A 72,089-nucleotide genomic window follows, 5' to 3' on the forward strand; every position below is an offset into this window, starting at 1 on the left:
GTTATCCTCACATAACGAGTTGGTAAGTAACGAATCACCTGATTCGTTACTTGATTCGTTATGCTAATTCGTTATTTGAACATCATTTGATTCGTTAAATTAGCATAGCGATTGAGCATATAACGAATTACCAGATTCGTTATCTTATCTAACGAATGGATAGATAACGAACTAAGAGCTCATTCGTTGTCAAGTCTCACGAATTGGGTCCCATTCGTTATGAACGCGTAACGAATTAGTCAATCATAACGAATCACCTCCGTTCTTATCCAAACTTTGACTACAGGGTCAAAGTAAAATTCACCAAGAACGTAAACAGTCAACATATCTCTGATCTGCAATTAAATCTTCGTTTCTTAACGAAATAACATGATTTAGGTACCGTTGGAATCGCCTATGCAGCGCCTACAAACCCCAAGGGTCCAATCATCCAGATATTCGTGTTTGTAGGGTGCGATTTAAGCATCTATAATACGGGTTATTTAGGTTAACAATTAACCTATCAAACGTTAATCAATTTCAGTAAGTTTGGCTTTGTTGGATTCGTTTTTACCATACTAAAACAGATCTATGAATTCTAGACTAAAACCGAACTTTACGAACAAGTTCTTGATATAAACATACCTTAAACGAGTCGGTTAAACGAACACGGTCTAGTCTTGATGTTGTTTTGGTTCTTCACGATGATCTAGCACCAACGGGTTCGGGTTTCCATTTTAGAATCTTGGCTCGGGTTATAGGATGGTGTTTGTGTGTGTTATCAAGGTGTAGGCTATGGTATGGATTTGGATAAAAATGGAAAGGATTAGGGTTTAAGGGGTATTTATACTCCCTTAAGCCCATGGACCTATGGCCCATCTTTCCCTTTTGGTCCATAATTAATTCCATCTAAAAGCCTACTTATCCTATCATATTTTATTATTCTTATTATTAACCTAACAAAAAAATTGGGATGTTACAACAATGAAATTTATCCTTGAAGGATTGAAATTCCTAAAATCATATATATAAATTCTCCAGAACGATATGATTGTATTATATAAATTTGGATCCGAGTACATATTATTCTTGTATACGTCGATGAATGGAATATATATGGAACTCCTGGTGAGTTTCCTAACACGATTTATTGGTTAAAAGAAAGTATCTTAAGGATGTAATTCCTATGCATTAATAAGCATATGGTGATATTGAATAAACTATGTACAAGAATGGTATAATATGGAATGAAATTAAAATAATTCTTGATGACATCTTTAAATATGACATAGAAAAGAAAGTGCTAACCAGATGAAGTTTATGTGCCAATCTCTTGAAGAGTAAATTTATATACATGATTGGTTAACATGGAAGGAAGTTCATGATGGATTGCATAACCTTTTGAGTCGTATATTGTATGCATGATTGGTTAACGTGGAAGGAAGTTCATGATGGATTGCAAAACCTTTTTGAGTCGTATATTGTATATATGATTGGTTAACATAGAAGGAGGTTCATGATAAATTATAGGTGAATGAAGAATTTAAGCTAAAAGCTCAAGAAAATTATTATATGAAATTAGCAAGTTCTATACATGAAATATAAAAGCCGATTCAGAAATGATATAGTCAACTCAGTGACTATCTCTTGGAAAAGAGATATGAATATGATATATTTGATCCATGTATGGAATATTTTAATATTAAATCAATAATATCATATTAATGATTGCATTGTATCTTATAAAGAGATGGTATGCGTGTAGAGAATTTCTATAATGATATTTTTAAAAATCAGACTTCATATATAAAATGTTGAAGCATTTTAATACGAATGAAGTTCATCTCATATAAAACAAATTACCCTAATTCTAAATCCAACCTCTTCGTCAAGAAGTACTATAGTTTATTGCAATTGGTGCAATATTTATTGCTAGTTATACATAACTAGATATATTATTTATTTATATTTATTGATAAGATATAACTTGTTTCAAGTGAAGAGGCTTCAAAATGAGCTAAACATAAATATTTTGATACATTCAAGGTATGAAAGATATGAGTTTATATTTACTAACCCGTAAAAAAGGTTTTTTTAGTTATGTCGGTGCAGGGAATGCAATATAGCAAAGTCATAGATGTTGTGGTACTTATTTACAAGATAAGGCACTACAAGTCACTTATTTACAAGATGATGTACTATTAGTCATACACGAAGATTTCTCCAAATAATGAAGTGTAAGCTACAAGATCAAGCGGCGGATTGTTAACTATAAAAGTCTCAAACAAACTTTCCAAGATCGAAACTCATAACTTACGAATGAATAAATGAGGGGGGTATCCAAATAAGGAAGTGTACATTATAAGATCAAGCGGTGGACTGCTTGTTACGAAAGTCTTAAACAAACTTTTCCAGAAGATTGGAACCCGTCACTTAAAGGATGTATAAATGAGGGGGAGTATTATTCGTGTTGCACTCTTTTTCCCTTAGCTATGGTTTTGTCCTAATGGGTTTTCCTAGCAAGGTTTTTAACGAGGCAACATCATAGGCGTATATTTGCTTTATCACATGGATAGTTAAGGGGGAGTGTTATGAACAATTATGATTTGATGACTATCCACATTCTAAACCCCCATTACCATTAAGTTGTATTAATATTATGACTCTATAAATAGAGGGTTCTTGTATTTGATCTTATAAACTCAATAAGAAGACTTCTCTTATTCATCATTTCATACCATCTCTCTCTATATTATGTTCTTATATTTATCTACTATGAATGTTGGATGTTAATAGGTCGTTGTTTCAAAACAATTATTATTATTATTATTTGACGAAAGCTTGTGGTTAGAATTCATTTATCTAATAAGTCATAATTCTTTTAAGATAGAATTACAAATTTTGTTCATTAAATATATGCGATTTATGAATCAGATCCTTTAAAAATTTTATTTGCGGGCGATGTTCTTTATATAGCAAAATACATTTGTATTTTTGTCATTTAAACTAACTGTCATCCAAAAACTCCGTTAAATCCAAACATGCTAAGACTTAACGGGGTTTTTGTTTAACATATTTTATTTAGTTTCTTTTTCTAATAATATATTTAATTTGTTTATTAATTATAAATTCTTAATTAGTATGGGTAATGTAACAACCCCAAACGGGGCTAGATTTTTTATATATAAAAGTAAACTTATTGTTAGCTACCAAGTGTGATGTTGGTCGATAGTCAAAGGAGATCGTATGCTAATGGGCTTGGCCCCGAACAATCAAGATGTTGGGTCATAATTTGGTTAGACTGACGCATATCAAAAGGCCATGACATGATCTAGTTGGAAGTGACATAAACGAAGACGAGTTGAAGAATTGCATTATGATTATGATGATGTAGTACCGAAATCCATAGGGATTTCGGTTGGGCTTGGGCTTTGTTGGACTAGGATGTTTTTGTTTGTACTTAGTCTATTTGTTTGTATTGGGCTGCATATGTAAACCGAGATCCCTTTGGATCTCAGTGGGCTTTTGGTCACTTTTGGGCTTGTGTATTGAGTACCCTATATATAGTTAGCATTGTATAGGGTTCTAGGTTGTTCGTTCACTTGTTTTTGGCCGTCTAAAGGTTTACTAGACGTATTTGTAATCACCGTGCTTAAGCACCCGACGTATAATAATACGTATGTTTTGAAGTAATTCTTGTGTTACGTGTTTGTGTTCTTGAATCATCTAGTGTTGGAATTCCGCACCAACGACTAGATTGTTGATAACATAATTGTAGTGATCCAGATTCGGAACTTACAATTGGTACCAGAGCCTTAGACCTATTCCGGCTCGTTATTATGATATCAAGGATTCAATATCTTGATCTTTTGGTGGTTTTGTTTGTATTTCCGGTGAACAAGTGATCGGAGAATAGGAGGATCTGCTTGTTTTAGTAAAAGATTGATTTTGGTTTGGAAACAAATCAAATTCCTTTTTCTCGGAAGTTAGTTACGATCTTGATTGACTTTTGTGTAGAATCAGTGTTCTCGGCCACAATCAGTTCCCAGCTACAACGTGTTCTCGGCCACAATCAGTTCTCGGCCACAACAAGTTTTCGGCCACAATCAGTTATCGGTTACACTTAATTTTCGGCTACAATTGGTTCTCGGCTATTACTATTTTTCAGCTAAGGAAGTTCTCGGTTGACTTTGGGTTTTCGGTCATTTTTTGTAGTTCTCGGTGCCATTAGTTCTCGGTCAAATCTTTGGTTCTCGGTTAAGTTTTGGTCAACAACATCTTGTTCTCGGTCAACCTTTGGTCAATCATTTGGTTCTCGGCTGAGTGAACTGTAATCTCTGTTTGGGCTTGAGTAATTGAATTTGGGCCTGGTATTTGGACTATAAAACCTCTTGGACTAATTCAAAATGGACCAGCTAACAAATAACAATGCTTTAGCCAATTCTTCACTCCATCAAGAATTGGACTCAATAATGGGGACCACCACTCGTATAACCCGTCTCTTGTCTCATGAGGGGCTTAGTGAATGGAAGTTTCGGTTTGAGAAATATGTTAAGATGAAAGATGCCAAAGTTTGGAGAAGTATTGTTAGGGGGGCTCAAAGAATCACTTATCAAAAGGAGAACTCAACTGAGGTAATTGTGAAGCCCGTTGCATTGTATGACAATGATGACTTTGCAAAAGTTGAGGAAGATGAAAAGGATATTTCAACTTTAACCATGGCACTCTCACATGAGATTGCCCTTGGCTTTAGAGAACTCCAATCTGCTAAAGAATTGTGGGAGGCGCTGATTGAGGTATATGAGGGAAACGAAGATATAAAAAGGTCGCCAAGACTTGTGGCGACAAAAGTTCAACATGTTTAATCATGTTCTAGGGGAAACGTTGGAAACTCAACTCCAAAGATTCATAGCATTGGTGACTGAAATAAGATCAGCAAGTATTTATCTAGCAACCTCCGAGATAAACAACAAGTTGGTGAACTCATTGCCAAAGAGTTGGGATATGAATGTTGTTGTTATCAAAAAGACTAAAGATCTCAACAGAATGTCTCTCTCTGAGATGATGGCTACTATCAAGGCATGTGATATGGATGACAAGCAACGTGCAATAAATCATGCAAACTCCTACAGTGCAGCTGGGTACAACGTTGCTTCCAATAATGCTCTCATCTCTCAAGACAGTTTCTTAATGTTCAAGGCTACTCAACAACCACCTCAGGGGAACTTTCAAATGTTCACATCCACTCAAGGCCAATCATCTTCCATTCCACCCTAACCAGCTCCAATATTCTTCACTAAGTCTGGTAAATCTTCAGCTGACAATGGAAAGGTCTCATCCTCTGGAGTAACTTACAGTCAGAATTCCAGTCAGATTCCCTCTATTCCAAAAGAGACTTAGGAGAATATAGCTCTAATGGTGGGATTCATGAACTGTTATAATGCAGTTTTAGCTGGAGACCTGGTTCACCTTGTGGTTGCTGCTGAACTCGATCAGATTCATCCTGACGATGTTGAAGAAATGGATATTTCTTGGCAAATCGCCATGGCAGTATTCCGGGCCAAGAAGTTCACTAAGAGGACGAGTAGAAACAATTGGAATATGCCAAATAATCAGAAGGTGGGCTTTAACAAAGACACTCTGAGATGCTACAACTGTCACGAGCCGGGACATTTTGCTCGTGAATGTACTAACCTAGCAAAGGATGGAAACACAGAAAGGGCACTGGTTCCAATGAGTAATGCTAGAGGTGAGGTTGGAGGTAGTTAGGGAAATGGTAAAAGAGGATTGGTTGCTCAACAATTCCATTGGGAGGATCAGATGGCTGCTCTCAACATTGGAAATCAAACCGCAAACTTCGCAAATGTTGAAAACACCGGAGAAGAAAATGTTACTGAGGAGAAAATCAAGGAACTTCAATTCGCATATATGGCGTTCACTTCTCTAAATTCATCTGAGGTAAGTTTTCAACCATGTTCTCTAGATTGTGTCGATAAGATAGAGTTATATAAGCTCCATATGATAACTTAATTAGAGATATGGACAGAATAAAATATGAAAATTTCAAACTTAAGAAAAATGAAAAAGGGTTTCTTGATAAGATAGAAGCAACTCAAAAGGATTTTTCAAAACTTAAGTCTGAATTAAATTTAAAATGCTGTCATTTATTTGATGCCAAACAAGAAATCTCGGAATTAACTGCTAAACTGGAAGCTTCCAAATTGGAAATTTTGAATCTAACTAGTAAATTTGAAAGGGTTGAACTAGACTTTAAAAAATTCGATGGTTCCAGTAAAGTAGTCAATTCAATGATTGAAAATAAATTATGGTGGAAAGAAAACGAAGGTGAGGGTATAGGATATAGTCAAGTACCTCCACCATACAATGACAACTATACTAGTCTTCCTCTTACCAAAGAGCAGGAAGAAAAGGTAAAAGACATGAAGTATGGTAAACAGGTTCAATCTGAAATTGTTGGATCAGGATCCCTAGAGGAAATCAAGCCTGTTTTTAAATGTGTGAACGATTTTGATGCTTCTACTTGATGTGCAGATATAGTAAATGGTGTTGCTTCTGATAGTAAATGGGTTCATGCTAGTGAAAATGAATATTATTCTAACGTGTCATAAAACTCAAATGACACCACAACACAAAATTGTATTAATAATAATCCACAGAGTTGTGGCAACAAAGGGAAGGCACATAAGAAATCAGCACAACAAGGACAGTCTCGTCCTCATAGATCCTCCAGATCTCCATGTGTTGATAAATTACTGGATGCTACTTATATTAAGAGGCAAACATGCTACCATTGTGGCACACCATGACTTATAGCCAGAAATTGTGTTCATCGTCTATATGTTCCCTATTACAAGCAAAATCAGAAGGTTGCACCAAGGGGTAAGAAGAATGGAAAAACCTTTCCTAAGAAGGAATTCCAACTTGAGGCAAGTGCTTCCGTTGACAGTAGAAGAAGGATGAAGGCGTGTTTCGTCTGCGGGAACGGCGGGCATTTGGCAATGGAGTGTCTATCACACCCTCAAAATCCACTAACGGAGTTTTACCGTCAGAGGGTGTGAACTTACAGGATCGGAATCATTAGTTATATCAAACACCATATTTAAAGTTTTCAAAAACCACCAAGACAAACAAGTCTTATGTAAAAGTGCGGAAGCGTAAAATTTTAAAGCAAATAGTTACGCCACACAGGATGACTTAATACACAGTTATTATGATAAAAATTGAAAGAAGTTTAAAACAATGGTGTTCAGAGAATGCATGTCCTATACCGCATGCCCGCCCCGGCTACCTGAGATAAACATACTAAAAGTGTCAACACGGGGTTGGTGAGTTCACAGGTTTACGTAAATTAAGCGTTGCGTTTTAGCGTTACCAGATAGTGTTAAGTCAATTATATATCAATATGTAGCTAACCTATCAAGCATCTATTACTAAGTGTTCGACACCGAAGCTGACTGTTTAAAGATTGCCTTGCCACCATGTCAACCATGACTATGGTAATGTGTTAGAAAAAATTACACCCACTCGACCTACAGTCGAGTTTAAAGTTGGGTGGGGTTTGTCAAACCCAGTAGTACTACTCAAAGGTGACTCGCTATTATCCAAATATTAACCAGTTCGATGTTCAGAAGGACTTAGTTGGTTTGTTACCAGTTAGCCTTACAAGTGATATACAATGAGTAACAAAATCTAAATCGTTGGAGTATGTTATCTCCCCCTAATAAAAGCGTTAAAAGAGTAAAAGGGGCAGTGAAACTCACTGTTTGTTAAGGTAACAAAAAGATCTGAGAAAAGCGTGTCTCACAGAAATCCTCACTAGTGCTCTAAAAACAAAAAGAGATTTCTAAGTGTTTAAACTACGAGTGAGTCTCTAGACTCGACACATAAAAGTTCTGCATGAGATGCGTTCTTGTTTCGTTTGTGAAATAGGTGCGAAACGACAAACACGTTGGTGATAAGTTACATGTGTGAACAAGTATAGTGTTTAGTGTTACCAAAGTACATTATCAATAAATTATCTCCCACAAGAGAAAATATGTCAAACACATAGCAAACATCGATCTATTAATCACTTTTCATGTTAATGCAAGGAATACAGCAGCTAAGTTACCTACACAGATTTTAACACGTCAAGATTCATCAATTTCATAAATCATAACATGTAAGTAAAATCACCAAAAATCATCACAGAAGAAAAATTGAGTTAGGTTTCTAAAAATATTTTTATTATATTTTTATCACATACGGTTTTCTCACAATGATCAAAACAACACAGTAAGCACACAACAGTCATTATCATGCGCAACAGAACGTTATTTGTTATTCACGTTACATGGCAAATCCAATTAATTCAAGGCCAATTGGGTCAGATTCCTAACTCAAATTATTAACTTCCAGAAGTAGAGTCAACTCAATTGGTCTTGTCGTTTAGGATATACACTAATTATAATAAAAACTTACCAGCAGGCTTCCCGAATCAGACTTGCATAACAGATTTGTAAAATAATAAAAACACACTTTCACACGTCCAAAAATTACAAACTCAGACTCTTTAGAATCTAGACTCGATATACTACATCATAGAGTCAATAATCACTTCCAAACACAACATTAACATCAAGTTACAGTCATTTAAACATGCAATTAAGAATCTGTCCAGCATCAGTTTTCACCAAAATTCAACAAACTAATAACCTATGCTCTAACAATCATGCATACAATCCTCTAGACCCATAATTCACCAACCATGCATCTCAATTTCACCTTTCATGCACATCTAGGGTTTTACTCAAGAATTCAATTTTAAGAAACATGAAATTAACAATCAATAACAATGCAACTAGTTATCAAATCACTAGTGTTCATCAACAATCATAAAAATAAACCCTAACTCATCTTTATTCATCACTTTCAAGATTTAGGGTTTTGATTAACATGTTAAATGCTACAGTTAAATCAATAGAATAGCTAGAAAGGGTGTTAATTACCTATCTAGCACCTTGAATCCTTCAAAACAAGTTTGAAAAACACTTTTGTATGGGTGTGTGTGTGTGTCTACTGTCGACAAAAGGGAGAGAGGGGGGGGGGGGGGGCGATCGCACAAGGGGGGGGGGGATTAGGGCTGGGTAATATTTTCTTTATATAATTAGTCATGTTACATTTCACCCCCTAACCTTCTAGTTAACCAATTTCTAGCACCAATTAGTCTATATCATTCATACTTAATTTTATACACGTAAACACCAAGTAACACATAAACCTAACACATAATTATCAAATACTTGTTTATGATGTTTATTTTTTTTTCACCAACGGTTTGGGTCGACTCGTGTGTGTTTCGGTGAAATTCCGAAATACTACTTGTGTAATGATTGTCGTGTGTCATTTAAACCCTAATTAAAATGTAATGAGATATGCGTTACATTTTGTGTGATCTTGAGTTTGAATTAACGGAGTTCGGATTAACGGAGTTAACCTGAAATTGACGAGTGTCACAGTGTCACTACCGTCCTGTTAATAGACAAGCTCCTCTGGTGAAAGGTAATAGGTTTCAACTGAATCCAGTGGTTAAACAAAATGCTTATTTTTCAAAACCACGAGTATCTGTACAACGGGTCACAGATACTCAAGGATTCAAAGTTAATTTGACAGGTTAGCACTCAAATAATTTAGAAACTGTTAAAAGAAAAATAAATTTTCAGAAGTCAAAGAGTGTTGAGATTTATAAGAATTCGAATTCGAATTGCTCCACTCCAAAGTCTGTTCTTTCAAATTTCACTAAACTAAGACAACCTTTTAAACTTAAAAATCAGCAAACAGAATCTGTATTAACAAATGATTATGTTAAAGATGGGAAAGATATGAATTGGCAATAGGTCACATATGTTGATGCTCAAGGGAACCCCAAGATATTTATGACTTGGTTTCCTATGTCCAACTGATCCCACTATGCATGTAGGAACAACCACAAATTCATTGTTTATTAAATGGGTTGTTCCGCAAATATCCATTGTTTTCAAATCTTTAAACCATGAAATGGATTATTTGTTGCCTGGACGGGATTTAGGGTGATAGAATGTTTTTAATCTGCTCTCTAAGTGTGTAGGAACAAATCAGGGAATACATTGCATATTAAAAGGTTTGTTCCAGACATTCAACTCGCAAGGATGCAGAATCTCAAAACAAGCTTATTCTTAGGGGGGAGATTCTCACAAATGGGAAAATGATGTCTTGAAGATAGAAGGTAACCGTATCACTTTGGTATGGAAGATTGATCAGTCAAAAAGTTTTTAAAAATCTTAAAATTTAAAAAAAAAAATACAATAATATGTTCACGTATAGATTTTCAAGTATAGTTTTTTTTTATTTTGTTTTATTTCAAAATGTGAAAATGACTTAATCGTACATGAGAAAGGATAGTACATCAGTTGGCTAACTATCACACTTCTTCATATATTATTTTTAAATGCTACGTTTCGACGATTAAGTCTTTTAGAGGTTAAATTTGTACATAAAAGTTTTCCCTTCGGTCAAAATTTTTGCAAAAATTTAGGGGGAGAAAATTAAAAAAAAATCAAAAAAGTGTGTGTGTTTCTTTTGAGAAAATTAAAAAATTCAAAAAGAGTGTGTGTGTCTTTTATTAAAAAAAAAGGATTCACTCTTGCTTAAAATTATGTCGGTTGCTCAAGTTTGAAGAGCATATACTTATATGTGTTTGGTCATGGTATTAACTTGTAGATTCACAGAATAGCCATTTATCTAAAAACTGAAAGCATCTGCGGCAATTGTGATGTGTTTTTTTTTTGTGTTTTGGGTTCTTTCACTTAAAATTATGTCGGTAATTCCAAGTTGGAGGGATACGTATTATCATATGTGTTTTGGTCCTGTTAACCACTAGTGGTCATACGGGATAGCCATTTACCTGAAAACTGAAGAGTGACCGGGGTGACTGAGTTCCTAACATGTGTGTCTTCTGTGACTGTCTGGGAAGTGATATGATTATTCAGTTAACAGCTTTTTAGAAGCTTCAAAACATTTTCAAATGAAAATTTATCCAACCTTTGAAAATTGATAGATAAATTGTTTCTGTGTGCCTAACGGGTGAAGTTATTAAGCTTAAAAGGCTCTAGAACAGTCATTGATTTGTATGGTGGCTTTCCATGATGCGTAAAAGTTGAAGTGATATAAACTAAATATGCTAAACTTACTGTTGAGAGTTATTTTGAAGAAATGTGCATGTCCCCATATAAATCTCTCCGAATGATAAGCAGAAAAGCAATTACCCAGTCATACACGAGCCCGTTAGTGTATTGATCACCAAAAATATTATGTTTCTAAGTTATTGCTTAAGCCATAAAAAAATTATATATATATATATATATATATAAAAGGGATTATTGTGTTATTAAAAAATTCGTATTTCAAAAGCCTAAAGGGTCAAACTAGAACTACAGAGATGGAGGCATAAAAATAAGTCCTGTCATGTCTCGAATGAAAGGCCTGTAAGTCCGGATGGCTTGTAAGTCCAGCGTTCAACCTTAAAGCTTAAACATATGTTTAATTATCTATAAAATCTTTTGATCAAGCACTAGGGGGTTGGAGTCAAATTGGGGTGATCTGGGGAAAGCCAAATACGCTTTGAGAAGAGATAGGAGGCATCACAGGTCCATGAGTGATGTCCATCTAAGCTTTATGCCGAACTGAACCTAATTCATATCACTGATGCAATGAAAATCATGCTAAGTTCGTTATACCTGCTATCAACTGGTTTCTTTATGTCATAATAACGTTGAACATGAATCTTTGTGAAAGCACCTTAATCAATAAGATTCCATGTTCTTTCAAGATTGAACATGAATCTTCATAAAGGCGGCAGTTTTTATCAAAAACTGAAATTTGATCCCAAAGTTTTGCTAAATTACAAGAAGACCGGGTGATTAAATTTGTTTTATTTGTTGTTTTTGGTTTTATTTTATTTCATTTATTTAATTTTTACTTCTTGATTAATCTTGTCAAAACAAATGTGTTAAGAAATCATTTTAAAATTTGTCTTCAGCTAATGAAATATGATATCGGTTATTGTGTTATAGTTGGTTTAGCTGGTATGATCTCATTTCAAGTCTTTTCAAGAAAATCGTAAAAATCAGAAAATATAAAAATTAAAAAATATGTTTGTCTTATTTTGTTTTATTTAATTGTTTTCAAAATATTTTGGTTGATCTTTCTATCAAAGTTGATTGTTCTTTCAAGACTGATTTCTTGAAACGGAAGCGTATGAAGTATCTGAGATTCAAATTGGATGATGCTGTCAATAAGGGGGAGATGGTAGAGTATTGGATGCAGATGCTGAAGTTGCTAATCATGTTAAAGTAAAGATTCTGAAGGTTTTGAAAGCATCAGTCTAAGGGGGAGATTGTTGGGTCATAATTTGGTTAGACAGACGCATATCAAAAGGCCATGACATGATCAAGTTGGAAGTGACATAAACGAAGACGAGTTGAAGAATTGCATTATGATTATGATGATGTAGTACCGAAATCCATAGGGATTTCGGTTGGGCTTGGTTGGGCTAGGTTGTTTTGGTTTGTACTTAGTCTATTTGTTTGTTTTGGGCTGCGTATGTAAACCGAGATCCCTTTGGATCTCGGTGGGCTTTTGGTCACTGTTGGGCTTGTGTATTGAGTACCCTATATATAGAATGCATTGTATAGGGTTCTAGGTTGTTCGTTCACTTGTTTTTGGCGGTCTAAGGGTTTACTAGACGTGTTTATAATCACCGTGCTTAAGCACCCGACGTATAATATTACGTGTGTTTTGAAGCAAGTATTGTGTGTTACGTGTTTGTGTTTCTTTGTATTTTTGAATCATCTAGTGTTGGAATTCCGCACCAACACCTAGATCGTTGATATCATAATTGTAGTGATCCATATTAGGGACTTACACAAGATAATAACTAATGGGCTCGGCCCAATGATTATGTAGAACCCAAAAGAGATTGGGATAAGTTAACAATGATTCTTTATTTTTAAAATACGGGCTCGGCCCAAATTAATCAAACGAAATGAAACCGAGATTCGATTAACCCAGACGAACTCGAACCGGTAACTCCAAAAATTATTCGAATCTTTTCATAGATACTTAAATGTACCAGGTATCCAAAATATATAATCCAAATATCAAACGACCTTTTGTATTACTAGTCAGTCACCGAACCAAACGAAACATGAACCGTGAAACACTAATTGTGCCACATTGTTAAATAAGCTAACTAACTTTATATGCTAACATTCTAAATTTAAAATTTATTCTTACAATACATGGATCACAAACTATATTTAACCAATCCTAATTCTTTTGTTTATAATTCATGAATATCTTTAAAAGATTTCAAATCCTGCTAAATCTTCTAAATATTTTCAAAAATCTGGCTTTATCAAATCACGTAACCTCCCATTCTGCCCTCTCCTGATCGATATGTTGTTATCCACACTATCTTTCTATTCGACCAAACATCCCCACCAATCCATAATCGTCTTCCATCACCATAAACGAAGTATGTGTTGCAACTTGATTTCCTAATTGTCGCGACTTGTTAAGGCTTGAAAACGATTCAGCTTTCCAATGGTAATCATATTCCACAATTAGATTGTCGGTTAGCGTGTTTAAAGGTTGGAAATTGATTTGTAACATCAATTTTGTTGATTATGCCGATATTTGAGGAACAAGAAAAGTGGGAAGGGGTTATGGCATGGTGACGGTGATGAGGGTGGAAGGAAAGGAAATTTATTAGTTTTTGCAAATTGGTCCCTTAACATAGGTAAGGGATACACAAGTGGCTTTAAGTTAGTTAGGGGTGTTATTATACGTAACTCATAGTTGTAAACTAGTTTTAACGACAACCATAAATTAGAATTAATTTAACCGATTACAACCTCGGTCGGGTGGAAGATACAATTTCAAGAAATGAAAACCCAAAATGTTACATATAACACATAATCAGAAAATTATCCTAAGCAACACATAACCTAGAGTTTGTGGTTTGAGGATCTACATCTTAAATCATTTTTGTTGAATAAGTATGCATGCTATCCCAAAATATAAAAGAGAAAACGAGGATGAAACTGCTCACTTGGAAAAAGTGACGTTGATAAAGAAAGACTTAGAATAAACACTCAAGTAATCGAGCCCGACGATTCGGTTTAACGTGTGTGTCCTAGATTGAAAAATCTTGAGTTAATATTGAGTTTGAAGATGGAATATAAATGGTATAATGGTTGATAAAAACAACGCTGGGTTTTCAGGATTTTAAGTTATATTTTACAAAATACGGTTAAATAAAGTAAGTATAAAATGAAACAAGATTTACATGAAATTGGGTCTTTGATATTTAGGAGAGTTGGTTTAGTGCAATTGTGCACGATCTTAGCTAATGTAAGCATGAAGATCTGGCTTTTAAAGATTTGTTCGGTTTTGACGGTTCGGGACTTCATAAAGTACCAAATTCAAACCCAACTTACCATAATACTTAAATATATTAATTACTTCAATAAAATTAGTAGCTTAAACAAGTTTGAGAAATATTATTAATTAAAGTCCCAAACTCGGGTTTAAGCGAGTTTAAATCGACCCGATCATGGCATAAAACCAAGTTTGATTCCAACACACCATAAACTTAGAAATATAGATAATATAAAATGAAACATAAGTTAAAAGAATAGGAAAGATTTTTGGTGGTTTGAACGATGACTAGCTCGTTAAAATGAAATGTTCGACTTTTACTCGGTTTTTACCCGAAACTTGGTTTAAAATGAAGAATGTTAAACTAATACAAAAACAAAACAAAAAATAAATAAATAAATAAAATACAATAAAAAGACAAAAACTAAAAAACAAAAGAAAAAAAACACAACTTTTGAGGAGACGCCCCACTTATCCTCGGCGGATAGGTTGTGTGTTTCCTAAAAACCTTGGGTGTCTCTAGAAAACTCTTATCTAACCCTTACTTGATAGATCTATTTATACTAGTAAATCAACTTGCCAACAACATCCATTTATGTCCAACTACTTGACATAAATGTCCAACCACGCTAGTTATGACCAACTACATTAGTTAATGCCAACTAGCCCTCTTAATCTAATTCACCATAATGAGATTCTTATATTATGATCCATTTCCACTATTATATTTCATGATCCATGTTCTTATTATAACTCATGACCTATTATCCGTGACAGTAAGGCTTTGTGAAATTTTTGAAAAATAAATTTATTTTGAAAGATAAATTATTGTGTGATACAGGACCCAAGACCTCATATTTTAAACAAAAGATGTTTACCAACTCCACTTAAGTGGTAATAGTGTTAGATTTTTTAACTTTATATATATATATATATATATATATATATATATATAGCGGTGGGTTAACGTACAATAATGGCTTATCATACATTAGGTACGCGACATTCCAGAGCGTTTGATTAAAAAACGCGCGGTGGCAATTTTGTAAATAACCCAACAGTAGTTCGCGATCAAAATTCGTCGATTACCAATCAACTCTGATCCAAATTTGGAACTTGTCGCTCAATCTAATCCAATTTCTAAACTCTAATCACAGCTTAAAGTATGAAATCTCTAAAGTCAAAAACCAAAATTGAAATAAAACGTCCCTGAACATTAAAAATCTTCAAATTGATCAAAAATTGATGATTTAATCAATCGAATTGATGTATAAGTGGCTTTAGAATCATCAATCGATTATGAAAATACAAATTAACACACTTAATTGAGCTATGATTAGGGTTCATGTTTAAACGTTCTGCTCAAAGTTTAAACGTTTGGACCAAAATAAACACCAAAATTGATGATTTAATCAATCGAATTGATGTGTAAGAGGCTTTAGAATCATCAATCGATTATGGATTTGCATAAATAATGCACTCAATCGAGCTCTGATTAGGGGTTCAAAATATTATGTGTAAACGTTCTGAAACAAAACTGAAGACCTTTAAACGTTCTGACCAAAAAAGAGCATATTTAAACATTCAATGAAGTTCTGGGTGTTCAAAAAACAATGAACATCTTTGAAACTTTCTAATACGTGCTAAGAAGTTCAGGTTGTTAAAAAAGGTTTATAAGTTCTGATAAAGTTTAGAAGTTTTAAAAAGTTCTGGGTGTTAAAAAAAGTTTAGAAGTTCTGATAAAGTTTAGAAGTTCTAAGAAGTTCTGGGTGTTCAGAACTTCTAAAACTAACAGAAAAAAATTAAACACCTATAAACATGAAATTGAACACTGAAATCACTTCATATAATCTCATAATCATCAAATAATCGTCAATCGACTGTTAATTTGATCATTGATTCGATCATATGAACAAAATATGGAACGTCTGCAACTGGGTTTCTGCAAATGGCGCTTAAAACTTTAAACGTTCGGTTAAAACCCATCCCTCAAAACTCAAAATTGATCAATTGAAACTTCAAATTGATGATTAATTGGACCAATTTCAAAGTTTAATTGGTCAATTATTTCAACAATTTCAATTTCAATTGGTCAATTTTATCAACAGGTCGTAACGGAGGAAGATGGTGTACGGTGGACGGAATCATTGGATGGTGGACGGTGGACAGGATCGTTTGATGGTGACGGATTGCTGAACGGTCATGTTGAAGGTAGATGAAATCGATGGGAGCAACGATTTGATGAATATTACAATATTGCCACCGCGTGTTATTTGAAATCGACGGGGATGCGAGTCGCGTACGTAATGTACGATTAGGGATTATTGTATTGGATCCTTTATATATATATATATATATATATATATATATATATATATATATATATATATATATATATATATATATGGAGGGGTTATTCTAAAAAGATGAGAGTGTCTAAAAAGTGTAGGAAGAAATCTGGAGCATTGGATCTTAGCAATCAACGGTTAAGATGGAAAGATTAGATAATTGAGGGTGTCTTTTATTTTAAAGGCATATACAGATGTGTTAAAGGGCACAATTGTCTCATGTGTTATATTATATATGGAAATATCTATCAAAGCTTTAATTATCATATTTTCATCTAAATTTAAAACATAATACCAAGAACATCAATGAACTATATCATAAACACCAATAATTAGCACAATAACATGAATACACACTATACATGAACCTTGCTGAATTACCAGAAAAACACACTAGAACATCAAGAACACATAACGTAAAACCTTGATGAGTTATAGTGTGTTATAAAACATAGCACCAAATTTTAGTCCAAATTTACAAAAAAACACCAAGAATATCAAGAACAAAAACACACTATATTATATATATATGATTATCAAATTTTAATCTAAAATAAAAAACACCAAGAACATCATAATCTATTTTACAATGTGTTTTAAACACAACACCAAATTTTCATCGAAATTTAAAACACAACACTATGAACATCAAGAACAAAAACACACTATGTTAAACATGATGAACAAAAACATAGTAAACATCATACTAAAACATCAACTATAAACACTAAAAACACTACCACAATAAAGTAGAACACATCAATCCATTAAATCAATATTACAAAAAAGCCTTTCACAAAAATAATCCGTCAAAGAAAAAAATCAAGATCTATACACAATTTATGTTCACACTAACCCTACTATAAATCCTAAAGTCAAAATCCCTGGTGGGGGTTTACTCAATATCGATTCATCACCACCGCTAAAAACCTACCGCGGCACCGCCACCATCATCGTCGCCGGACGCCGCCTTCTCGCCACCCGCGATTCTCGACGATCCGGTCAACCAATTATTTACCCTTATAAAGATGGACACCAGAATCCTTGGCGGAAGAACCTGTCGAAAAGTAAAACAATTCTAACCTGGAATTGAATTGTGGAGTGTTGGAATACCCTTAACCCTTAATTGATCAAAATAAAATACAATTTGAGATAATGAGATAAACATGTAGTTAAGTCGTGGTGTTTTTTTTTTTTTTTGATTTGTTTTTTTAGAGAAATTGGGACATGGAAGGTTTTATAATAACTGTTAATTCTAATTTTCAAAAATAATAAAAATCTATGGACAATCCTATCCTTATGTGTTATGTTTGATCCAAGGCTCTGTATCATTTCCTACACTTTTTAGGAAAGATTGTCTTCTTATTATAACCTTCCTCTCTCTCTCTCTCTCTCTCTCTCTCTCTCTATATATATAATTGTTGACATTTTCATAATTCACAAATATACAAATTGTAGAATATTCAAACCATTTATCTTTCTTTCTTCTTATTCTTATTGAACAAAATCAAATAATTATTATGTTGTAATTAAATTTAATTATGTAAGATTGTTCGTTCTTATAAATATACATTTACAATTCATTAAAATATATAACACACGTATATATTACGTTTTCTTTATTTACCACCTTTGTGTAATTAGGGTAACTAACCTAGTATATTAATAAGAAAGATGGTTACAGATCGAGAGTTGATAACCACGTTGTCTAAGTTACAGTAATGAGAGTGTTATGAGTGCAAAAGTGTGGTGTTTCTAAGCCATTCATCAGCGTCATTATACAGTGAAGGAAAATAACTTGTATCCCAAAAATCTAGTCTATTTACTAGGTCTTCAACTTGGGTAGCACTCATATAGCCGTTATAGAGCTATTCCTTTTATCTTCACGTGTTAATCAACTAGAGCTCCGACTTTCAAGCATGACTGAGTTTACTAGCCGTTTGGTTATCAATCTGCAAGTGTAACCTGCAAGTATAATAGTTAGTATACATAAATATAGGTTCAGGATTCCGAACTTATTAGGGATCCTAGGTAGCAGGATATCAATTGAGATTTCATTCAAGATCCTAAGCAAGAAATCGACCCACATAAATGGTCTAAACTTGGGGATCGTCAATTTTATAAATGTCTTTGGCTATTAAGCACTAGGTAGTGAATATCATGCTTCAAAACTTTGCATGGGAGTAGGTTTTCCAGAGTGAGTAATTTAGGAGTAGGAGTAAATGAGTGCATGTGTGTGTGACCATTAAAAAAACTAGGTACTCACTAGAAATGTGTTCATATTTAGTAAAGTATTGTAGCCTTTTCAACAAAAAAAAAAATATTCAATTATAAAGCATTCCGTACACTCTTTATTTTTTTAGCGAATAGAATATTGCCTTTTAAGAGTAAAGTGGAGTTCCTTATAACCATCTCTTTCTTATCTCAAAACTCAGAGTTGCAAAGCTCTCTCCACGGTCGGAACACACTCTAGCATTGCACCTAAGAGTTGTAGAGTAGTTTCATGGCTAGAAAACATTCTGAGACTTGCAACCCTGTCTTCACAACCAGAAAGTACTACGGAATTGCTCCCAAGAGTTGCAGAGCTCTCTTCACAACCACAATACAAATAAAATATACTATAATTTTTATTTCTAGGCCCAAATATAGGGGTCATGACCAGTGTGGCGTAGCCACACTTTGAGGTGGGGGGTCCGTCTCCTGTGAAATTTTTTTATACTAATATATATGTGTTAAAATCCCGACCGACCCTGTATAAATTTGACCCCGATCCCTGTGTGATTTCGAGGACGGCACAATGACCCTGTTGGGATTTCGAGAACAACCTTATGAAAATTGAGACCGACCCCAATAATTTTTATTTGACATATTTACAAGTTTAATTATATAAATGTATATAAATAATATACTAACTAAATTTGAGTTTAGTAGGAAATAATTAAAATATAAGTTTAAGCACAAATGCTCAATTTATAAGCACAATTCTCAAACTCCCAACTTAATCTACATTTAAGCTAATTAAAAAAGAGGAGTATGATGACGGAAGTAATAGATCATGTAAATTTAATAGTTAAGTGTTTTAATCTAAAAAAATGTTTCAGCTATACATTATTTTGCTCACTTCATATGCATCGGTGTATTGTTTATTCGTTAATTGAAGTTACCTCTCATATCATTATTACTCATTGCAACCGTATGTGTTGAAATTTGCTTTTCGGCGATGAAGTACGTGAAGTCCAAATTTGCGTAATCATATGGGTGATGAGAGTTTAAACGATGATTTTATTTATTTCATTAAAAAACAACCTGCTTATAAATGTCAAACTAAATGATGTTTTGGTTATATTTCAGAAAATGAAAGTCCGTGTATAATAAAGCTAGATATACTGTTCAATAGTTATGCATTTATAATAAAGTTTCTCTTACTTTTCTTTTGTTTTATAATTCTTTGTTTGATTATCATTTTTTTCTATATATATGACAGACGCAATTCGGCCCGACCCGATGGTCGAACCGGACCAAAAAAAATTTTATATAACGATGGTTAATTATGTATAGATAAAAAAAATTCCGACCCCTGTGAAAAAATTTCCTGGATCCGTCACTGGTCATGACCGTTTCTAGCCCTAACTATGTTACACCTCTGACAGTGGACACCCAAAGCCACATAGGTTGGCATAGTTGGGTATTTTGAGGAAGATATTAGAGAAAGGAGATAATCCACTTTATCCATTTAAATCCATGCCATCGAAGGATAAAGGACTGGCATCAAGAATCATTTTTAAGGGTCGTTGTGGGCAGGAGATTAAGACCACATGTAGTGGCAAGTTATGGTGGGCGTTATGGCCCATAGCGCCGGAGACCCCCCCCCCCCCCCCCGGGCGGCGTGTTGGGTGTTCAAATTCCTCCCAGCGTTTTGTGGATAACGCATGTTGGCTCAAAATTTTAAAAAATAAAAATCATTTTTAACCCCCTCCCCCCCCCCCCCACCCAACGGTCATATGACCGTTTTAAAAAAAATTATATATATTAACCAACTTCATCCCAATCAAAACTCACCAAATTTATAAATCATTCTTTCTACTCTATATTTCCTCACACCAACTTCGCTATAAATGGATTCTCCTACTTCTATATATAATCAATTTTTCGGGCCCGACCAACAAGCCGAAGACGACGCGAAGGAAGAAGCGGTTACGAGTGCAATTGTGCTTGCAACAACTTATATGAATTCTGTTAGCTCTCCTCCTTCCCCCGTTTCAAAAAGAGCAAACATCGAACGAGATCGTATCGGAGCCAACAACCGGTTGATGGCAGATTACTTCAGCGACTCGCCAAGATACAAGAACCCGAAGACCTTTAGGCGTCGCTTTCAGATGTCTAAAAATTTATTTATGCGCATCACCAATGATTAGGAGCGTGAGCTTGATTACTTTAAGAAAAAACCGGTCAGTCGAGGGACTCTAGGATTCACGGCTATTCAGAAGGTTACGTCGGCCATACGTGTGCTCGCCTACGGAAACACGGCCGACATCAACGACGAGTATTTAACAATGGCCGATAAAACAACTCGGGACACCTTGGAGTATTTTTGTTACGGTACGTTTTTTTAAATAATATATCACTTGTTTACTTTAATCAATTATTTTATAAAAGTTGTGTAAAATATAGGAATATTGAAACTCTATGGACCACGTTATCTGAGAGAGCCTAACTGGAAGATTTACAACGTCTTTACGAGGCCCAAGCAAGGGTGCATGGTTTACCCCGCATGATAGGGAGTGTAGATTGTATGCATTGGGAATGGGCTAATTGTCCAACTTCATGGCGAGGTCAATACATACGAGGTGACCAAAAGCCTTCAAGCGATTACTTCATACGACCTTTGGATTCGGTCGGCATTCTTTGGTGTTTCCGGTTCCAACAATGACATAACCGTCTTAGAACAGTCGCTTGTGATGGAGAGTTACATATCTGGGACCGTTCTGGTCTTCGTTTTGGGCTGATGATAACTTTTACCATCATGAGTACTATCTGGGTGATGGAATATATCCAGAGTATGCGATTATTGTGAAAACATTCATAGAGCCGTTTAATGAAAAAGGACAGTATTTTAATAAAGTATAAGAGTCTGCGAGAAATGATATCAAGAGGTGTTTTGGGGTTCTTCAACAACGCTGGCATTTTGTTAAAAATCATTGTCGTCTATGGTCTTTAAAAAGATTGAAAAGTGCTATGTATGCGTGTATCATAATGCATAACATGATCATCGGAGACGAGGGAAGAGCAATATGTCTAACTTTCATACCGAACTCGGATCCACCACGAACTCCAGCAAGTATGGAGCAAAGACTTGAAAACTCGTATTTCGTGTGGTCAAGAGAGATACATAACGCACTAAGGGAGGATTTGGTCCAACATCTTTGGATGAATCGGCGTTTGACAGGTGAAAATGAGAATCAAAACGAGGGTAACAATGAATACGATGATGAAGACGACACGAGGGTAAAGACGATGGAGACGGGTAGTTTTTTTTATTTTGATGTAATATTATTATTTGATTATTCTTACTAAAAAATTTAAAGAAAACAAAAAATTGTAATGGTGACTGGGCGTCATGTGACGCATAACGCCCAGGGGGTGGAAAGTTATGACTACACCATCTTTTTTGCAAAAAAACTATAACTCTGACCGTACGCCACATGGTGCATAACGCCTAGAGATGAAAAGTTATGACTACACATGGTCTAATAAGATAGGTAGTTGTAGTAAAAGTGAGGGGCCACAATTAAGGGGTATTTTGGCATGAGATGAGAGAGTTAAACCCATTCCAAGTATATGACACTGTCTATAATATTCATCAATTTTCAAATTGAAAAACCCATTCCAAGTATATGACACTGTCTATAATATTCATCAATTTTCAAATTGAAAAATCTGATCCGTTTTAAATTTTGATATGATTTGAATCTTTTAGTTAATAAAATATTGGATGTATGTGTTATACCTTGGCATTACATCATTAATAGAATCATTAAATAAACTCGTTAGACGAATAATCTTGTAATCCCGATTAAAAGCAAAGTAATTTTATACTATTTTAAAATAAAAAGAATTACAATATTAAATAACTCTTAAAAGATTAATTAGTCACGGTTATATAACTAAATGATTCTTTTTACAATTTAGTAAAGTGAGTTTCTATGTCTCCCTTTTATTGTTATTATTTATTTATTTTTTACTAAAACTTTCTCTTCAAAACTTATCTACTTTAACTATATCCTAATCACAACAATAAATATCCCTCTTTTCTCAACATAATTTCTTTACTCATTCATCTTCTTCTCTTTCTAATAATAATTCTTTCAATTGGGTTTTTTTATTTATATTTTCTTGTGTTTGTTTATCTTAAGGTCACAATGTAGGTATAAAGTTTTGTTCTTTTTCATGTTGTCTTGTGTTTGTTCTTTGTTTCTTCATATTTACCTATTGATATAATGGTTCTAAGACCATCACATAATTATGTTTATGATCTCACCTAATCTATACACCATAGTGTATAGGGTGTAGGACACGGAGAACATAAGGTTACAAGATGATTTTTAATGGTCACACCTTAATAAGTTCTTACATTCTAGAAATTTTTGTTTTGTTTAATTTATTATGACTGAAGAACGATAACGATCTTGATTATCATATTGTATTTATCATACCACTTCATAATTTTTTTTTATCAAAATCGATGGAAAAGCATCAAAAATATGTTATTTACACTATTCCATATTTGACAACAGAATTGGTCAACAAAGGTTGAGCAATAACTTGGTTATAACAAACTAGAACGATATAATGTCAAATCCTATCATTAACTTTATTGAGTAACGGTTCTAATGATCACTATATATTTGTATCTTTATTCTTCATGTGGCTTCACAACTTTTATTTTAAAATTAGTGTGCGGATATGTACCATTTGTGAAGATCGGCTATTTTAGCCTATCTCGGGTCCGAATCCGGACAAACTTTATAAAAGAAAGTTGTTCCTTACATTTAACAAAGGTTGAGAAATAACTTGGTTAAAAGAAACTAGAACGGTGTAAGGCCAAATCCTATCATTAACTCTATTGAGTTACGGTTCTAATGACTATTTAATTGTAATTTTATTCTTCGTATGACTTCACAATTATTATTTTAAAATTAGTGTGTAGGTATGTATCATCTGTGAATATCGGCTATTTTTGCATATCTCGGGTCCGAATCCGAACAAACTTTATAAAAGAAAGTTGTTCCTTACATTCAAGTTTAGCTGGCTGGAGATTTTATAATTTTTGAGAATTTATTTATATATTTAGATATTCAAGCAATCAGTGTTAGAAATATGTCCAAGACTGATTTCATTTTCCTTATTTTACTTTGGCTTTTATTTATCAAACAAGTTCCAAACACGCAATATTTACTTAGATTTAGGAATTACTTGTTAGGACTTGCCCAATTAGTGAATTTACGATTTTTTTTTTCATTTTTACATATTTTGGGGGTAGCATCATATTTAACTACTCATGTTTTAACCGCGTCTATACAAACACAACTCAATTATATGTATCTTGACACTTGATTATTGCATGCTCTATGTCTATGCCTTATGTTTATGTGTTTAGTTTTTGGTTTCACATCATCTATCCTCATTTATCATTATCCAGTATGATCATACACTGGGGTACCCAGTAGTTTCGATACCATGTGAACGGTCCACATCTATTAATTTTTGGTTATTGTTACATATTCATAAATGTTTGTAGTCATCATCATTTACATGCGAGTATTCCAATTTTTATATATAACTAATTAACTATACCAAACTTATGTATTCTCACCAACTACTTTGTTAGTTAACACTTTCTATTTTTATAGATGCTACATGTACAAGTGCTTGATAGATAATTTATAGTACCTTTAGGTTATCAAACTCAACGTTAGTTCTTGTTAAATTTGTTAATTTTATTTTGTATGTACAAATTGTAAACTTATGTACAATCTGATATCAATAAATTAAATAATTATTGTCACTTTTAATAGTGTCTTGAGCTTATGAACAATCAAACAATCAACGTCTCGCCCTAACATATTCCGTCGTCGGTTGAGGTGTGACGGAGTCTAGTCATTGTGCTCGGTGTGTAAGGAGAAATGAGATGTGAAACGCCTACATGAGGCGAGATGCAAAGATACTTGGAGGTATTCACCCCCATTGTTGGAATAGGTTGTTGGATTTTGGTTTTGAAATAATTTTAACTTTCTAAAAACGAATGAATGTGTTAATCAAATCATATTCATGTTTTAAGGTATAGTCAAATGTATTTAGTAAAGTAGTCACCAAATATAATATAATATTTGAAACCACTTATAAATGTCATCGAAGATAACCATATAAATATAGACGAAATGAAAGAAGCTTATGACATTTATTATGGAACAAGAGTTACATGAATCATGTTTATTTGAAACAAAAGGAAAAGACGACACTAAACGTTGCAAGTTGCTACTAACAAATGTTTCACACAAATCACTTAAGTGGATTTAAAACACAATGAACTAAATTGAGGCATAGAAAATAAATTCTTGGAAATTATTCGGTATGCTGCTTCAGTTAAGTGGACTCCATCCCAACTAACATATGTGTTCGGATCATCACACACGGTTGCAGACGAATCTCCACATTTCGTTGTTGAATTGACATTATACCGCCCTTCACCTCCACAACACGCCTTCAAAGCTCCATTCGTGAACCCTAAACATTTAACAAATCGTGAATCAATAACGTAAGTATGAAATATCAAACTAGTTATTATTATTTTTATATCATTATTAATATTATTCATCAGCTCATGTTAATTTACCAAACTTAGATGGGAAAAGGTAGATTTGCATGGCAGCATTGTAATAATCGGCATAGATGATTTTAACATCAGCATGAAGATCTTGAACTTGCTTTAGTTTAGTTTGCAACAATTTGTTGTGGTATTCAGCAAACTGGTTTAAACGAACTAGGCAACCGGTTGCAGGATCGTACTCTTCATTGTTAGAACCGCAGACCGTTAAATATGCTGCAGAGCATCCAACTGGAAAGTTTCCGGGAACAACTAGTGATTTAGCCCCCATTTCAATCAAATCCTATAATTATAAATTAAAATATAACACATAAAATAATTTATCATACACTAATATAACATTGTTACTTACAGTGACTGCAGAGATGATGGTATCAACAACAAGAGGAACAAATGATTCAACCTCTTCGATTGGTTTACCCTTAAGAATTGGATAGTTGTAATCGTTTCCACCAATTTCTCCCACGAGGATCAAAGATCTTGCAATGAAATCTCTGCAACCTGTCATAGAATTATGATCACCAAAATATATGAACACCTATTTGTTAGGGTTTGAACTAAGAAAATTGTATTGGTTTCTTGAATGGTTGCCACAAATGGAAGGAAGTGATTGTTTAAACCATGTTAATTGAACTCCTAAAGACGCATATGTCATGGGATTTACGATCCCTCTTGGTTCAAGAAATGATGGATCCAATGCTGTTGCACCTGCAACTGCATAGTTCACTCCTTGTTTGAATGTCACCGTGTTGTTATTTCGATTTTCTTGCAGAAATGGTGGTATCAATGGCAACCCCATACGTTCAGCTGCGTAGACACGTATAGATAAACTAAAACTGTGTAGAATAAATGTAAACAATGATGACCAAAGGTGCCAAGATTCAATGTTGATTGTGTATAAAGTGATTAACAAACGGTGTAAACTATAAGAAATCCTATATTTAAAAATACACAATATGATCATTTTCATATGAGGTGAGCCGAGCTTGGCTTGTTTTTTATTTGTAAATTAATTAATTTAGATTTTTAATTATTTGTATATATTGGTCTCTATAAAGCTTGACTCGTTTCAAGTTTTGTATCGATGTGATCTCAAGCAACATGACTTGTTTTCACCCCTAAAGATCATAACCTTATACAAAATCAAAATATAAATAAACAAAATATGTTTTCGTATACAAAGGAAGTGCGAGCAAGACTACAACGTCTAAATTGTATGAAATCAACATGTCGACATTAGTTAAGTAAACATAGTCGCGATCACACAAGGAGATAGAGAAGTTACCGAGGAAATCAAGAATGAGGCGGCCATTGGAACAACGACCAGTGAATTGATTGGTGAAATTTTGGCCGTAAGGTGGTGAAAAGTAGAATAGTTGTTGGTTGGATACGGAGGCGAGATGTTTAAGGTTACCAGTGTCGGCAATGGAGTTGCCAAAGCTGATAATGGATGTATAGCATCCATTAGCATACAAAGAAGTGCTGCATAATGATATTAAAAGCATGAAAAAACTCACAAAAGTTATGGAAAAGGAAGAACAATAAGTCATTGGAAAAAAGAAATAAAAAAGAATGTTCTGATTGTTTATGTTGATGATGGCCACTATTATATACCGTTTACGTTGGGGTTGGTTAAAAAGGAAATCATTAAAATAGAAATGTGACATTTTTAGCAAAGCACATGTACAATACATTAAAAATAAATATACCAAAACAAGCCAATTAATATAATCCAATAATAAAATGCTACTGTAACGTAGCATTCTAGAGTTTACTATTGGAAAAAAAAGAGGAGGGGGAGAATTTATGATGGAAAAATAAAGCGAAGGATATGAAAAATATAATTGTATTTTGTGTTTTCAAATTTGAAGGAAAAGAAAAGAAAGTAAGTATTTTATGTGTTCCCATTTAAAAATAAAAGACAAGAAAGGTATAAATGTGCAGTTATACACTTATACCCTCATTGGGTTTTATAATAGTTTGTAATAGAAAAACCTTTTATTTCTTTTCATTTCCTTTTCCTTCGTTTCCCTCAACTTTCCACGTCCTTCCTTCATGTAATAAAACTTCGTCACAAATGATTTAATTTTCTTTCTTTTTCTTTAACTTTTGTTCCATTAGTGAACTACACAATGTAAGAGTTTAGTTGGCAGGGGAATGTTTGTAAAGTAGAATGAGAACCAATTAAATAAGCACATGTGTAAAGAGTTTGTTGAATTTAGCCACTTTAAGCCGAGTTAAAATTAACCGGCACTTTGCTGAACCGAATAAAATTCATATGTTGCTATTCTGATCCGACTAAAATTCAAGTAGCGTATTACACGTGTTATGATAATATTGGTTTATTTAGTGGAATCAGTTGCACTTTTCAATGATTTTTTTGGCTAAGCTGACCGTACTTTTGCATGACTAAAATTCCCCTTAGGTGAGTGGGATTTGACATAATTTTTGCACGACGTTACACAAAAGGATGCAATGGTTAATAGTTGGAAACCTTAGGCCTTAAACTGTTAAAAAACAGGTTTAATACTCAAGTACTTAAACTAGTTAAACATCACTACCTCAGAGACTCAAAGTAGCTAACAATGATATTGAGGTCTACATAAAGAATTAAAGATTGGAAATTGAATGGTAACTTTGAGTAGTAATTAATTAATTGTAAATAATACTTTACACATTTTAAAGACATAAAATGATGGTTCAATATCCTGTGTGTATTTTAATTTTTTTGTTGTTTTGGTGTTTTTAAAGTGTTAAAAGGGTCTCTAGCTTATTTAAACTATTTATTAAAATATATGATTTTAAAACTATTTATTAAAATGGGTTTTTCACCCATCCTAGACTAAAGGAAAGATGTAGAAGTTTCTTTTTTAACTTCTTATTATGATATAACTAAGTTTTATTTTACATAAATGATCATAAAATAAAATGATTTGCTGATTTTTTATTATATCTTAAAAGGAATTCCTAACTTTAAATGAAAATTAATTCAAAATTATTTGATGAATTAGGTTGTCCAGTAAGTTTAAGAGTGAGACATACATAAACCCTATTTTGATAAATAGTTTTGTAATCATCTATTTTGGTAAATAATTTTGCATCCGCCCTAGTTTGGTAAAAACCTCCAAGTAAAGTTAATTACAGCCATGTGGTGTTACCAGATATTCATATGTTTAATTTGATGTTAGATACGGGTTTCGCAAATCAAAAATTGGATGATCTTGAATTTGCCTACATGAAAATGTTGCAACATTGATACTACTTTAATCTAAAAACATAATTCGATTTGAAAGTTTAAGCGTGCAAACATGGAAAGGTATTTTCTTTTAAAATTCTGCATTTTTTATTAATTTAATCAGTAAACTGCTTTTTGTCTCCCGTGGCCGGTTTACGTCTCATAGCTCTTTCAGCTCTAAATAAAACTTTTGGAAGAATGATCCCTTGACGTTTAAATTTAAATGTGGTTTTCTCTTTCGACAAACTCCATTCATTATCTTCCGTTAACGTTAAGATGATAAATGGAGTTAGTTTAAGTGACGAATACCGAAAACACTTTTTTCTTAAGAGAGAAAAGAATAGAAATATTAAAATATAAATGTGACATCTTTATCAAAGCACATGTACACATTTAATACTTTAGAAAATAAGCAATAACAAACGCTAATATAAGAATATATCTGGCATATGAATGATTGAAAGTTGGAATGAGGTTTACAAACTAAACAATTAAAATAAAAAGCATGTAAAGCGTAGGTTGAATTTAGCCAGTTTTACTGTTTTACTCTTGCTAAAATTCACCTGACACTTTTCTGAACCAAATAGCTTTTCTGAGCTAGCTAAAACTCAGTTGGCGTATTACACGAATACTAGAGGTGGCAAATGGGTTGGGTTGTATTGGGTCGAACGGGTCAATTAAAAAAGAGTTATTTTGGTTTGGGTTAGAACATGTTAGGGTCGGAACGGGTTTCGGGTTTTTTTAAATGAGCATAACGTCGGAAACATTTTAGTTTTTTTTTTTCATATATGCTTTTTTTATTTATATTTTGAGTTAGGATTTTTTATTATTTTTATTTGAATTTTTTTTATAAGGGGTTTTCTATTCAGATCAAAACCCCTCCAAAAAAATATTCAAAAATAGTAATAAAACAATCATAAATCAAAATATAAATCATAAACAAAATTAGTAAAACAAAAACTAAAGTGTTTCCTTCGTTGTCCTCGTTCCATAAAAAACCACCTAGAAATCGATCCAAAAATGAAAGAATCGACGAAAATGAAAAAAAAGCTAAAACCGAACCAAATGAATCGAAATTGAAAAAATTGATCAAAACGAAAAAAATTGAAACCGAACAAAAACGAAACTGAAAAAACAGACAAAAACGAAACGAGTCCGGAATCAACCAAAAAGAAACAAATAAACCAAAACCCCACCCGCCCAGTGTGAAAACTCGTGTTGGCTTGAAACCTTAACCGAACCCGTTAACGCGTTTCGTGTCGAAACCTGTCTCGTGCGAAAATCCGTTCCAATCCGAAACCTGCCACATTTCCTTACGACACTAACCCACATCGACTCATTTCTTTGAATTTTTCGACCCATTTTGACCAATTTAGTTAAAATATTTGACACAAACCAACCCATTTAATTTTTAAAACAACACAAATTGACTTATTTTATTTGAAATGGTCTGTGTCAAGATTGTCACCCCTAACGAATACGAACATGCACATTTTTTAATGAAGGAACATGAACAAGAAAAATATGTTGCGTTATATGTTCGTGTTTGTGTTTGGTTATCCCCCTCTTCATGTTCGTTCAATGCGTGTACATGCCTACAAAAAGGGGGATTCTTCAACATAATTTATGGTCTTCAATGGCACAACATAATTCACAACTGCATCACTTGGTATATGACACAAATTATTCAATATTCAACACTCCAACTTGCCTAAACTGTTTGCACACATATGGCAAAGAGCTCGTTACAACCCGTTTTGACGAAAACCCATTTGAAATTTTGTACAACTACCAGTTTTGACATGAACCCAGTTTGACTTAAACCTGTTTCGACGCGATTAAATAACCCAACCCGGCCCGCCCATTTTAACACCTATATATCAGTATCTTGTTAAATAAAAATGGGTAAAATAGTGGTAATATGAAGATATAAATCATATAAAATAGCCAACCGTTTCGGTATTATTCGTGTTAACGAAAAATGGTATGAGTGTCAAATTACATTCATGTATGAATTACTGTTACAAAACTACTAACAAATATTTCATACGAATTACTTACATAGAAACTGATAATCCAAATCCTAAAGTTGATGTAGAACACAATGAACTAAATTGAGGTGTAGAAAATAAATTATTGGAAATTATTCGGTATGCGGCTTCGGTTAGATGTATTCCATCCCAACTAACATACGTATCCGGGTCATCACACACGGTTGTAGACGCCTATCCACATTCCACTAACAAGTCAACATTATATCGCTCTTCACCTCCACAACACGCCTTCAAAGCTCCATTTGTGAACCCTAATAATTTAACCAAACATGAATCAGTAACATAAGCATGAAATACGAAACGGGTTATTATTATTATTCATCAACTCGAGTTTATTTACCATATTTATATGGGAAAATATATATTTCCATGGCAGCATTATGGTAATCTGCATAGATGATGTTAACATCGGGATGAAGATATTGAACTTGATTTAGTTGTGTTTGCAATAGTTTGTTGTGGTATTCAGCAAACTGGTTTAAACGAACGAGGCAGCCGGTTTTGGGATCATACTCTTCGTCTTCTGAACCGCAAACTGTTAAATATGATGCAGAGCATCCGATTGGAAAGTTTCCCGGAACAACTAATGATTTAGCGCCCATTTCAATCAAATCCTATAATTCAAAGTTAGAACTTTAACATAAATAAGATAATCGATAATATAATAATATCCAGCTTGCGGTGCGCGCATATAATGTATATCTGTGTGAACCCTCGGGTGGGCAAAAGTAAAATTACACTAATTTTAACTTTATTTTACTAATCTCGTGAAAATAACGTTAAAAGTGGCGGAAGGTTAATCAGGCATCATGTGGTGGCGTTGATAGCCGAAAGACAATGTGGTACATGCACCAATCAGCCAGTGTCCCGATGATTGAGTGCTATGTGCCTTATGTCCAAAGCTTGATGCAAAACTACTATCGAGCCGGGGTCTCATCGGAAGCAGCCTCTCTATCCCTATGGGTAGAGGTAAGGCTGTCTACATCTTACCCTCCTCAGACCCTACAATAGTTTTGCTATTGGTGGGATATACTGAGTACGATGATGATGATAACATTATTCCTTACAATGACTGCTGAGATGATGGTCTCAATAATAGGAGGAACTAATGATTCAACCTCTTCGATTTGTTTACCCTCGAGAATTGGATAGTTGTAATCGTTTCCACCAATCTCTCCCACGAGGATCAAAGATCGTGCAATGAAATCTCTGCAGTCTGTCGTAAACTTTATGATCAACAACTATATAAGAAAACCAATTATTTTAAATTTGAAATGAGAGAATTATATTGATTACTTGAATGGCTGCTGCAAATGGAAGGAAGTGATTGTTTAAACCATGCTAATTGAACTCCTAAAGACGCATTCGTCATGGGATTTACGATCCCTCTTGGTTCAAGAAATGACGGATCCAATGCTGTTGCACCTGCAACTGCATGGTTCACTCCTTGTATGAATGTCACTGTGTTGTTATTCCGATTGTCTTGCAGAAATGGTGGTACCAATGGCAAGCCTAGACGCTCAGCTGCATAAACAATGGAAAAGGAACCGAAACTGTGTAAAATAAATGTAACTTGTAATAGTTACACAGGTATTATACAGGTATGTTGATTTAAACATATTTAGGGCTGTTAACGAACAGAACGCTTAGAGGGAAGTTCGTTTAATCAGCAAACGAACGTAACAAAGGTCGTGTTCGTTTATTTATATTCATTAAAGGATTTTTATATTTTATATTTTCTAGTTTTGGGAAACTTAGACCTTCAATACCTTTTTTTAATAATAATGATTATGATTATTATGATAAGTACTTTTAAGTTAAACCCGATTCATGTTTTGAATGGTTATGTGTAATGTTTGGGATTAACAATGTTGTTTTATATTTTCAAATTAATATACGCATATTTCTGTTTGTTTATGTTCATTTACGTTCGTTTAGAAAGTTAAAGAACGAACACAGACACAAATTTCTTTTGGCTATGTGTTCTTGAAGTATTCATTAGGGGCGCAAATGAGCCAAGCCTGAGCTCGACTATGCTCGAGCTCGGCTCATTTTGATCTTTATTTCTAAAGCTCAAGTTTGGCTCGGGCTCGGGCTCGGGCTCAGATCGGTTACAATTTATTAATTAAATTTAATACATTTATAATTATATATATGTATATATATTCAATTATAATTTTATATATGACATAATACATATTACTTAGTATATATATAATACAAATTAAATAAATGACAGACTCGAGCTCCATAAGTGAAGCTCGCACTTGGGCTCATTTATTAAACAAGCTCATATAAGCCGGCTCGATCGAGCATTTTCACGAGCGGATCTCAAGTAGCTTGTGAGCAACTGGGCTCGTTTACGCCGCCCCTACCATTCATCTGTCTTATAAAAGCTTACTAAACGAATACAGATCTAATTAAACACATTATTATCATTGATGATTGATCCAAATTCCTAATGCTAAATCAACATCTGATATAAGCTTACTGGAATTTACCGATGAAGTCGATGATGAGGCGGCCGTTGGAGCAACGGCCAGTGGATTGATCGATAAAGTCTTGGCCGTAAGGAGGTAAAAGAACTGAAAACACTTGGTTGGATATGGAGGCTAGGTGTTTTAAGTTACCGGTGTCAGCAAGCGAGTCACCGAAGCTGATGATGGACGTATAACACCCATTAGCATGCAAACCACTGTTGTATAATAAGATCAAACCCACCAACAAACATGCAGAGATCGGAGAAGAAGCAGCCATTGGAAGTGAGATCAGAAAATGGTCCGCCTGCCAACAGAGCCCAGTTGGACCCGCAAGACTCACCTTGAAGGGGACGTCTGCGCAAAGACCCCGCAAGACTCACCTTGAAGAGGGACTTCTGCGCAAAGACCAACTGGTTCCGCAGGACCCACCATGCTCAGAGAGATGAAGACCTTACGCGCAGTACGCAAGCTGTTCCCGCAGGAAAAGCCTCCCAATGGTGAAGTACCCCGCCTGTTCCCGCAGCTGCGGATACAAGCCATCAGGGAAGGCTACCCGCACTAATAGCAAGGCTACACGCACAAGGCACTAACTCTCAATAATTCAGTAATGTCACCTGAAGAAGGAATGAGCAAGGCGGGAATACTCCCGCCCAAATGAGCCAGTCCGTACGCTTCTGGAGGATCTTTTGTACTATACCTGCCAAGGTATAGACAAAATAGACAAGATCTGACCAAAGCAGCCCATGAACCAATCACAGGGTGACAGCTCACTGACAACAGTACGACGAGCAGCACGCTCTAGTACTTAATGTCACTATCAGCCGCTGCCTACTCACCAACCCTCATCGTGGCACGTACATAGCCTGCAGTTGGTGGAAAAGGAATAGTACACAGCCGGCCATGTCACTATCAGCCGCTGCCTACCCACCAACCACCAGCATGGCACGTGCGTAGCCCACAGTTGGTAGAAAAGGAATATTATACAGCTGGCTGTACCTGCTTGGAAACCTACCTTCGGTTATAAATACTCCAACACCTTGGAACGGTATCATTATCTTATCATATACTATCTTATACCATCACATATCTTATCTGCTCTAGCTATTTCTCTTATTATACATTTATATTCAGAGCAATCTAGTCTGATTCTCACGCCGGAGGGTGGTCAAAAGGAGGTACCCCCCCCTTCTCAGTGACGAGCTCACGGTGTCTGTTTTGCAGGTCATCAGAAGAATAACCATCTTTGCCGGACCTAACCCTCGTGGGAAACATCTACTTGACCCTAAGATTATCCGTAATCTGCCGGGGTCGCTTAGTGTTTCTTCATTGGCGCCATCCGTGCATAAAAGCTAGAACTAATTTTCAGTTTTTTCAAAACCTCTGGAAAGATGGTTAAGGTTACTCCGATGCCAAGGCCAACGAGTGACCAAGAAACTCCGGTAACCACAACCCCAGCTACTGGGGGGAACACCGGCGAGTACACAATTTTTACGAACACTACCCCGGTTACCCAAGCCGGGGCAAGTGCAGTAAATAATCCTCCCCTGGGATTCACCGATACCCAGTTGGAGAGATAACAGACGAGGCTCCCCCGCCAAACACTTTATCAAGTTAAAGCGTGGGCGGAAGCACGTCAGAAGGAATTCCAAGCTGAGTTGGATGAACGCTTACGTTCACTCCAACAGGCTGACGAATTCGGAAGCACTCCACAACAGCTCAACATGAGTAATGAGTGCGAGTATGATAAAGATTGAGAAGAATCTGACAGTGACGCAAACCCGCGCCATAGGGCGAAAGGGAAGCGTAAACAAGCAGATTTCCACAGAAGAAATTTTGGAGGAACCTTTAAACCAAAAAACGCGGGTGGAAACCCACGTGACTTCTCTAAAACCTTCAGACCAACTGTTGCAAATGCGGGAACGTCCAAATTTGCAAGGGACATTGTGGAAGCAATTGCCCCGAAAAGTGCCAAACAAATTTCCAACATAGGCACATATGATGGTATATCTGACCCAGACGATCATTTGAACAGATTCATAGCGGGGGCAACCGTCAGCAATTGGACGGAACCCACGTGGTGTTACATGTTCCAAATGACGCTTGTTGGGGCAGCCAGTGCGTGGTTCGACCGTCTACCGGTCCACCACATCTACGATTGGGCAGACTTCCAGCAAAAGTTCAGCCAACACTTCAGTCAACAAAGAAAGTATACCGAAGAGCAATGGACGATCCTCAACTGCATCCGAGAGGAAGATGAGTCTTTACTAGACTTCATCACGCGCTTCAATTCAAAGAAACTAAGTCTGGGCACTATTAGCGAAGATCTTGTCCGCGCTGCTTTCATCCAGGGCGCGGAAGACCCAGAGCTCATCCGCACCTTAACGGGTAAAGATGGCAGGCCATCCACGTGGGATGCCATCATGACAGCAGCTAAACGCTTCGCGGAAACGGAAAAGCAACTGGGTAGAGATCTTCCCCAGAGTACAAACCTCTACACTCAAAAAACAAGAGAAAACAACGTCCTTACCGCCCGACAAAACAAAAAGAAGAAGCTTGGTATTTGGCAGTCAAGGGTAAACTTTGGCACCTCATCCGGCTCGCACCCTCGGTTAGGCGGAAAGGATAACATGCAGTCGTCGAACCGGAACTCCAGATGGACGCCACTCACCAAAAGCGTCACCGAGATATTTGCCACCGAGAGGCTCCCATGGCCAGAGGCTCCAATAATCCGACAGCGTCCAAACGCTGATCAAAGCAAATCCTGTGACTTCCACAGGACAAAAGGCCACACCACGGAGGAATGCGTAGCCTTGAAGGACGTCGTCGAAGCATTCGTCAGAAATGGGAAACTCACTCACCTCGTGGCGTAATGGACGCTAAGCAGGCTAATGCGTGTAGAACCCCAGTTGGGGAAAACACGGATGAAACTGCATCTTCAATGTCGGAGACTACATACTGCGTAAACAACGAGATTCCGAATCAGGTGCATATCGGCTCGAAAGGCTTGATGACACCCCCATCCCAAGAACATGGAAGAGAGCTCAATTACACATGCTGCATGTAGATCAATTCCAAACTTGTAAAGAAAAGGCCTAGAGCCACTTCTAATGGAAATGATTCTCCAAATCACATTGACGCTGATGGTCTTACATTTTTACTTATGAACTTTCCAGACTGATATGCCAGTATTCACCGCATAAATATGGAAAGAAGTAAGTCGTTGCGTGTGGAAGGCGGCAAAACCCGCATAAACACAAGAAACGGCAAAAATTTCTAAGGAAAAGATGAGGAAAACCTTCACGCAGGTCAGTTATAGGTAAAGTTTGGTCATCCCACTAAACGAAAGTGACGGTCCTACCCGCACAATCATGATAGAGGAAACTGAACATTAACCTATTGACAGCCACGCGTCGAAAGGTTAACTTATTCAAAACACTTTGAAAATTTCTGAAAAGATGAGGAAAACCTTCACGCAGGTCAGTTATAGGTGAAGTTTGGTCATCCCACTAAATGGAAGTAACGGTTCTACCCGAACAACCATGATAGAGGAAACTGAACGTTAACCTATTGACAACCGCGCGTCGAAAGGTTAACTTATTCAACACTAATATGCCGGTATTCACCGCATAAATAAGTGGGGAAGTAAGTCGTTGCGTGTGGAAGGCGGCAAAACCCGCATAAACACAAAACGGTAAAAATTTCTAAGGAAAAGATGAGGAAAACCTTCACGCAGGTCAGTTATAGGTGAAGATTGGTCATCCCACTAAATGAAAGTGACGGTCCTACCCGCACAATCATGATAGAGGAAACTGAACACTAACCTATTGACAACCACGCGTTGAAAGGTTAACTTATCCAAAACACTTGGAAAATTGCTAAGTTAAACTAAAGTATGCACGAGCGAATCATATATTGTTTATGAGGCAAAACAAGTGCCAAATTAAACTATAATATGCATGAGCAAGTCATATAACGTTTATAAAGCAAGTCAAAAAGATTCAAAAAGATTCAAAGATTCAAAAATAAGAGGGAATATACCCCCTTACCTTGGTAACTAAGAAACCGTAAGACAAGTGCGGGTACAGTGTCAAGGCGAAACCCTTCACATACTTAGCACCTGCAGGGAATTGAAGCCAATAATACCTTGGTAACCAAGAAACCGTAAGAAAAGTGCGGGTACAGTGTCAAGGCGAAACCCTTCACATACTTAGCACCTGCAGGGAATTGAAGCCAAGAATACCTTGGAAGTCAAGTAACTATAAGACGAGTGCGGGTACAGTGTCAAGGCGAAACCCTTCACATACTTAGCACCTGCAGGAAATTGAAGCCAAGAATACCTTGGTAACCAAGAAACCGTAAGACAAGTGCGGGTACAGTGTCAAGGCGAAACCCTTCACATACTTAGCACCTGCAGGGAATTGAAGCCAAGAATACCTTGGAAGTCAAGTAACTATAAGACGAGTGCGGGTACAGTGTCAAGGCGAAACCCTTCACATACTTAGCACTTGCAGGGAATTAAAACCAAGAAGGATCTTCTGGGCCATGCTTGTGGAAAGGGAAATAACATCCCCGCATAGCGGGAACGTTAAGAACTAGATTGTTTGAAGCTCCAAGATGGAATTGGTTGTTTAACATAAGTGATCACTATGTCTAAAACTACCAAAACCTCGTGGAGAATCTACACAAGTGAAACTCAACGCTCCTGACTTGCGAGGAAGTTACACACCTACCCGCATCATACCCAAAGATCAAGCAGAAAAGTTGGGAATTTCTGCACGTGACATTAGGGAAACCGCGGGAAGAATCCCCACGGAAAACCTTAAAACTAAAAACCCTTTTCAAAACCCCTTGCTTAAGTCTAAAAGTTCACCTCACTTATTAACAATTCATGAGAAGAACATTGGACTGGGGGGACTTGAAGAGGTAGGTCCCAGCAGAGCCCAGTTGGACCCGCAAGACTCACCTTGAAGGGGACGTCTGCGCAAAGACCCCGCAAGACTCACCTTGAAGAGGGACTTCTGCGCAAAGACCAACTGGTTCCGCAGGACCCACCATGCTCAGAGAGATAAAGACCTTACGCGCAGTACGCAAGCTGTTCCCGCAGGAAAAGCCTCCCAATGGTGAAGTACCCCGCCTGTTCCCGCAGCTGCGGATACAAGCCATCAGGGAAGGCTACCCGCACTAATAGCAAGGCTACACGCACAAGGCACTAACTCTCAATAATTCAGTAATGTCACCTGAAGAAGGAATGAGCAAGGCGGGAATACTCCCGCCCAAATGAGCCAGTCCGTACGCTTCTGGAGGATCTTTTGTACTATACCTGCCAAGGTATGGACAAAATAGACAAGATCTGACCAAAGCAGCCCATGAACCAATCACAGGGTGACAGCTCACTGACAACAGTACGACGAGCAGCACGCTCTAGTACTTAATGTCACTATCAGCCGCTGCCTACTCACCAACCCTCATCGTGGCACGTACATAGCCTGCAGTTGGTGGAAAAGGAATAGTACACAGCCGGCCATGTCACTATCAGCCGCTGCCTACCCACCAACCACCAGCATGGCACGTGCGTAGCCCACAGTTGGTAGAAAAGGAATATTATACAGCTGGTTGTACCTGCTTGGAAACCTACCTTCGGCTATAAATACTCCAACACCTTGGAGCGGTATCATTATCTTATCATATACTATCTTATACCATCACATATCTTATCTGCTCTAGCTATTTCTCTTAATATACATTTATATTCAGAGCAATCTAGTCTGATTCTCACGCCGGAGGGTGGTCACAAGGAGGTACCCCCCCTTTCTCCATGACGAGCTCACGGTGTCTGTTTTGCAGGTCATCAGAAGAATAACCATCTTTGCCCGACCTAACCCTCGTGGAAAACATCTACTTGACCCTAAGATTATCTGTAATCTGCCGGGGTCGCTTAGTGTTTCTTCAGCAAGCGAGTCACCGAAGCTGATGATGGACGTATAACACCCATTAGCATGCAAACCGCTGTTGTATAATAAGATCAAACCCACCAAAAAACATGCAGAGATCAGAGAAGAAGCAGCCATTGGAAGTGAGATCAGAAAATGGTCCGCCTGCCAACATTGACGAAGAAGAATAAGATGTCATTTGTTTATGATTTGTGATGATGAGTGTTGTGCTGTGTTCCACCTACCACCATTTACGATGGTTATTGGTTGACTACACAACGAAAATCACTGAAATAGAAATGTGACATTTTTAGCAAAAACATATGTAGAATTTTAATACTTTAAACTTAAAAAAAACAAATGTAAGATGTATAATAATAATAATAATAATAATAATAATAATAATAATAATAATAATAATAAGGCTTGGGCTCTCTAGTGAAAATTCAAGTTTGATATCTAGTTGTGTCATTTTTTATGGATACTGGCAATGAATGATTTGAGCTAGGCTTTGCAACATGATCAGTTCGAATCCCAAGCTCATATGGGGTTTGGTCCCACCATGTATTATACTAGATAGTTGTTGGTGCATAAATGTCAGTAGTTCATATGTCTAGTGTCTGTAATCGAGTCTGTAATATTGTTTATGTATTTGTTTGTTTAAAGCGAAGTTGTTGACAAGTTCGCTTAGGCGAACTTGTTAACCAAGCGAAGTTGTTGACAAGTTCGCCTAGGCGAACTTGTTGAACAAGCGAAGTTATGGACAACTTCGCCTGAGGCGAAGTTGTCGTGTATTTATATAGGTTACAGATTACTGTTTACGAAGTGGTTAATTTACGTGTAATTCAGTGAGTCAAGTGACGTGAGGTCGAGAGTCTGTAAGTATCACGTGTTGAGTTATTAATATAACGTGTGTTTGTTCGTATCGTATTCGTGTGTTCGTGTGCTTGTGTTCTACGTCCGTAACGATCTACACAGGGATTCCGCACCTGTGTATATCGGGATATCTCGTGTGATCCGTCCAGGGAACCTACATTTGGTATCAGAGCTTTTGCTCGATTGTGTGGTTCGGGAAATTCACGCGGGTGTAGAATTCGTCCCATTTCGACTATTCACGGGACGAGTTTTTGGTGTTTTTGCTCATTCTAGCCTCCTACCAGTGTGTTCAAGCCTTTAAACCGTCAAAAACGTCGTTAAAATCCGATTTTCAGATATGCAGAAAGTTTAAGTTCGTCAGGCGAAGTTGCTGTTCATCAGGCGAAGTTGCCGTCAGGATACGTAGGGTTTCGGCGAAGATATAAGGAGAAGCGAAGTTATCTACAACTTCGCCTACCTCCTCAACTTCGCCAAACTCAGCGAAGTTCTCATCAAGTTCGCCTAGCTCAGCGAAGTTTTCTTCAAGTTCGCCTACTTTCTAAGTTCGCTTACCCTAAGCGAAGTTATTCTCAACTTCGCCCAGTCACGCGAATTTAAGAAGGATCCAGCGAAGTTATTACTTAAGCGAAGTTATCCTTAACTTCGCCTACAGTACTGTTCAGAGGAAATTTTTTTTTTAACTTCGCCTACTCAGAATTTTTCGAGTTTCTTAGTCTTCAAGAAGGATGTCGTCGATCAACATTTCGGAGCTTGTAAAGATGGAAGTTGAAGCGGGGTCAGCTACAAAGGCCCCAAGGTTGCTGAAGGGAACCGATTTTGTCGCGTGGAAGGATCGGTTCATACAATACGTTAAGTACCGGGATGCGAAGATGTGGGTATGCATCCAAGATGGATATATTCCACCAGTCATGGAGTATGAGGGTCGAGACCAAATCAAGAAATACAGTAAAATGGAAGAGGAGGAGAAAAAGATGTATGAAGCCGAAAGCAAGGCTCATGCTGCAATCACAATGGCTCTTCCACAGGAGATCCTCCATACGTTCAGAAAGTATACATCGGCTAGAGAGCTTTGGGAAGCTCTTGAGAACAGATTTGAAGGAAATGTAGGTATTCGGGCTTCAAAGATAAAGTTGCTCAAAACTCAATTTTCAATTTTTAAGTACTTGAAGAACGAATCTCTTGATGATATTATCACTCGATATTATCATCTAATGACTGAATTGAGTAACTACTCCATTTCCTACCGAGAAGAAGAGATTGTAGAAAAGCTTCTCGATGCCCTCCCACCAAAATGGGAGATGTATACTGTGCTGATGAGGGAAGACAAGGACTTCCCTACTTATGATCTTGAAACCACTGTCAACAAGCTCAGAACTTTTGAGCTTAATATGGTGAGAAAAGAAACATCTATGGATCAGGTTCAAGATCCAGGCATGTACGGTGCTAAAGTAAACTCAAATTCAAGTTCAAAGACTGATTCTGCCGCCTACTACTCGAAGGGCGAGTCTTGTGACAAGTCTACACAGGAGGGGCATGTGTCAGTAAACTCAAATGGGGATGTTTGCTTTGTTGCGGGTGGATCAAGTGGTACTCAACAGACAGCAAGCAAGATTAGTGGATCTTCAAGTTCCTCAAGCAATAATTACTCTAAGATGCCAATGAGCGTCAAATCTGCTGAAGAGCAGTTTGGCCTCTATGCTTCGTTTATTGCTTCATATGAAAACTATATTCAAGGAAAGGTTGTTGATCCAGCGATGCTGGATGAAGACTATGACCAGATCGATGCTGATGATCTGGAGGAAATGGATTTACAATGGCAGATGGCCATGATAGTGAGGAGAGTGAAGAAGTTTATGAGAAAGACGGGGAGAAAGTTTGTTGGTGGCAGGCCAGGGTTCGATAAGTCTAAGGTGAGGTGCTATAACTGTCAACAAAACGGGCACTTTGCCAAAGAGTGCAGAAACGAGCGAGTTGAACGTGGTCTAGGCCGGTCTGCACAGCACACTGTGAGTAGTAAAGAAGTCAATGCCATGATGTCCAGAGAAGCAGGTGAATACAACTGGAACCTGCATTCGAATGAAACTAGTGAGCAGGCAAATATGGCTAAGGTTGAGAATGAAGAATGTGAGAAGATTAACGGAGAAGAGAAAGCTACTGGTAAGGAAAAAGCTTTCATGGCAGATAACAATGATCAACTCTCCGAGGTAAGTTCTAAATCTATTTGTACTAAATATGAGAATTTGTCTGAGCAACTTGCTACCATAACTGATCAGTATGTTCGTTTAGATGCTGAATTTAAAACTCTTAAAGAAGATCATCACTTTATGAAAGCAAGAGAAAACAGTTACAAAGTTAAAATAAAAGCGTGTGAAAAAGATGTTAAAAGCTTAAAAACAAAACTTGCTGAAAAAATTGAAGTAATTGATCTAAGTTATGAGGTTTTAGAAGAAAAGACTAAACTGATTGCTGAACGAGAAAAGCAGATTGCTGACCACCATGTGAAAGTGGTGGAACTGAACCGAAAACTTGAGCAGTTCAGAAATTCCTCAGCTATTCTTGATCACCTTGTTAGTGATCAAGGTACCTCTGCGAAGAGGGGAGGAATTGGTTATCACGAGGTTCCACCACCTTATAACCACAACTACACTTTTAACCCTAGTGTTCAGAAATCTGTTGATTTTGAAGTTCCTCAGACAGTTCCAATCAAGGTTACGAGTAAAGAACCAAGCGTTAGTAGTGGCGAAACGAGTTCGCCTGTTTCAAGTGTGAAAATTTCTGTTACAAGTCCAGTCTCATCAGATTCGGATAAGTTGTCCGAATCGGGTAAGACAAAAGAGAAGGTAGTGTTACCCACTGGTGGAGAAAAAGATAAAACTTATAAAAAGAGTACTCTACTCAACCCGTACGTCCCACCTTATGTGAGACGAACGGCCGGTAACACAGCCTCGACATCCAAAACAACCTTTGAAAAGAAAATGGAGCATAGGTGTTGTTTTAGGTGTAATAAGTTAGGACATCTTGTTGCAGATTGCCCTCTGACGCCGAAATTCAGAGGTGTGAGGCCTATTAAAACTGAGCGTAAGCCTAATGGTAATTTTAATACTGCTAAAAATGAAAACCCTTCAAAGTTCCGAAATGTAACTAATTCAGGTTTTCACAGAAACAAACCTCAGTTTAACAATCCTAATAACCAAACCGCAAGATATAATACTGTCAATACACATAGGTTTGGAAGGCCTCACGCTCAATTTCCAAGGAGATTTCCGAATAGGACTGACAGGAATTATCCAGATGCTAACTTTGGAAAGCAGAAGTACGGGATATATAGATCCAAGACCAATTGGTCTTGGGTCCCTAGATTCTAATCCTTTCCTTTATTGTGCAGGAACAGTTGAACAGGGCTGCCCACAGTCTTTGGATTGTAGATAGCGGCTGTTCCCGGCACATGACGGGTAACAAATACTTGTTGCACGACTTAAAACCTGTTCAAGGAGCGAGAGTTAGCTTTGCCGGTGAAAGTGGAGGCAGAATTACTGGAAAAGGAACGGTGTCCAATGGAAAAATGACTCTTGAGAATGTGAACTTTGTAGAAGAGTTGAAGTACAATTTGCTGAGTGTGTCGTAGATTTGTGATAAGGAGTACACTGTTCATTTCACGAAGAATGAGGCGATCGTGTTGAAGCCTGGTTTTCAGATACCAGACGAGTGGATAGTGATGAAAGCTCCACGTGATACAAATACTTATGTGATGGATATGAGGTCTACTGAAATGGCCACGGAAGAATCATGTTTAATAACGAAAGCAAGCGAATCGGAATCCGAACTATGGCACAGGAGGATGGGGCACATTCATCTTCGGAAGATGAACCACATTGTCAGGAATGGACTTGTGATGGGCGTTCCCTTGAAAAGTTTTAACTTTGAAGACAAATGTATAGCATGCAAGAAGGGAAAGCAACACAAGAAATCCCATCTTACCAAGAAGGTCAACTCTATTGCCAGTACTCTAGAACTGTTTCACATGGATCTCTTCGGTCCCGTGAATGTAAAAAGTCTAGGAGGTACTTCTTACTGCTTGGTGATCACTTGACTACTCGCGATATTCGTGGGTATATTTTCTGAAATCGAAAGATGAGACGACTCAAATGGTGAAGAATTTGATTACCAAAGTTGAGAACGTCATGGGTAAAACAGTTAAGTTCATCAGGAGTGACAATGGAACGGAGTTCAAGAATTTTGAGATGGAGATCTTCTGTCTTCAGAAAGGAATTGAACACCAATACAGCGCTCCATATACTCCGCAACAGAATGGAGTGGCTGAAAGGAAGAACCGAACTTTAATTGAAGGAGCCAGAACTATGCTGGCAGATTCGAAGCTTCCTGTGATGTTCTGGGCTGAAGCAGTTGCTACAGCCTGCTATGTTCTGAATAGAGTGTTAACCGTTAAGAGACTTGGTAAAACGTGTTACGAGCTTATGCATGGAAGGAAGCCCAACTTGAGTGGTCTTGAACCATTCGGGTCCCCTTGTTCGATCTTGAAGACAAATTCTAAATTTGGCGAAGTAGCCGATGAAGAATCTTAGTCGGTTATGTTGTTGGTACTCCCAACAGACGTGTCTTCAATACTTCGACCTGCAAGGTGGAGGTGGTGTGTAACACCGACATCACAAGTTACCAACTGCCAAAACCTAGCAATGGACCTGCTGAGCTTTTCGACTATGTTAAGCTTTTTAAGTCGTTTAACATACCGGATTTGGAAATTTCTGAAGAAGAAGAAAGAGTTGCGACGAAGATGATACTCGATGAGGAAGAAAATCTATTGCAAGACAGCTGATTGATAAATGTCAACCTTCTCATCAAACACTATCGGTACCCCTGCTGCCTCAGCTGAAGAAGAATTTATCAATCCTTTTCACTCTCAGCATGAAACAACCATTGATGAGATCTCTTCTAATTTGGAAGATAATTTGCATGTCGGTTCTGTTCCGACCACGAGAATTCATAAAGATCACCTTTGGATAATGTGATTGGTGATGTGTCCTCAGGTGTACAAACGAGAAGTAGCTTGAATGAACACACCTGTGTTTATACAAGCATTAAGGAGACAGGAATAATCAATGAATGCCTGTATACCTGCTTTATAAGCCAGATTGAACCGAAGAATTATCAAATGGCTTTAAAGGACAGCTCGTGGGTCGAGGCCATGCAAGAAAGTTGGCTCAATTCGAGAAGATGGAAGTTTGGACTTTGGTTGAAAAACCAAAGAATGTGCATGCGATAGGCACAAAATGGGTGTTTAAGTGCAAGAGAGATAATAAGGGGATTATTATAAGAAACAAGGCGAGGCTAGTCGTTTAAGGTTTTAATCAACAAAAGGGGATTGATTATAACGAAGTGTTCGCTCCTGTCGCCAGGTTGGAAGCTATAAGATTGTTTTTAGCGTTTGCTGCTTATGAAAAGATGAAGGTGTTTCAGCTAGATGTGAAGAGTGCGTTTTTGAATGGGAAAGTTGATGAGGTTGTGTATGTTGAGCAACCTCCGGGTTTTCCTGACCCAGACTTTCCAGATCACGTGTACAGGTTGAGCAAGGCGTTGTATGGATTACATCAGGCACCTCGTGCCTGGTATTCAACTTTATCTGATTACTTGCTCGAGAATGGTTTTGAAAGAGGGAAAATTGATAGCACGTTGTTCTTCAAAAGAGATGGAAGCGACTTCCTGCTGGTACAAGTCTACGTGGATGACATTATATTTGCTGCGTCAAAAGTCTCCATGTGTCAGGAGTTTGAAGCCGTCATGAAGAAAAGGTTTGAAATGAGTGCTATGGGTGAACTAACTTTCTTTCTAGGATTGCAGGTTGATCAGAAGAAGGACGGGATGTTCATTCATCAAACGAAGTATGTTCATGATGTGCTCAAGCGCTTCAAGATGGAGGACAGTTCTCCATATGATACTCCAATCTGCGTCAATCACAAATTGGGTGCTGAAGTAGACAGTGATGCAGATGTGGACCCAACTCAATATCGGGCAATAATAGGTTCTTTAATGTACTTAACTGCATCTAGGCCTGATATAATGTTTGCTGTTTGTCTTTGTGCACGTTTTCAGGCAAATCCAAAAGAATCTCATTTGAAAGGTGCAAAGAGGATACTGCGGTATCTCAAGGGCAAGCCGAAGCTGGGGTTGTGGTACCCGAGAGGAGGAGACTTGGAGCTAGTCGCTTACACAGATTCTGATTATGGAGGGTGCAATCAGAGTCGGAAGTCAACAACTGGAGGATGTCAGTTTCTTGGTGGCAGATTGGTGTCGTGGCAGTGCAAGAAGCAGACTTCAGTCGCAATTTCAACCTGTGAGGCAGAATACATGGCAGCATCCAACTGCTGCTCTCAGGTTCTTTGGATACAACAACAGTTGCGCGACTATGGTCTGAATTTCTTACTTACTCCTATTTGCATTGATAACACAGCTGCTATCTCAGTAACTAACAATCCCGTGAAACATAGTAAAACTAAACATATTGACATACGTCATCATTTTATACGGGATTGTGCTGAGAAGAAACTGATAATGCTTGAAAAGGTGGATACGCTTGATAATTTCGCTGATTTATATACTAAAGCGTTTGACAAATCCAGATTTCAAAACCTTATTGAACTGAATGGGATGATCAATCCCGAGTAACCATGTTTTTCTTATGATATTTAAAACAAAAAAAAAAAAAAAAAAAAACGTCACTAATCGCTTAAAAATATGTCGGTTACATCAGTTTGAAGGACTTGTCTTCGGATATGTTTTGGTCCTCATTTTCTACTTGTAGATTTTGAGGATAGCCATTAACCAGATTACTGATAGTGACCGGGGCGGTTTATGATGAGTTTTTCATTCTTTCGCTTAAAATTAGTCGATCATACTTAGTTAGAAGGACACATACTAGTATGTGGTCGGTCCAGCTGATCCATTGGATCTTCGGGATAGCCGTTTACCTGAAGACCTTGTTTTGGTCGGGGCGATTAATGTTAAAATTTTGAAAGAAGGGGAAATGAAATTATTTTTTCAAGTCTGTTACTTCGTAAGAAGTTCGTTAGCTATGTTTAACAGAAAATTGATCCAACCTTGGAAAATGATAGATATACTAATTCTGTGTGCTTAGCTAGTGAAGTTATTAGGCTTAAAAGACTTTAGGACAGTCATTTTATGTCATGGTAACTTGTTATGGTGCGTAAAAGTAGACGTGATACAAACTAAATTTACTTGATTTTACGTGGAAACTCCTTAAGAGTTTTGCATGTCTTCATATATATCTTTCCGAAAGATAGGCAGAAAAGCGATTACCCAGTCATACACGAGCCCATGTGTGTTCTGATTCCCGTGAAGATAGCATCTCAAAATACTGCAGTGATCCAGATTCGGGACTTGCAGTTAATTTCTACTTTGAAGTCTATGTTTATTCGAAAAAAAAAAATTTATATTTGGAGTTATTGAAACATATTAGTGATGACAAAATCAAGACTTCACAATCATTGAGTAAGAGAGAAGAACGGGAAGCAGATCAAGAATACTTACAACTTAATCAGACACTATGGGTCGAAGTCAATTCGGGGTGACTTGGGGAAAGCCAAATACGCTTTGAGGAGAGATAGGAGGCATCAATATTTCTGAGTTGTTGCCCACTTAAATTTTGAGGCTTAATTGAATATAACTCGTATCACAGAAACGATGAAAACCATCTTAAGTTATTTACCTGCTTACAACCTGTCTCTTTATGTCATAATACAGCTAAACACGGATCTATGTGACAGTCACATACTTAGTATGATTCCTGTTCGGATCTTTTCTAAAACGTAGCAGTCCCTATCGAGACTGAAATTTGATCCCTTATACTTTAAATTTTTTAAGTTTTTGTACTTAGATAGTTTTATGATTTTTTAACTGGTTACTTAGAATTGATCATGTCATTTATTTCTTAAAGGAAAGTTTTATAACTTAATTGGAAAAATGTTAAACTTATAAGGTTAAATTTTGTAAATATATAGGCGATGTTGTTGAACAGGCGAAGTTATCCGTAACTTCGCCTGTATAACTCCGCCCCTATATAAAGGATTTTAAGGGTCAACAGTGTTCATTATCAGCGAACTTATCTAATCTTTTCCGGCGAACTTAACTGATTTTCCGGCGATCTTATCTGTCAATCACCTTTGTTATCTTTCTTCGATTTCAAACCGATTTAAAGGTTGTTTGGGTTCCTATATCTGATATTCGATGTTCATAGATGTTAATCTGAGGTCGTTTCGACCTGTTTCGTGTCCTCGGTCGATCGACCTTTAACAACCGATTTTCAAAAACTTGCTGTTACGTGTTAATAACCATACTGATCGTCAACATGTCCTTAAAAACCTTGGTTTAAGGGTCCTTAATCGTCTACACTAGCCGAAACATCAGATTTTCGATGTTTGCATTAACCTTACTGTCGCCGATTCAGATTCAGGCGAAGTTAGGGTTTAGGCGAAGTTATCCGTAACTTTGCCTGAAGCTTAAGTTCGCCTGAGGCGAAGTTATCCGTAACTTCGTCTGCAACTTAAATTCGCCTGAGGCGATGTTGAGATGAGGCGAAGTTAACATTAACTTCGCCTGGATCATTTTTACTTAATATTAATTAGACGAACTTAAAGCTGAAGCGAAGTTGTTCCCAACTTCGCCTCATCTTTAACTTCGCCTATACAGAGTTTATCACAACTTCGCTCATGGTAACCAGCGAACTTGTGTTATTCATTAACGTTTATCTAACTTGGTTAGTTTGTTGCAGATATGGCTGCGGTAGCTGGTGCTGGAGGTGCAGGAGGAGACGATGGTGATAACCAACGTCAATTTTTCTCGGGTCACAATATGTACATCACCCTTGACCCGGAAGCGAGCGGCGTTGACGATTACCGCGAAATCATAAATTTCCTCCTACGCTCGAGGATATTTCATGCCATCACGAACACTCTGCCGATTTCCCTACCAAATATCGAAGACTTTTGGCAGACGGTAGAATACGACTGTCGTGTTGAGCCCCCGGTCATGCGAGCGACTGTGAACAATCAACAAGTTCAGTTCAATTCTGAACAGATTCGGGTGGCATTACGGTTTGGGGAAGAGACGAGGGACGACCCAACTGAGTTTGTGGCTCCGTTTCGTGATGGAGCGTTTCTCCGAATGGGCTATTCTGGTCCATTAGGCGATACACAGAGACGGAAGGGTTTTCTGCTTGATCAGTGGCGCTTCCTTATGCACGTCATGATAGTTTGCATGTCAGGAAGGAAGGCGGGCACTGATGGTATGGGTGCGACCATGCAGTCTGCAATGACTGCACTGACTTACAATAAACGCTACAGTTTCAGTCAGATGGTCTTTTACGAGATTGACAGACAGAGAAGGGCGATGTCTCGGGAGCGGTTCATTATGTACCCACGTTTTATCCAGATGATATTGAACCATGTGGCTCCGAATCTACCTCAGAGACGCCCGATCAGATACGTGGAATCTGTGAGCAAACGTATCTTTGCTCAATGCCGCACTTCAAGTGCGAGGAGCAACCCTGAACGTCGTCCAAGGCATACTCCACTGTTTGGGTTTTTAATCAACCCAGAGTATGTTCCTGCTGGTGGGGACGAGTTCAGAGATCCTCAACCGCGATAGGCAAGAGCAACTCAAGCTGCATTTGCTGTGCCTGTTGTGTCGGCTGCAGAGGATATAGATCTTGATGCTCTTTTTGGAGGTCAAGGTTATTTCGATATGGATCAAGTTGAAGAGGTGCAGGTCTCTGCTGCACAGGGTTCGGGTGTGAGTGCTACTAGAGCAGCTACGTCGATAGCTGACTCAGATTTGGATGAGATCATGAACGAGGGGAGACGGTTGATGGTGTCTCGAGAGAGAACTTTTAGGAAAAGAAAGAGAACGGAGGATAATGATGAGTCAGAAGAGGAAGAAGATATACATAAGCTGATAAGAAGATCAAGACGGGAAAGGACAGGTGCTGGCATGGGAGCTGGAAAGACTTCAAGGATGGTACGTTTTGCTCCGGCCGCACTGTCTGGTATGTCTATTGTTCCCTCTTCTGTACAGGTTACAAGTACAAGCGCTGCGGATGTTCCCGTGGTGGCTACATCATATGCTGGCATTCCATCTACCACTACCATCCAGACGTCGACTCCGGAGATCGTGTCTCTACCACCTCAAACGCTTACTCAGTCGGTGGTAGCTGCACGATTTGTAGAGTCAACGGTCATCACTACTGCAGGGTTATCAGGTATGGTACCACCTGCGGTTACGCCTGCTTCTGATGTCTCGCCTACGCCTATGTCAGACTCAGAGAGAATAGCTTCACTAGAGCGGATCGTGGCAGAGCAATCGAAGACTATTCAACGCCTAGTGGAAGCAAATCAACTACAGTCATCCCTCCTGGTTGAGCATGGAAAATTATCGATGCCTTGAAGGAGTTCTTGGCATCTCAGGGGGGAGATAAGCTGTAAGGGCGACGAGCTAAGGACGAAAAGAAGAAATGACCGAGACGATGATCCCAATGCATCGAAAGATGCAGGTGGTGAGCTACCAAGAACTTCTCAAGCTCTTGGTACTTCCACAGCTGAGGGGGAGTCTACCGACGCGGCTGGTGGTGATGATGTGGTGTTGGTGGATGATGACGTGATTGATGCGTTGAAAGAACTTGACGATGATATGTTCAGCGACGATGTGTTGTTTGATGAAGATGTGCTGCCGAGTGATGTGATTGAGAAGATCGGTGAGCAGATTGAGATTGAGAATGAGATTGAGGAAGGAGAGATAGTAGAGGAAAACGTCGAACATGACATTCCAGAGGTTGAGAAGGCCGATATGGGTGATCAGACGGAAGTTGAAGATACTGAATGGGAAGAGCAGCCGAGGTGGAAGGAAGGATATGCTCAATGGTTCGTCAAAACGAAGAAACCGGCAGTCCCTACCATGTTCAAAAAGAGTTACAATATTAAGGGCTATGCTGAAGCAAAGAAAGGGATTATATGCTGGATTTATGATGAGCAGTTGCGGCTCTTCGTGATTAAACGATATGATGGAGTTCAGTACCTCAGAAGAATGTTGAGATCGTTAAACACACTGCCTGAATGTGAGGTTAAAGACTTAGCCAGATTGGGGTTGATCAATCGAAGTGACGATAATATGGCTAGAGTTATAGGGAAAATTGTATGGAAAGAGAGCATAAAGGAAAAGAAGTTTGAGCTGCTGAAACCACAGAAAGGGAAACTTGTTGAAGACAAGGATAGAGGTTTGAGAGCTGATGGAAAGCCTTGGATGGTTATGAAGTATAAACCAATCCGGTGCCTTAAAGAAGTACCGATGAAGCTTATGCCCAAGGACGTGCTCAAAGACCTAAAGTGGTGGTTCGTTGATTGTGAGACAGCGGAGGCAGTGATGGAAGATGAGGATGAACAAGAGATCCTTAGAGTTTACGATCCGATGCATCTCGTTAACTTATCGCAAGCTGATCTGAAGGTGCTTAACGAGAAGAAAATCTTTTATATTCCAGCTTGGAAGGACGAAGCAAGAAAGTATCAACGAGTTGTGTCGGTGTGTGTTAGAGAAGGAGTGCACGCGTGAAGATACAGGATTACGAGACAAGAGCTGAAAGATCAAGATATGAAGCTACTGCCAAGGGGGAGTCTGTTGGTGCATAAATGTCAGTAGTTCATATGTCTAGTGTCTGTAATATTGTTTATGTATTTGTTTGTTTAAAGCGAAGTTGTTGACAAGTTCGCTTAGGCGAACTTGTTAACCAAGCGAAGTTGTTGACAAGTTCGCCTAGGCGAACTTGTTGAACAAGCGAAGTTATGGACAACTTCGCCTGAGGCGAAGTTGTCGTGTATTTATATAGGTTACAGATTACTGTTTACGAAGTGGTTAATTTACGTGTAATTCAGTGAGTCAAGTGACGTGAGGTCGAGAGTCTGTAAGTATCACGTGTTGAGTTATTAATATAACGTGTGTTTGTTCGTATCGTATTCGTGTGTTCGTGTGCTTGTGTTCTACGTCCGTAAGGATCTACACAGGGATTCCGCACCTGTGTATATCGGGATATCTCGTGTGATCCGTCCAGGGAACCTACAATAGTTCTGCTCTTGTAACGGCACAACGAGTTTCAAGTGGTAGCCGGTGGTATTCACTATTCACAACTTTTTAAAAGGTAAGTTTCATATTCACAAAACGAACTAACTAAATTAATATGTGTATAAAAATGATATTTAGCTTGGATGGTTTGCTTCTTCATATCTTTCATATGCGGGAATATTACTTTCATAATTTGAATATATCTTTATAAAATCTCAAGTTAAACTGATTTTATTTAAAGTCATCTAATAACGATATTTAGCTTCGATGGTTTGCTTCGTCATATCTTGATTTTGTATCCGTAGCTTAATTGTTGTTGAAGCGATCATGCGCTACTCGATTAAATAGTTCTTCAACGATATTAGTGATACAATCGCCTCACGGTTCGACTATGCGATTGGCCAATGGCCTTCTTGTCTCAAATGATTTTCTTGACGGTCTTGATAATCGCCGTTGTTAGGTCGAAGAAGAAGTTAGGTTGTTTTGAGATTTAATTATTTAAATCTTTTAATATTAAGGGTGAAACAGTAATTTTACATGAATTTAACACTTTTTCTAACAAATATTCATCTCAAAGACAAAGTCCGATGAAAAGTTCGAACCCAACCGTATATTTCCAAACTAATGGACAACAGGTTAGGGGTGTTCTTCGGGTTTGTTTTTCGGGTTTCGGGTTTTTCGGGTTTCAGAACTTGAAACCTTGACCTGAAACCCAACTCAAATCTCTCATGGGTTTCTCTGATTTGGGTAATTCAGGTTCGGGTTTTTCCGGGTTGAGTTGATCGGGTTTCGAGTATCCTAGACAAAAAAACATAAAATCAAAAAAAAAAACTACAATGCTAAAATTAAAATAATATATTCTTCTTTGCTTATAAGGTACATAATCAAATAACAAACAAACATAACTTGGTAAAACAATTCAAAAGAAAAGTAAAACTAACTTGAACCATAATCGTATTCAATTGGTCGTGATTTGGTTGTTCGATTTCGGTTGCTATTATTAATAAACAGAAAACATAAATTAATAACAAACAATTGATTCATAATAATTTGAATGACAGCACTTAGTTGGATCCACATTCGGATAACTATAGTAGCTAAGACTTGGCCTATTATACCTAAAAATATATTTAATTTCAAAACTAAAAGTTCATTTGGGTTTTTCGGGTTGACCAGAAACTTATAAATCAAACCCGAATACCAACCCCAATTACTTCGGTTCAGGTTCGGGTTGGTCTTTTCTCGGGTTCGGGTTCTTCAGGTCGTGCTAGTTCGGGTACGGGTTTTTTCAGGTTGGGTTTCGAGTAAAAGTGACAACCCTACAACAGGTTAAATTACAACCAAACATAGATACAATATGTATATTTTACAAATTTTATAAAACAACCAACCGTTTTAGCATACACCTTACCATCATAACAAATATATCAAGAAATGAGACGATATTTATAATTTTTATTTACATGATGCTTTCATTTGGTAGCATATGTGAGGCGACCACCTACCTCCGCCATCAATTGCACCATTGCACTACAGCCTTTGCCACGAATACCATCGGTGCACCACAACCTCCGCCACCAATACCTCCATTAATGCACCACAATAGTGGTTGGTTAGTTAAAAGAGAGATCATTAAAATAGAAATGTCACATTTTTAGCAAAAACACATGTACGCTTCTAATACATTAAAATTAAAAAAATAAGTAATAAATACGTTTATACATAATAACTCTATGATGTAATTATATAATTACTCTACTTGTTTATATAATTACTCTACTTAATTCTCACAATTAACACATTTATTTCATTTGCACCCCCTACATATTACTTAGTTATATGTATATAATACAAATTAAAATAAATGGCAGACTCGTTTAGGCTTAAGCTCCATAAGTGAAGCTTGCACTCGGGCTTGTTTATTAAACAAGCTTACTTTTAAGCTCGAGCTCATTTAAGCCTGGCTCAATCAAGCATTTTCACGAGTTGATCTCATTACCATTCATTTGTCTTATAAAAGCTTACTGGACGAATACAAACCTAATTAAACGACATATTATCATTGATGATTGATCCTAGTTCCCAAGGCTAAATCAACATCTTATATAAGTTTCAATATATTCAAACAGAGAGGTTGAGAAGTTACCAATGAAGTCGATGATGAGGCGGTCGTTGGAGCAACGGCCGGTGGATTGATCGAAGAAGTCTTGGCCGTATGGAGGTAAAAGTACTGGAAACACTTGGTTGGGTTGGATATGGAGGCTAGGTCAAGGCCGGCCCTACAGTTTAATCGAGTAAAGCTAGGGCTTTAGGCCTCTAGATTGTTGATGCCTTGTGTTTTTTTTTAAAGAAAAAGAAAGCAAAATTATATAGATTGTATTATTTGAATTCATCCAACATATCTCCATGTTGTTTCATAGTGGTAAGAATGCTCGGTTGTGATCGTGAATGCCCAAGCTCGAAACCCGGGAGCATCTCTTTTTTTCGTTTTGCATTTAATTGGCAGTGCCGAGCCCCCTTTAAGCTAAAAAAAATTTGTCTAATTTAATTACTTTTCAATTTTCAACCATTTAAACTTAAAAAAATATCTAATTTAATTACTTTTCAATTTTCAACTCTTGCTTCCAAGTTTCAATACTCATTTGAGATTAATTGTTTTGTTTCGTGTGGTCGTTATCTTTTTTTTTTCCCATGTCATATGCATTATTTTTTTTGTTTGTGCCATGTGTAATTTTCTTTATAGTATTTAGGATGTGCACGATTCGGGTCGGTTCCGTTATTAGTATTAACCGAACTGATCGGTTGTCGGTTCAGTTCGGTTAATAACCAATATCAAACTTAGACTAAAATTTTGCTTTAAAATACATGAAGTGAATGCTTAAATACATTAAATGAAGGTATAACTACATGAAATGAAGGTCTAAATATATAAAATTGAGATATTAGTACATGAAATTGAGATATAAATACATGAAAATGATAGTATTAAACAATTAAGACATAATACATAAAATAGAGGGAAAAAAGGCTTGAAAATATGAAAACAATGAAGAGTTCGGTACGGTTCGGTTAATTTCAGTTAATTCAGTTTTTGGTTCGGTTTCATCGGTTTTCGGTTCGGTTCGGTTCGGTTAACGACTCTGTTATTGCTCACCCCTAATAGTATTTGCATTAGCATTGTAATGGGATATTTTTTTTTGTTACTTACATAATTGTGTATTAATTAAGATATTTTTATATAAAAGTTATGGAACAAAACAAGCTAGAACTTTTACGAACAAATTAATTATATTTTGTAGTTTGATGTGAAAAAATAAAATTTTGATTGTGCCATGTAGCTAAGGATCAAATTTTGTTAATGGATTTGAATAATTATAAAGCTACTAATCAAACAAAGATAATGCAAAAGGCCTCTAATTCTCACTTCGTTTTAGGCCACCTAAATGGTTGGGCCGCCACTGGGCTAGGTGTTTTAAGTTACCGGTCTCGGCAAGCGAGTCACCGAAGCTGATGATGGATGTATAGCATCCATTTGCATACAAACACCTGTAGTATAATAAGATCAAACCCACCAAAAAGACTGCAGAGAAGAAGAAGAAGAAAAAAGTGAGATCAGAACCTGCTCTGTTTGTTTATGAATTTATGACGATGATTGTTGTGTTTCACCTACCACCATTTATGATGGTGATGGGTTAGTCTTATGTAAATGATTGAAACAGACTTGTGAAATTTTTTAGCAAATAAGATGTAGAATTTATATACTTAAAAAAACAAATCATATATATGTGGAATCTGCTAAGTTAAGATTCACCAAGCAACCATTCCAAATAAGGCATTTGTAAGTTTTTTTTTTTTTTTTTGAGTGTTTGTTAACAGGGTGCTGCTAAACATACCCCATTATATCATCTTTACTAAATATATACCTCTCTGAACTTATTAGATCAATTACTATTACCTATTAAAATTATTTATATACATATTAGTCCATACAACATTTTTTTCACTTAATAATCTCCACTACTTATATCAAATTAAAAACTATCAAGTATTACTATTAATTTATTTTTTTAGTATTAATATTGTAAATATTTATAATATCTTTTTTGTTAATTTTAATATATAATATCCTTATTTTACATCTTTATCTTTTACAAAATAAACCATAAACCCGAAACCCTAAAACCGAAACCCGAAACCCTAAACCCGAACCCTAAACCCAAAACCCGAAAACCTAAACCCGAACCCGAAATCACAAAAAAAACGCAACTTGTAAAAAAATAATATGAAATCCTTAATTTTATGCTAATTTGGTAATTATTTAATTCCAAGGGATAATATGAAAGTTGGTTTTTCAAAAGGGGGGAGTATGACAAGCACCAACGGGGTACCTTTAGCATGATTATGGATGTAGTTTTTATCATGTAATTTTTATTTTAATTAATTTACAAGAACTACCAAAAACACCACTTTTTGTAGGTGGTGGGGATGGTTGGGTCTTGATATATATATATACTAGACAGGTGCCCGCGCGATGCAGCGGGTGTTTGAACCTGTTAATCATATAACAAATATAAGTTTTTATTGTTCGGTTAAAACCTTGAAATCGTTTAAACCGGTCATTGGTTTAACTTCTTTTTTCTTTTCCTTTTTTTACTTTCTGTTTGTTGGTCGATTTCAAAATTTTCAAAACGAAAACGTAGTGAACGGTTGGTTCGCGGTTTATACTGGCAACCAGCCATATGAAATCAGACCAGAATGTAAATGTTGAATGCATTTTAATGTTTTTTTATTATTAATTATTAGATATGTTTTGTAATATATATTAGATATAGTTAAAATTTAATTGAACATAATCTTTTTATTACAAATAACTTGGCTATACAACTTCAAATTAACCTAATTGCAGTATGATTCATTTTGTGATCTTTGTTGTTATTATTTCACGTCCTAGATCTTCCATTAATATTTATCATTTATGTGGCTAAAATTATCATTTTTTATTTATGATCTTCTCGAGTATCATATTATGTTGGTGTTTAGTTAAAATTGATGGTACATTTAAATTAATAATTATTTTAAATTAAATTTATTATTAAAGTTTAAACTGTGAAACCAAACTGGAATCGGGCCGTTAGTAACGATACAGTTTCAACTTTCAATGGTTGAGTTTGGTTTTGGACGACAAAAAAATAAGTATCAACGGTTGGACTCACAAGTTTAACTTAAAAACCATCAAAACCGACACTGAACACCCCTACGTAACATATTAATTTATTTAAAATGAAAAAAATTATAACAATATCATATCCAAATTAAGGAGAATAAAATGAACGTTTAAAAAGGCTGTAGTCGTTTAAAAATCATGGGTGAGAAGTTAGTATACAACTTAAATTAAAAATATAATATGGTTAAAGATGAGGGACCAAACTTGTAAGTTGAATGGATTGTGTTTAAAAGACAAGTTTACCCTTACTAACACATGTACCTCATGCTTTAAGTGTTGCAAATTACTTAAAAATGGGTGTCTTAATTTGCCCTTGTTTGATGTATTATATATAGTATATATATATATATATATAGGGTATAGTTCAAGAGAGAAATGATATTATTGCAAGAAATGCAATAAATGAATATGAGCCACTAGTTTTGTTTTAAATTTTAAATTCTTAAAGCTAAATAAAGAAAGTATTAATCATTCTCTTTCTTTAATTAATATAACTAATAAACAATAATACTTATCTACTTAATTAATATAACTAATTAAATTATTATAATTGAAAAATATTAAGAACTCATTTATTTTTATAACTTATTTTTTATGTTTTGATATCCTACACAAGTATAATTTATTCATACATTAAAAAAAAATTATCCAAAACTAATTTCTTCCAACTCAATATATTAATATCCATCAAAACATACTTACATTATAATGAGTAATACCAAAAAACTATTTTACATGTGTTTGCATTAAAAATCAACAAAAAACATACAACCTACACACAAACGTATATTTTACACTTGTTCTAAGAATAAGAGAACATATAACCTACACACGAAAAACATATAACCTACACACAAAATTTATCATGAATGAAATACACACGCACATGAAAACATATAACCTACACACGAAAAACATATAACCTATACACGAAAATTTTATCTTACACAAATACAATTTATTCATACATTAATTTCTTTTTATTCAAAACCAATTTCTTCAAACTCAACATATCAATATCTATCAACACGTAGTTACATTGTGATGAATGATACAAAAAACTATCTTACGCATGCTTGCATGCATTAAATGTCAATATAAAAATATACAACCTACACAAAAACATATAAGTTACACTTGTTCTAAGAATATATAAACATATAACCTACATACGAAAAACATATAACCTACACATGCGTTGGATATGTGTATCTTTGTATAGTTTATATAATTGTTCATGTCGAATTACATATGTAAGTTGTATGCTTTTTGTATGTTGTACGTTTTTATCGCTCAAAACAAGTGTAGGTTATATAACTTTGTGTATGTTGCATAATTATTGTTTTTATATTTAATGGACACATTTGTATGATATTTTTTTTATTATTATTTATGACAATAATTTTTATAGGCATACCAATTGAAAAAAAGATATATTATGTTTTGATATTTAGCGTTAAAAAACATGCTAATAAAGTTGAAATTATTTTTTTAATATAAAGAATAGTATTATATGAATAAATTGTATTTTATGTTGAATAAAATGAAGAATGTGTAAATAAAAAATAAAACTAAAGAAGTGTTTTTATCTTTTTAATTATTATAGTTAAATTAGTTAGATATATTAATTAGAGAGAGATTTATTATGGTTATATTAGTTGTATTAATTGGAGAGAGAGAGTGCATTTATTTCTTTTTTATTTATTTTTAAATATTTAAAACCTAAAATAAAACTAGTGGCTTATATTCATTTCTCTCATTTCTTGTAATAATTTGATTTCTTTCTTGAACTTAAACCTATATATATACACACACACACAGTATGGTTAATGTATAAAACAATAATTTTGTGGATCTAAACTCTTGGATCTAGGATCTAGCGGTTGAGATTAGTAGTTTCTAAAACCGTAATGTTTCCTATACGTTTTTTTTTGTGGTTTGCTTTTATTTTAAACCATTCTCACACTTCTCACAAAACAATTGTTTTTTATTTGAACCATATTCTATATATATATATATATATATATATATATATATATATATATAAATTATTTTGTTAAAGATGGTGATAATATGACACTGTTTTTTAGTGTTTTTTATGATTTCTTATTGTGTGAGTTTTAGGTGTTTTTATGATGTGTCATCCGACTAGACATGTTTTTTTGTGGTTTTCGGAGTCGTTATTGTGTATGCTCTAATTAAATCGCTACGTGTGTATAAAACGTATGTTGAATTTAGCCACTTTAACCAATTAAACGTGTGTAAATAAATATATTGGAAAAATGGTTTCTTAACAGTCAAGAGGGGGAGAGGGTGAATTTTTCGTCAGTGCCTTAAGGTCGATGTCACGGCGAACCTTGCATCTACCATAGCATATTACTAGATCAACTGGTTTGATTAAAAGATACCTGAGAGCAACCAATGCTTAATGATGAAATAGTAATACTAGCAAGAAGCTAAGTTACTTAAATACAATAACAAGACGACTTGAGACTTAAATAGTTCAATAAAAAAACTAAAAACCGACCGTTCTAACTTCTAATACGATCATTTTTGTCAATATCTTGTATGGGTAAGCATCTTTCCTCCAAGAACAAATTGGAGCTTGTTTTGTTCTTACATGGTTGGCCACATCCCCAATATTCCAAACACAAGTAGTGTTCGACAAGATTTTTATTTTAAAAAATTCATCTAATGGAATATTACTTCCATATTTTAGAATTTTCTTTATAAAGCCTTGAGTTAAATTTTTTTTTATTTAAATTCATCTAAAAACGATATTTGGATTCGATAGTTTGCTTCGTCATATCATGATTTTGTATCCGTAGGCGGACCATAGCTTGATTGTTGTTGAAGCAATCATGCATTAATCGTTAAATAGGTAACGATATTTTAGGAGTGATATAATCACCTTACGGTATTGGAAGTTAATATTGAAACCGTTCATCAAGAAATTTGAAGGGGCTAAGTGAAAGAATTTTAGTAAATTTATTTAGTATGGTAAGAATAAACTAAATATTTAGTTTCCTAGAATAAGTTGTCTTGTTTTGCAAGTTGTTAGTTTAGTATAAATAGATGATTATGGTTTATGTAATTTGTAAAAGTCAAGAATTATAATAAAACAGAGAAAGAGTCATCTTGGCTGAGATCAAATATTGTGTTTTTGGGCCTGATTTCCAACAATTGGTATCAGAGCGGTTTGACAAGAAAGCCATTTTGAGAGTCGTTTATGGGAAAAGGGTGCAGCCCCTTAGCTGCGGTGCGGGCTGAGAAGGGGAAGCAAGAAGGCAAGGAGGAGAATTAATTAGGAGCGTCGTTGTGATTGTGTAGTTTCGTGGAAAGACTAAACCAGGTAAGCATGCATACAAGGTTCTCAATTATTTCTTAAGCTCCGCCTAGAAGGTGAAATAAATAAACACGTAAGGCATAGTGGTGAACCAAGCAAGCAAGTGGGTCCATATATTTTCATGTTGAAGTCCACCGAGATAAAAGAAAAAATAGAGAAGGCAGAAGGAAAAGAACAAGAGTGTCTGAAAAGAAGGTGTGTGTGTGAAGAAGTTTTGGTTTGCAAGTGTTGGCAACAAGTTAGGTTGTTGTTCTTTGGTATAAAAGTCGAAAAGAAAAAAAAAAGCTAGTTAGTAGTGAGTTTTTTTGCAACAAGTAATCAATTAATGAATGGTGGTTACTATGAAGATCCAGGGAGTAAAAGAAACAAGTTAGCATGTGAAGAAAGTCAAAAGGGTTTTGATATCAAAGAAGGAAGCGGGTTGTTTTGTAGGTATAAATCCCCCACTCGGATTTGAATTAATAAAGCAAGAAGAAAGTAAGGTTGGTCACAATTTTTGTGATATTTGAATAAGGAGCGTCAAGAAGGTGATCTCGGTTTGTGATCACGAAAGGAAAAAAAGAAGAAGTCAGGTAGCAGTGTTTTCCCGACGAGTATGCATATAAAGAAGGTCAAGTAGGTAAGCAAGAATGCTTTTCTTGATGAATTTGAAAGGAGAGAAGGAAAGCAAGAAGGTAACCGAGGACTTGTTTCTCGAAGAAGGTAAGTCAAGAACAAGTTTCTTAATGTAAGATAGAAGGTGAATCAAGAATTTGTTTCTTGAAAGAAAGTAGAAGGTAATCAAGATCTTGATCCTTGAAAGAAAGTAAAAAGGCAGTCAAGAGTCAGATCTTGAAGAAAGAAGGCTGTCAAGAGTCAGATCAGCAGGTAGGTCTGTAGCAAGAAAACATGATTAGCAAGTGGATCAAGAGAAGAAAAACCGGTTAGCAAGTAGGTCGGAAACTGATTAGCAAGTTGGTCAGTATAATGTTCACCAAGAAAAACTGGTTAGCAAGTTGGCTAGAGCAAGTTCGGAGCAAGTAATTTGATCCTATGATTAGAAGTAAAGAGCAAGAAACCCAGTTCGGGTTATAACAAGAACAAAATTTAAATTCGTAAGAATTTAAGAAAGAGAAAGAAACTAGTTTTCGAGTTGAAGCAAGATCGTTAGCAAGAAAGAAAGAACAAAACAAGAAACCTCAAAGCAGGAAAGTTTAGCAAGAATTCACTAAAAGAAATATCGATCTCAACAAGAAAGAACGAAATCTAAGCAAGAAGAGAAGAAAAAATGATAAGAATAAGCATGAAGCAAGAAAGGAAGAGAACGTGTCTTTTCAAGATTAAGGGGGAATATTGGAAGTTAATCTTGAAACGGTTCATCAAGAAATTTGAAGGGTCTAAGTGAAAGAATTTTAGTAAGTTTATTTAGTATGGTAAGAATAAACTAGTTATTTAGTTTCCTAGAATAAGTTGTCTCGTTTTGCAAGTTGTTAGTTTAGTATAAGTAGATGGTCATTGTAATTTGTAAGAGTCAAGAATTATAATAAAACAGAGAAAGAGTCATTTTGGTTGAGATCAAATACTGTATTATTGGGCCTGATTTCCAACATACAGTTCGACTATGAGATCGACTAATGGCCTTGTTGTCTCATATGATTTGGTTGTCGGTCTTGGTAATCGGCATTGCTGATTCGAAGAAGAAGAAGTAATGTCAATTTGTGGTTTTAATTGTTTAAACCGTATTGACATGAATCCAATTTGACCCAAACCTATTTCAATGCGTTTACATAACCCAACCCAACTCGTTTTACCACTCATATTATGGTATTTTCTTACAAATGGATATAAAAAATAGGTAAACTAGTAGTAAAATGAAGATATAAATTACATTTGTTGCAAATGTACTAAAAATTACTTCATACAAATAACTTATATAGAAATAGATAATCCAACTTCTGAAGTTGATGTAGAACACAATGATTAAATTCAAATATAGGAAATAAGTTCTTGAAAATTATTCGGTATGCTGCGACGGTTAGATGTATTCCATCCCAACTAACATACGTGCCCAGTTCATCACACACGGTTGCAGATGTGTCTCCACATTCCACTGTTAAATTAACATTATACCGGCCTCCACCGGCACAACACGCCTTCAAACCACCATTCGTGAACCCTGAAAAAATTACCAAACATGAGTCAATAATGTAGATATGAAAATGATTTATTCGTCAACTCGAGTTTGTTTACCAAATTTAGATGGGGAAAGGTAGATTTTCATGGCGGCATTGTAGTAATCGGCATAGATTATGTTAACATCAGGATGAAGATATTGAACTTGATTTAGCTTCGTTTGCAGCAGTTCGTTATGATATTCAGCAAACCGGTTTTACTGAACGAGACAACCGGTTATAGGATCATACTCTTCATTCTCTGAACCACAAACTGTTAGATATTTTGCAGAGCATCCAATTGGAAAGTTTCCTGGAACAACTAGTGATTTAGCCCCCATTTCTATCATATCCTGTAATTATAAGTTAAACTTTTAAACAAATAAAACAATTTATCGGATAATGGTATAACCATTTAAACACGTTAAAATACTCACCGGCCCTAGCAATACTCTACTAACCAATGAGATATGGTAAAACACAGCTTGAACAAGGCATAAAATTAAGTTGAAAATTTTATCTAGTATGATTCACGTAGGTTCTTACATTGACGGCCGAGATGATTGTATCAATAACAAGAGGAACTAGAGGTTCAACCTCTTCTATTGTTTTTCTTTGAGAATTACATAGTTGTAATCATTTCCTCCAATCTCTCCAATGAGAATCAAAGGTCGTCCAATGAAATCTCTACAATCTGCCAAAAATTATCATCAGTTCGTGTATAAAGGAGAACCTATAATTTGTGTTTGAATCAAGAAAATTGTATTAGTTACTCGAATAGTTTCCACAAATAGAGGGTAGTGATTGTTTAAACCATGCTAATTGAACTCCTAAAGATGCATTTTTCATGGTTTTAAAATCCCTCTTGGTTCAAGCACTGATGAATCCAATGATGTTGCACCCACGACTGCATAATTAACTCCTCGTTTAAATGTCACCGTGTTGTCATTCCGGTTGTATTGCTAGGAAATTCTGTAAAATAAAATTTGTGATGATTAAAGGTGATATATAATATTCATTTTTTATTATAACGAGACCAAAGTACAAATTTGAAAATAGAAAAAAAAACCACCCCTTTCCAACAATACTCTATTAACCAATAGAATCAATCAGATACTAATGAGATCGTGTAACTTATGATACGAGACAATACCAACTAACCAGTAAAATAATATAAACACATTTACCGAGGAAATCAATGACGAGACGACTGTACGTCCCGTGACCAGATCAAACAACACAACAAACTAAGTATTAGTCGTCTCGGATCAACCTCTCCACTAGTTGGCGGAAACAACTAGCTAGGACCGAGATCTCGGATCTTGTGGTGAGGGTATGTAGGCCGAAAGTTTAAGAGAGGGAGAGGGAGAGAGAGTTTGAGTGTAAGAACAATATTATGCAAAAGGTTCCTCTTGTGTATGCCATACACACACATTATATAGTGTGTGTATTGTCATACACTATTTCATTATTAAGGCCCAATGGGCTCCAATTACATAAGGCCTCGGGCCCAAACATACAAACGTAAACAAAATAGAAACACAAACTAACGAGAAACAAATACAAAAGACTACTACTAAAACGGGCCTTACAATCTCCCTCTAGTCTTTGGTATTTCTTCTCACCACTCCCATTCGGACTCATAGTAAAATACACCATCTGGATCTTTGTCAAAAGGTTGCTTTTCAACAAGTAATCTGACAAACTTGTTGAACTTTCCAACGCTGGCGTCCGTGTTGCCACGATGAACGTCTTCGACTGTGCAGAGGGGCGACTCAACTAGCTTCTTGAGGTCGCGGAGTCCAATCTAGCCGTGATAGATCGGCTTGCCATGATTATCAGGCTCAACATGCTCATCAAAGAATCTGAACTCATGACTGTGAGTGCAACGTATGATAACTTCGTCGTGCTCATTGTCGAATTCCCATGCGATGAAGTCGAGAAGAAAGTTCTCCTCGAAGGGCATTCCATGGCAGATCGGCTTGCCATGATTATCAGGCATCCTGTATATTCTTTCCTTCGACGGCTTGTTGGAGAAAGGATTGATCTTCTTTTTCTTGAATGACCTACCCGGATTAACTGCGAACGTCGGGTGGTCAGCTCTCCATTCTCTTCTCAAAAACTTATTGTTGAACTATGATTCGATGATGTCTTTACTATCGTCTCAAGCTACCGTCTTTCAAAAGAAGTTCATGTCAAGTATCGATAGCGTATGCACATCTCTCATAGTGAGATATGTGAGATCACCATTTGTCTGCCGGACAGCCCAACTTTTGCTATCCTTGGGGTATCTGGCGTATATAATGAGATTCGAATCATGATAAGGCTTCGACCTCCATCGTATGCTTCCCATCCTTCTCACGATATAGCGTTTGATACCTCTTCTTGACCAACTTCGAGTAGGAGCAGCAACGAAAGCGACAACGTGTTTATCAACGGTTGGCTCAACATTCTCCCTAGTTGGTAGTGTGTCGGGGTTGGGAGAATAGTTGATGCCGTCATCATCATCTTTATTTTCATCCACGGCTTTCTGAACTGAAGGAACGGTACCTACAAAAGAACAAACATTTAGTAAAGAGGTGAGCTCAGCCTCCACCGCAGCCTCCGATTCCCTCGTTTTCTCAGCCTCCTTTGACGGCTCAACATCAGTCATCTTATTTCCACTTGCATCACTACTACCATTTCCACTACCATTACCATCACCGCTACCATCACGGTTTCCACCACCACGAGTATCATCAAAGCTATCATACTCGTGGTCATCATCCTCATCATCCTTTTTCTCATCATCATCCTCGTCTTCACCATTGGACTCGTCCTCATCATCACCGTCATCACCACCACCTTGTGCTACTGGTTGTACATCAGGATGGATAATCAAGGCGGTGGTGAACTCGACACTTACTTGTGCACTAGTGGTGGGTGCAACAAGTGTTGAGCTTGTGGAACTGACCTGCTCAGACGTAACAGCAGCAGTAGTAACAGGCTCGGTGTCGGTAACAGTTCCTACAACAACCTCAGGCTCATTAGCAGTCTTCGAGCCTGATCCTCATTCACCTCCGACATTACCTGTTTCTCCCGTATAAAGGAAGCCATGTACACTTCCCAGAGCCCTGACCCTTTCGGCATCAGCGACTATTTGAGTAAGCAAGGTTTGTCGTCGATTAACTTGCTCCGCCCTTGGCTCGGCTACACATAGAAACCTTCTAAAAGTTCCCATCAAATGAACCCTCAGGTTCTTAACATCCTCATCGGTCAACCGCATAACCTCCATGACAGCGAGGTATCGATTGACGAGCGACTCATTCACCCGACCTTGCTCGGCGCGTTCATCATCAATCTCCACTTGCAGTCTCTCAACCAAATCCTTCAATCTATCACTTTCACCCATCAACTCCTCCTTATTCTCAGAATTTTCCAACCCACTAACTCTCGACTCAAGGCGTTCAAAGTTCGTCCACACACTGACAAGAGAAGAGTCCAGTTCCTTCCTAAACTCACTTGCATGATTTAAAGTGGAAGGAAGATCAGTCTCTAGCTGAGTGACCCTATCTGTCAACTTTACCATATCAACATGTTGTTCAACATTCTGTAAAGTATTTCTGTTCACCAATTCCTGCTGATTATTGATCCTTTGTTGCAACATTTTGATCCACTCCCTTTGGCTTGCAATTTGGGCCTGATCTAAGTCACGTTGCTCTTGCATGATAGCCAACTTGTTAACCAGGTCATCCCTTTGTCTTGTTACTTCACGATTAATGGCTTGTTGATCCTTTAAGAACTTGATCAACATGAGTTCCCGTTTTGCACGGTTCTCATTTGCCTCTTCCAGTGCCGCGAGCCTATTGAGTATAGGATCTTTGAACACGGGAGACTTCTTCGATTTCCCACTTGAGATGGGAGTGGCGTCTATCACATAGCTCCTATGGCTTGAGGGAGGTGTGGTGGCTAGGTTGAGTGAGGTGTGGTTGGGATAGGTATGGTTAAGGTTAAGGTTGGGAAGGACGTTGTCGTGATTAAGTGTAGGCTTATTGGTGTGGTGGTTGTTTCTATGGTGGTTGAGGTGGTTTGGGTTAGGCTAGAGGTGGTGAATGTTGATGACCAAAACGATGTGTCTTTAATAGGTGAGGTAAATTGGTATGTGGGTGAGGTGGTCCTAGGTGTGGTAGAGGTTTCGGCTTGGGTGGTTATAGGTATGTCCTCAAACATGGAGGGCATTGGTTCATCTAAGCGGGCAGGGAAGGTTTCGAGTGAGGTAACGGGTTCATCTACTAAGGATGGCTTTTGAATTTTGGTTTTCTTCCTAATAACGATTTTAGGTCGAGGTTTGGTTGGGGCCTTAGGTGAGGTCATTTTGGGTTTGATCAGAAAATGCTCTGTTTGTTTATGAATTTATGACGATGATTGTTGTGTTTCACCTACCACCATTTATGATGGTGATAAATGATTGATATAGACATGTGACATTTTTAGCAAAACAGATATAGAATTGAAATATTTAAAAGTAAACTTTACTAAAAACAGAACACATGTAAGTGGAATCTGCTAAGATATGCTAAGATTGAAATTTAGCTCACACAGAATTTTTTGAAAAGTAAGCTAAGAGCAAGCATCCCAATAAGGCACTTTTAAGGTTGTTTTTCGGTGTTTGTTCACGTATTTAGTTTTTTCTAGAGCATCTTTAACGGTAATGATATAATGCTAAATATATATGTTTCCATTGTTTATTTTATTTAATATTTTAACTTTTTTTGTTCGTTTTTAGTCAAGATTTGTATACTAGTAACGTTTTTGTATGTCGTAGGTTCCGGGATTTGATCGTGGTTAAAAAGGGCGAAAAACGAGCCGAAACGGAGATCCGGAACGCGTCAGGAAGAACCAAAACAGAGAACCGGTCAGACCGCCCCCTTGGAAAAGCACGCCGCGCCGCGCGAATGGGGGAAGGCCAAATGCCCTCCGCGCGGCGCCTAGACACAACTGGGCTAGAGTTATTTCGTTTTTGCTTCTTGTCGGTCCTTGTTTTCGCTATTTAAACACATTTAACTTAAACCTGACATAACCTGAAAGCCACCAGCCGATTTTGGAGAGTTCTTGGAGCTATTTTACGCGTTTGTTAGTGATTTTGAAGGCAAGAGGACATCCGGTGAAGAGCTACACGTTCACGTTCTAGTTTACGGGTTTTATCATCTTCGATTCCCCGTTTCTTATACTTTCACCATGTTTTCATTATTATTTGTTTTGTTTGATTTAGACTTTATTATGCTAGGCTAAATTCCATAGACTGCCTAGGTCGTGATGAACCTTAGTTCGGTTTGATTTTATTTGGATTTTCGTTTAGTTATGGATTTTATGTTCTAAGTAAACTGTTAAGTTTAATTTAGTTGATGCGTTTGATTGCTTGGTTTTGTTTACTTGAATTTATTGTTTCACATTGCCCTTGTTGATTGTTTCATAGGATAGGGTTTTGTTAGGTCATTTACTTTGTGTTCTTGACTAGTTTCTGATTAATATTGATTAAAATCATAGAAACAATAAAATCAATTAAACAAATAAAAGTGAGCTGCTAGTCTAAAAAGCTGTAAAGTGATAGGCTATTGGTAGATCTTTGCTTGTCGGGATTGCTAGATTTAGTTCTTCGTAAGGAGTCCGTCTAGATTCGATTGTCAGCTTAGTCTATTAAATTAATTGAGTCTGCTTTTCTATCTTTTGAATTTCGCGCTGTAAGGTAGGTTTTCGTCATAAAAGATACTTAGACATAAGCGATTAAATAACCGTAAGGAAGTTTAATATAAAACTGGTGAGTCTTAAAACTTGTTAGAAATCCATAAGCGTCTTCTTGAAGTTCAAGGGTCCTGTTTGGGTTTTTTGTCAATGGTCTATTTTATTATCCCGGTTCCATAACTTGCGTTTTTCCATTTAAATTAATAACCGTAACTTTGGGGATTCTGGCCTGGGTAGTTATTTTAATCATCTGAATTCACCCAAGTTTTCTAAATTGTTTATTAGTTAAAATTAATTAAGTTTAAGTTTTATTTATTAAGTAATAAGTAATGATTATGTTTTTTTATTATTATAATAATTAGGGTTTGTTTTATTATTATATTAATTAGTTTATTAATAGTTTAATTAAAGTAATCATTAGTTAATTATTAGTAGAGTTTTAATTAATTAGTATTAAATTCCCTCACAAATATTATTAATAAATAGTCATGTCTTGTAGTCGAGTCTAATTTGCTAGTTTCGTAATTTAAAGAGTCTCGTGGGTTCGATATCCGGACTTACTTAGCTGTACTAGAGTCGATCGGTTCACTTGTCGGTTAGTAGTTTAAGGGTCTAGAGTATTACTTAGTGTCTAGATTATTATAATTTTAGAAAATAATTAATTGACTACTTTTAGCACATCAGTAAATTTTAGGCATTTTTCGATGTATTCTAAACTAGATAAATGCACTTTGAAAGTGATGTTTAGTTTAAAGCATATCCACAAAACTTGATGGAAGTATGCATGATAAGTGAGCCAAATGTAATTAAACGTTCATTTAAATTTTGAAAACAATTTCAACCCTCCTCTTTAATTATCTTTCTTTTGAATTAATAAACAATTTCCTTTTGTTTGTCTTTACTTTCAACGGTAAATTTTTAATAAAAAATATTATTGTTTATGTAATTTAAAAAAAATTACTTTTTTTTGCGTGTTTGTGTGTGGTTGGTTTATTTATTGTTTATGTAATTTTAATTTTTTATTTATATGACTTTTATTATTTTTATTTTAAGTCTATTTACTAGAACTTATTTTATTTTTGAATAATATGAAATAAAAAATAAGATACCTATAAAAGCAGTTTAGTTTATAAAAGTATTTGAAATATAGAAGTAGGTGATTATATGAAAAAATGGAATATAGAGGTGTTTAAAAGTGGATGTAGTGTTGAAGAAAAAATAAGATTTTCTAGTGTTTGAAAAATTGGATGAGTGAAAATCTGATTCGGCGCATTTAGTTGTTTTTTACTCATCCGTAATGTAGTTTTCATATGTGATTTTGAGTTAAATCAATACGTGTGTATAAAATGTATAAAACGTATGCCGACTTTAGCCACTTTAATCAATTAAACGTGTGTAAATCAATATGTTGGAAAAATGGTTTCTTAACGATCAAGAAGGGGAAGAGGGTGAATTTTACGTCACTGCCTTAAGGTCGATGCATGGTGAACCGTGCATCGATCGCAACATATTACTAGATTAACTGGCATGAGGGTAACCAATAATTAACGATGAAATAATAATACTAGCAAGAAGCCAAGTTACTTAAATACAATAACAAAATGACTTGAGATTTAGATAGTTCGATAAAAGAACCTAAATGTACACCAAACCGACCGTTCTAACACGATCATTTTTGTCAATATCTTGTATGGGGAAAGCATCCCCAATATTCCAAACGCAAGTAGTGTTTGACAAGATTTTATTTTAAAAAATTCATCTAATGGAATATTACTTTTTTAATTTGAAAATATCTTTATAAAATCTCGAGTTAAATTTTTTTTTTATTTAAATTCATCTAAGAGAGATATTTAGCTTCGATGGTTTTCTTCGTCATATATAATCGCTTAAATAATTCTTCAACGATATGTTTAGGAATTAGGAGTGATACGATCGCCTCATGGTTCGACTATGAGATTGATCGATGGCCCTACAGGCTCAAATAATTTTGTTGACGGTCTTGGTGATCGTGATGTGGGTCGAAGAAGAAGTTAGGTCACGTTGAGGTTTTTTTAACTATTTGATTGTTTAATATTAGGAAATTTTCTTAAAATAACAATATTTGACCAATTTATTTCAAAAATAGCTTAGGTGTATAAAAGATTCCCAAAATAGCCAAGTTTTTCCGTCAGATCTGGCTAAATTTTAACGTTGTCCGACGGAAGTTTTGAACATTTAAAATCATGCCACGTATCAACGTTTTAAGGGATCCAAAGGAATTTCTTAAAATTCCGTCAAGTCCTACTGGATTTTAGTGGGTCCGACTGGATTCTTCATCTTCTACCTCTCAAACCCCAAACCTCTATAACCAACCTCCATCTCCATTTTTCTTATTTCTTCACAAAATCAAGCAAATCAACAGTGCAAATCGTTTAGTTTTCGAGGAGAACACAACCATAGTCTTCAATTTCACTCTTGAACCAAAATCTAAAACCCACGAATTGAAAAATCTAGGGTGTGTCGGACAAATTAAACAGTCGGATTTGACGGAAGCATGAACTGAACTATCAGATCCGACTGTCTTTTCCTCTGACGGTTCGTCCGGCTAAAAATCTAGGGTGTGTCGGACAAATTAAAACGTCGGTACCGAGGGAAAATCAAGCTACGTGGCGCATCAGGATAGGCTAAAAATTCCGTCAGATCATGAATGGTTTCCATCGGATCCGACGGAATAATATGCCTATTTTGGGAAATTAGTTTTGGTCTTGGGCTAGAATTGGAAATACTTGGTTAAAAATGACTATTTTAAAAATTTTCCGTTAATATTAACGACAAAATAGTAATTTTACATGAATTTAACACTTTATCTAACAAAGATTCATCACAAAGACCAAAAGCGTGACATGAATCCAATTTGACCAAAACCCATTTCAACGTGTTTGCTTAACCCAATCAAACCCGTTCTACCTCTCATATTACGGTATTTTCTATAAATGGATAAAAATAGGTAAACTCATTGTTTTGAACCCGGACCAGACTGTCCGGTCTGACCAGGAACAGGTGGGTATTCCGGTCCGGTTGGCATAGATGGCCCGTTTTCTAACAACCCGGTCGTGTTTGCCGGTTTGCGGTCCGATCAGACCCGATGAATCGACAAAACTTTTTTTTAGTTAATAAAAAATAGTTGACAAAGCCAGGATTTGAACTTCGGTATGAAACCGAGATGAAGGATATACAACCAGGCTCTACTAATGCCTTTCTTTAGAA

At 36.3% G+C, this 72,089-nt stretch overlaps 2 protein-coding genes across 2 annotated transcripts; both read right to left on the reverse strand.

The window, feature by feature from the left end:
• Positions 1-25,368: 25,368 nt before the first annotated feature.
• LOC143592684 (GDSL esterase/lipase At1g28590-like) lies at positions 25,369-26,534 on the reverse strand. Its single transcript, XM_077072550.1, has 3 exons — positions 26,042-26,534; positions 25,699-25,972; positions 25,369-25,589 (listed from the first exon to the last, which is right to left on the reverse strand). The coding sequence occupies exons 1-3, from the start codon at positions 26,195-26,197 to the stop codon at positions 25,369-25,371; spliced, it is 651 nt and encodes a 216-aa protein (XP_076928665.1). The 5' UTR covers positions 26,198-26,534.
• Positions 26,535-30,880: 4,346 nt separating this feature from the next.
• Positions 30,881-33,765, reverse strand: LOC143592683 (GDSL esterase/lipase At1g28650-like). Its single transcript, XM_077072549.1, has 5 exons — positions 33,480-33,765; positions 32,275-32,502; positions 32,046-32,194; positions 31,319-31,592; positions 30,881-31,229 (listed from the first exon to the last, which is right to left on the reverse strand). Exons 1-5 carry the CDS (start codon positions 33,733-33,735, stop codon positions 31,150-31,152), a joined length of 987 nt encoding a protein of 328 aa, XP_076928664.1. The 5' UTR covers positions 33,736-33,765; the 3' UTR covers positions 30,881-31,149.
• Between the last annotated feature and the right edge of the window lie 38,324 nt (positions 33,766-72,089).

The sequence above is a fragment of the Bidens hawaiensis genome, unplaced genomic scaffold (genome assembly GCF_021521415.1).
Source record: "Bidens hawaiensis isolate Kalapana, Puna unplaced genomic scaffold, B.hawaiensis_p1.1 tig00041155_1, whole genome shotgun sequence".
NCBI lineage: Eukaryota > Viridiplantae > Streptophyta > Magnoliopsida > Asterales > Asteraceae > Bidens > Bidens hawaiensis.

Excerpts from the sequence above, each read along its gene's own strand:
- LOC143592684 (XM_077072550.1), bottom strand. The coding sequence starts at position 26,197 with ATGACAGGTTGCAGAGATTTCATTGCAAGATCTTTGATCCTCGTGGGA. Across the intron at positions 25,973-26,041 it reads CCATCATCTCTGCAGTCACT|GATTTGATTGAAATGGGGGC; the intron begins GTAAGTAACAAT and ends TTATAATTATAG. Across the intron at positions 25,590-25,698 it reads CCTTTTCCCATCTAAGTTTG|GGTTCACGAATGGAGCTTTG; the intron begins GTAAATTAACAT and ends TTAAATGTTTAG.
- LOC143592683 (XM_077072549.1), bottom strand. The coding sequence starts at position 33,735 with ATGGCTGCTTCTTCTCCGATCTCTGCATGTTTGTTGGTGGGTTTGATC. Across the intron at positions 32,503-33,479 it reads CCTCATCATCGACTTCATCG|CTGAGCGTCTAGGCTTGCCA; the intron begins GTAAATTCCAGT and ends TTGTTTATGCAG. Across the intron at positions 31,593-32,045 it reads CCATCATCTCAGCAGTCATT|GATTTGATTGAAATGGGCGC; the intron begins GTAAGGAATAAT and ends TTTGAATTATAG.